This window comes from Neoarius graeffei, chromosome 2 (assembly GCF_027579695.1).
Source record: "Neoarius graeffei isolate fNeoGra1 chromosome 2, fNeoGra1.pri, whole genome shotgun sequence".
In the NCBI taxonomy this organism is placed as follows: domain Eukaryota; kingdom Metazoa; phylum Chordata; class Actinopteri; order Siluriformes; family Ariidae; genus Neoarius; species Neoarius graeffei.
In genome coordinates, this window is record NC_083570.1 from 105,225,807 (window position 1) to 105,276,962 (window position 51,156).

At 40.4% G+C, this 51,156-nt stretch overlaps 1 protein-coding gene across 2 annotated transcripts; it reads right to left on the minus strand.

The window, feature by feature from the left end:
* Positions 1-7,188: 7,188 nt before the first annotated feature.
* On the minus strand, positions 7,189-38,030 carry proza (protein Z, vitamin K-dependent plasma glycoprotein a). Of its 2 annotated transcripts, none has more exons than XM_060911071.1 (10): positions 37,927-38,030; positions 30,279-30,389; positions 21,956-22,125; positions 21,665-21,689; positions 21,244-21,357; positions 20,076-20,204; positions 9,869-9,984; positions 9,662-9,779; positions 7,843-8,159; positions 7,189-7,766 (listed from the first exon to the last, which is right to left on the minus strand). In XM_060911071.1, the coding sequence occupies exons 2-10, from the start codon at positions 30,352-30,354 to the stop codon at positions 7,557-7,559; spliced, it is 1,275 nt and encodes a 424-aa protein (XP_060767054.1). In that variant the 5' UTR covers positions 30,355-30,389; positions 37,927-38,030; the 3' UTR covers positions 7,189-7,556. The 2 variants fall into 2 exon arrangements, with proteins under 2 accessions (XP_060767054.1, XP_060767047.1); XM_060911064.1 differs by having other exon boundaries at positions 30,279-30,410.
* Positions 38,031-51,156: the final 13,126 nt, after the last annotated feature.

Consider the following 51,156-nt stretch of genomic DNA (forward strand, 5'->3'; position numbering starts at 1 on the left):
TTTGGGGTCACCCAGACAATTTTGTGTTTTCCATGAAAAGTCACACTTTTATTTACCACCATATGTTGTAAAATGAATAGAAAATATAGTCAAGACATTTTTCTGGCCATTTTGAGCATTTAATCGACCCCACAAATGTGATGCTCCAGAAACTCAATCTGCTCAAAGGAAGGTCAGTTTTATAGCTTCTCTAAAGAGCTAAACTGTTTTCAGCTGTGCTAACATGATTGTACAAGGGTTTTCTAATCATCCATTAGCCTTCTGAGGCAATGAGCAAACACATTGTACCATTAGAACACTGGAGTGATAGTTGCTGGAAATGGGCCTCTATACACCTATGTAGATATTGCACCAAAAACCAGACATTTAGTAGAATTTAGCTAGAATAGTCATTTACCACATTAGCAATGTATAGTGTATTTCTGATTAGTTTAAAGTGATCTTCATTGAAAAGAACAGTGCTTTTCTTTCAAAAATAAGGAAATTTCAAAGTGACCCCAAACTTTTGAACGGTAGTGTACATGTCCAGTAAATTTGTTAGCATGCGATTTAATGTGCAAATTAGGAGTAAATCTCACGTCCACTCCAGATGGACTAACTACTGAAGTAAGTGAAATGTGCAGTGTGCAGTATGGTCTTGGAAGCCCCCTGTATGTGTATATCTGGCGGCTCTGCTCAGATCAACTCACACAAACTCCCAAACACCTTGTACAGCTCACACACTTGAACACCTCATCAGTTGACACAGATTATATGAAAGAGGAAGATTTGCATTGCACAGCACATGTTCACCAAGGGCAAGGGTTAACTCGGGGACATAGTTAACATAAAATGAAGGGGGTAAATCATTATAAGCTAGGTCCAGTCGTGGGCCTGAGCATCCTGATCCTGCTGGGGCTCATGGGAAGATTCATGTGGTGGTTGATACAGGAACCCAGGCTGACACAGAGTTGAAGACAGTTGGTGCCGTTGGTTCAGTGGATGGAAGACTCTGATTCCATCCACCATACTGGTCCTGGGCTTAGTGATTGTGATGCTATGTTTGCTCCCTGTTTTCTGTCAATGTTGTATGTCTGTGTTTCAGAGGCAGCTGACAAATATTGGTTACTAGATGGTGAAAATAGACCCAGACGACTTGCCTGACTGGCCTCCAAACCCACACGAAGACTATAACCCACTGTTTGATGACGTCAGCAAAGCTGATATGAAATTAGCCCTAGCTTAAAACACTCTTATTTGTGGTTGTTTTTCTGTTCTATTGTTTCCTCATCTATGTATATAGCTTGCTAGCATTAACTTAAGATGTCTATGTCTTACAAAACAGCCTTAGCATTATCCCTGGACACTCAATGACGTTTTAAGTCGAATTTCTCCAGGAACTCTTACCACTGAAATTGTGCACATTTCTTTCTTTTTGCAATTATTATCCTGTAGGATAAAAAGGGGGAAATGTGAAGGAAATTTAGTGATTGATCATTCCTATTCTCTGTGTTTGTGTGTTGAGCTCAAGTGGCCTAGTGTAGTGAGAAGTTGTTTTTCCCACATGCTGTAATCGCCTTTCTGTGCCCTTGACTGGTGATAAGCAGGGTGTCTGGGTTCTCCTTAACCACGCATTCACCTACACATCCCAGTGCACGCTTTAACAAAGCTTCATAGAAAGTCTTGAGCCAATCACATACAGACGCAAGCAGTAAGCAAATGCCTTTAGAGTATAATAGATAACAGCCACTAAGACACAACTCAGAGTGCGTACTCTTGGCATCACTGAAGTGGTGTCGTCTTCTCCTCTTCTTTTTTTTCCTTTTCTGTTTTATATCTTTGTTTTATATGATCTACTATAATAAATAACTGAAAAGACAACTACTAGCATTCTGAAGTGTTTATTAGAAGTTTCCATTACAGGGCCATGGGCCAGGGAACAATTGATTAGATTTTGATGCAAATCTGAATATGTATGTAACCATAGTAAACATCTGGATATTCTAATGTATGGCTTGGCAGGGATATCCACTCTACCACGTGCCCTTCTTTAATCTTTTTACTTTACTTAGGTTTATTGCAAAATATTATTTAATACTAGTATATAACCCCTTCAGACATAATGTGTACAATTGTACACATGAAGTTCCATAGCATTTTTCTTTGTGTCCGAAGAGGATAAAAAAATATTAGACAAAAAATATTTGTTCTTATTGACATTTTGTAAGCAAATAAGCAGAATCTGTCTTTTGAGCATCTGAAGTAAAGAGAACATTAAACACACACACAGACATTTTTAAGGTGGAATTGCTTCTCCACCAATTTTGTGAACACTCATACATACGCTCATGCTTACCCCTTTATTTTGAAAACAACAACAGACCTCTAATTTCTCACTGCATTCACCGACAACTTCCAAAGCCTTGATGTTTTCCATATGTGGATGATGTGACCTGACTCGGCCCTGGAATCAGCCATTTGTTGTTGTTGTAGTGGCTGTCCGTGGTGCTGAACTCACACTAACAGCACTGTGTGTATTCTAACTTTTACATTATGGTCGATTTCAAACAATGTATGTAATGGGTGTTATTTCAGTACTGCTGATTACATTACATTACAGTGAAAGACCAGGGGTGTAAAAAGTGCTGAAAGATGATACTCAAGTCACGATGTCAAACTGTTACTCAATTAAAAGTGAAAGCACACAGAAAAAAATTTACTCATTCAAAGGCTGCTACTTTAAAATGTACTCAAGTATTTAAAACTGATTAAATGAAGCTAATGTCATGAAATTAACGTTAAAACTAACTTTTATTATGTATCTAAAACTATTAGAAGATGATTATTTTAAAGCACCTATATTGCACAGCATTTTGACTAAAAACATCATTAAGTCTCTGGAAGTTTGCAGTATTTACCATTAGCTAGAATTTGACTTGCTGTGTAGCCAAATGCCTTAGCTACCAGAACTGATGTGAGTCTAACCTGGTATTAGCAAAGAAAACAGGCTAACTTAGATAAACATAAGGTAATGTTAAAAAAAAATACCAAAATTAACCTCAACATACTTTTTCAAAAAGTTCATGCCTTCTTGGAAGATGAAGGAGGCAACTCATTTTTCTTCAGGTATTTGCTTACTCCAGCATATTGAAAAATTTTAGTGAGGTAGGGCCCGGGATGCTTATCCTCAAGTGTTATCTTCAAAAGTACACCAATAGCACTAATTGCATTATGTAGCATGAGAAGGTCATAGCAGATAATGGATTGGCACAATTCTTGATACTTTTTTCTACACTTATGGACTTGATGGCTCCCATACACATAATGGCCCTTTTCCTTTTTAGTCAAATGGATTTCTTATTGGCTTGTGGAAAATTAATGGCCAGCACACTAAAGAGAGAACTAGAAGGGCACTTGGTAGAACTAGAAGGGCATACCTCTGCCAAGCCACATATTATCAACATCAAAATCAAATCACTTGAACCTAGGATAATACTAAAGCTGTCCACCAAATTCCATCCAAATCCATTCACTATTTTTTTGAGTTACATTGGGAACAGGCAAATAAATCATGGATCCACTGACATATCCAGATTTGCATCAAAATCTCATCAATTAGTCCTTGGCCCATGGCTCACCTTTCCACCAAATTTCATCAAAATCTGTTCACTACTTTTTGAGTTACATTGGGAACAGACAAATAAACATACGGTAGTGAAAACATAACCTTCTCCAACAAATTTGGCAGAGATTAAAAAAAAAACAAGATCAACTGTGAGCTCCTGCTCCTTTACATATACCCCCACTCTCGCTTATATCAGAATGCAAGCAATCGAAGGAATAGGACACTTATTATGAATCAAGCAGTTGTGATTTGTAGTTGCTGAGAAAAATGATACGAAAATTTTGTAAATCCACTCTATATGTTTCGTAAATACATTAAGCCAGTAAACACAAAGTCGATGTGGGACAGACCTGAAAATGATACACATGGTATAGAACCCCAAGCTGAAGCTCAGTACCAAATATCAAGCATTTATGATTTGTAGTTGCTGAGAAAAGTGTTCCGAAAATTTTGTAAATCCACACTATATGTTTCGTAAATACATTTAGTTGGTAAACAGGAAGTTGATGTGCGACAGACCTGAAAATGGTATACATGGTATAGAACCCCAAGCTGAAGTTTGGTACCAAGTGGCTATGATATGTGATTGCTGAGGAAAAGGGTATTTTGGATGGACGAAAAGATGGCCTGATGGAAGGACAGAGGTAAAAACCAGTATACCCCCCTTTCAGAGCGGGGGTATAATAAATAGAAAATTTCATACTTCATGACTAAAACTATCAGAGGTAGGCAATAATAAGATTTGAAAAGTTATCAGCCAATATCAAACCTCCCCTTTATCTCCAAGATCCTTGAAAAAGCTGTGGCACAGCAGTTATGCTAATATTTACATAGGAATAACATCCATGAAATGTATCAGTCAGGATTTAGACCTCATCATAGCACAGAGACAGCTTTGGTTAAAGTAGTAAATGACCTACTGTTGGCATCTGATCAGGGCTGTGTCTCGCTGCTTGTGTTGCTTGACCTTAGTGCAGCATTTGATACCATTGATCATTCCATTCTTCTGGATAGACTAGAAAATGTTGTGGGAGTTAAGGGAATAGCCCTCTCCTGGCTCAGGTCTTATTTAACTGATCGCTATCAGTATGTTGATATAAATGGTGATATTTCTAGATGTACTGAGGTAAAGTTTGGTGTTCCACAAGGTTCTGTCTTGGGTCCATTGCTTTTTTCTTTATATATGTTACAGTACCTCTGGGTGATATTATTCGTAAACATTGTATTAGTTTCCACTGTTATGCTGATGACACACAGTTATATGTTTCTGCAAAACCTGATGAGAGACACCAGCTTAATAGAACTGAGGAATGTGTAAAGGACATTAGACACTGGATGCTTATTAATTTCCTTCTACTTAACTCTGACAAGACTGAAGTACTTGTACTAGGACCACATGCAGCTAGAAGTAAGTTTTCTGATTACACAGTAACTCTGGATGGCCTTTCTGTTTCTTCACGTGCAGCAGTAAAAGACCTTGGAGTGATTATTGACCCCAGTCTTTCATTCGAAACTCACATTGATAACATTACCTGGATAGCTTTCTTTCATCTCAGAAATATTGCTAAGATAAGAAATTTAATGTTACTACATGATGTGGAAAAACTAGTTCATGCTTTTGTTACCTCCAGGTTGGATTATTGTATTGCCTTACTGTCTGGATGTTCCAATAAGTGCATAAACAAGCTCCAGTTAGTTCAATATGCAGCAGCAAGAGTCCTTACTAGAACTAGAAAATATGACCACATCACCCCTGTCTTATCCACACTGCACTGGCTCCCAATCAAATTTCGTGTTGATTATAAAGTACTACTATTGACCTTTAAAGCACTGAATGGTCTCGCACCACAGTACCTGAGTGAACTTCTGCTCTTCGATGACCCGCCACGCCTACTTAGATCAAAAGGTGCAGGCTATCTGCTGGTACCTCGTATAGTGAAGGCTACATCAGGGGGCAGAGCCTTTTCTTACAAAGCCCCACAGTTATGGAACAGCCTTCCAAGTAGTGTTCGGGAATCAGACACAGTCTCAGTGTTTAAGTCTAGGCTGAAAACATATCTGTTTAGTCAAGCCTTTTGTTAATGGTGTTTATGAGGTAAAGGTGTAGATCTGGAGGGTCCTCAGACATAGAGTGTTTTGGTAAACTGGGATGTATGGATGCTGTCAGTCCCCACTTGCTTGCTCACTTGAGTTTGTTGATGGTGTAGTGGCTGGCTGCTTTATGTCCCGGGGCTCCCTCATGCCTGTGTTACCTTCTGGCTCTCCCCTTTTAGTTATGCTGTCATAGTTAGTTGCCCGAGTCCCTGCTTGTACTCGGTGCAATATGTATACTGTTCTTACTTATTCAGGTGACATTGGGCATACCTAACAACCTGTGTTTTCTCTCTCTTCTCTCTCCACCCCCCCCATCTGTCCCTCTGAGTTACATGTCGGTCCTGGGATCAAGATGCTGACCTCTTCTGCTCCTCGGACCTGCCTGATCCATCCTGGTGCCCTGTGTCTGGTTGGAGTCCCATCGCATCGCTCCTGTGGAAGGCGGCCCCATGTGGACAGTTGGGGGTCACGCCTGGAGGACGCTCTGGACTCTTGCAGTGGTGCTTTTGTGGCTGGGGACTGCAGTTGACTTGCTGACTTTAGGACTGCAGTTGACTTGCTGACTTTGGGACTACAGTTGTCGTGAACGGTTTTGCGCTTGGGTTTCCATCGGTGGGGGGTTTATAGCATCAACGAAGCTGACTTTATGTTAGGACTGTTAATGTTATAGTCATGTTGTCTGTTGTTGCCTGGATGGGGATGGGTTCCCTTTTGAGTCTGGTTCCTCTCGAGGTTTCTTCCTCATGTTGTCTGAGGGAGTTTTTCTTTACCACCGTCGCCACAGACTTGCTCATTGGGGATAGATTAGGGATAAAATTAGCTCATGTTTTAAGTTGTTCAAATTCTGTAAAGCTGCTTTGCGACAATGTTTATTGTTAAAAGCTCTATACAAATAAACTTGACTTGACTTAAATCAGACCGACCCAAAACCAAGTCGGGGCCTACAGATACATTATAATATTAATTTTTACTAAAGCAGTCAAGTTCCACATGTGCTTATAAGATGGTTATATAAATGTACATAACACAAAAACATGTATAAATGGTTTGGTTCATTGGGTTTATTAGCCAGTTACAGGAAAGTGCCTAATAGTCATGTGACCCCAATACAATTAGGTGGAAAAGGTAAATACTGTAAAACCAAATATTTAATATACCACCCTGCCTCTACTTCACACACAGTACATACATCAGATATTATACATTTTATTTATTTCATTGCATATAGCCATTTTATCTAGTTGGGTCCAGCTGAGTTTATGACAAGGAAATAACTGAAATGTGAAAATGGGTGAAAATATAATTTTAAAAAATTGCAATGGAAAACAATGACACGGAAAATAAAAGAGAGTTTGCCAAACTGATCATGAAAATACTAAACATGACACAATGACTATTTAATATTATATTAATTTAATATTACTGAATATAACAGAGCTTGATATTTGTGACATTTCCTTGATATTTTCTCATTTCATTACTGTTAACAACTTCAATTTGGATACATAATATAAAGAGATAAGTTATTTGACAATATTTAAATTATATTAACCTGTGCATATGTGTAGTATTTCATATTTTTTTCATACTGATCTCATTTTATTCCAAAGAAAAAAAAAACATATACGTGAACATGCATATATGCATATGTACTGTATATGAAAACACTGTGTTATAGATGCCTGTATGAACATAAGGAATTAAAGCAGAGAGTGTCATATTTTGGAGAAATATCAAGCATGAGGCATTACATGTTCATTTTTGAGATATGTTGAAAACACTTGGGAAATATCACACAATAATTGGAAGTTAAGATAATAGACAATAGGTTTTCAAAAGCATTTCCATCTCACGTGTTTTACAGAGAACCCATCACATTCCTCAACCAGGGAAGGAAGCGGGACACCTTCTGAAAGACGTAACCGTTGCTGCAGTCCAGCCCTGGGGACTGGCTCACCACACCAGTGAGAAAGAAGACCTCTCGGTACAAGGTGAGGATGGGACTGCCGGAGCCGAAGAAACAATCCACTTTAGGACGTGGCAGGGTGCATGCCATCTTGTTGGTAACCTTAAAGCCAGAATCCATTCATTGCATTTACTAAACGACAACAATAAATTGTTACTAAATGAAGAAATCGCCTTACCTGTCCTGAGTGACGCTCCACACATGCTGACAGTTTGCTGTAAGACAAGTGATTTAGCCTGAGGTTTCCTACAAACTCAGATGCATTTTGCCAACCAGTAACCACGCCCATGTGCTCGCCTGAAATCAAAACATTTTCTGCAAAATCTCTCTCAGGCAGGCAGGCTGGCACCACCTTCTTCTTCAACATGATCTTATCCTTCAGCTCGATCACAGCAAGGTCATTTTCTGGTTTTCCCTCCAGGTAAAGTGGATGAACATGTACCTTCTTTACATACAGGTCCTGTTCATCAATCTCATAGGTTGGCACCATCTTGCCTGTATACATAAACATGTGTTACTGCTGTTTACTTGGAAATAATTTAAAATGTATGAATTGATGTAAAGTAAAATTAAATGATGAAAAACTGCACATTTTTCTACTTTGTACCATCTTTCTTCTTTCAATTATTCAGTAAATATTTTTTGTACCAAGTAACTATTTTTTGTACTGAGTACATTGTAACTAACTAAACTAGACAACAACTTGCCCAAAATTTAAGGGTGGTGCTTCATTGAATAGTATGATCAAAATGAAATTGAGACAACAGTCACAATGTTAGTCACAACATTCAGTCACAACAGTCACAACAGTCACCAATCAAATAATGGTGTCTGTAATTTGCAACTTTAACCAGTAGTTTTGCTCTGTGCAACACCCATGAGCAAATCATCACATACTCATCACCAAACACAATTTTTGTCTCAGACCATTTTGTTAAAGAAGAAAGTAAATGGTAAGCACTTGAAATTAAGTGCTACACACAAGAAAGTAAGTAAAATCATGTAAACGACATTTTTTTTTCGCATGTGCAACCACAAGATAATTTTTCTTTTTTTTTCCTTAAAGAGGTACTGCCCACTTAAATGTATTTTCTGAGCTGTAACCTAAATGATATAACTATACTGTAATATTAATATTGACAAAATTACCATTTTTATAAAATAAATCAGCATTTTATGGGTTGAAAATTATTCAAAACACCATCTACTGGTTAAAATCATCCTGAACCTTGCAAGGCAGATGCTGACAGAGTCAACCATTTAGGACTTATTTACATCATGAAATTTAAATAAATAAACAATGTTAACACCCTTTAACCAGACATGGGCGGCCACCTCCCCCAACTCCTGCCCCTGAGTGAAAGTCTGGGAAAGGTTTATTCAAGGTCTCTGTATATACAGTCCTGTGCAAAAGTCTGAGGCACATGTAAAGAAATGCTGTTGACCAAAAATGGCTTAAAAATAATGAAATGTTTCAATGTTAAAAAATGCTATAAACAGTAAGCAGTAAGCCATAATAAATGAAACAAAGTCAATATTTGATGTGAGACGACCCTTTGCTTTAAAAAAAAAAAAAGTCTCGGGTACAATGAGTTCAGTTTTATAAGGGAATGAGCTGTCGGTTTTACTGAGCATCTTGCAGAACCAGCCACAGTTCTTCTGGACACTTTGACCATCACACTCGCATCTTCATTTTGCACCAAAACCCAGTAGCCTTCATTATGTTTTCTTTTTTAAGCTGAAAAGTGCTCTCTTATGGAATATGCTGCTCAGATACATACTTTTTTTCTGTAACATTTAATTTTGTGCTGAAAAACGAACTAAAATCTTTTTGTACTGACTCGATAATGTAGAAATCATAAAATAGAAATCTATAACAAAGTTTGTATGAAAAAGATAGGGTGGCTAAGACTTTTGTACAGTACTGTAGTAGAACTTTTACTGTTACAACATTATACTTTTGTGTATGTTCAGTTTTAGAAATAGGTGTCACTCACCCACAGCCACGGAGAAGTCGGTATATTTGAGGACACACTGTGCCGTGGTCAGTACAAAGTTCTCTTTAATGATGACGCCACTGCAAAACCCATTCAACTTACTGTTATGCAGCAGGGCCTTAAAATGTGACAGGAACACAATTAAAAACACTAAAAACTACAGAGGTTATTAATGTTAACTTGCATTCTTGTTGTAAGGTGTTGTACCTGCCAGGGACATTCTTCAGCATTGCAGTCCAGTCCTTCATAGTCCGATTGTATGTTCTTGGACTGCTGGCTGGTCCACTGACTCAAACTGCTCACCTTCCCACATGGGAATGGCACTGAGGGGGGAAGAAAAAAAACACTGTGATAAAGCAGGAGTTTAGGCTTTGAACAAAGCAGCCTACATGACAATGAAGTGGAAAACAAAATAATATACTGATTATAGAATTAAATACTATTATTATATTTAAAAGTTATTCCATAAAATTGAATCAAACATGAGCTAATAGCCAATGAGATTGAGTTGAATAACTGTTTTATTCTATCCACATTCACTGGATTTTGAGAAATGGAGCATTTTTATTTTTAGCAAATTCAATAAATAAAAACTTTATACAAAATATCCAACAAAGTCATTTCCACTTAGAATGTAAACAAACTGTCGAAATGACAGTAGCAATTTGTGAAAAATGTTCTAATAATTCTTGAAAAATAAAATTAAAAAAAGACATACGGTATGTTCTTACCATCAAATATTTTATTCTATATTTTGTTGCTTTTTTTAATGTGAGCTTATTGCAGCTCACAACAAATTTAAGACATTGATGCTAGCTTACCAGGCTCTTAAGGTTTTATACCTCCATCATCTGATCCACCCCTACATGCCAGCCAGATCCCTACGCTCCACTGCTACTGGTCGCCTGGCCCCTCATCCTCTCTGCTCCTGCCCAGCCTGCTCAAGACTGCTGCCTGTCCTGGCTCCCCGTTGATGGAATAACCTTCCCATTGAGGTCAGAACTGCTAACTCCTTAACCACCTTCAAGCACAGACTGAAGACTCCCTTCTTCAGGCTGCACCTTCCCTTCCATTCTTCCCTGCCCATTGTGTCACTGCGTTTTGGTCTAGACTAAGCCAGGCTGTGTACAGTCTAGCCTGGAGTTAAACATTTTGAGTTCTCTATTTAGTTGTCCTTTATATGGTTGGTTTTTGATGGACAGCCTCTCGAAGATGTGGACTTGTTCACCTAACTTGGAAGTGTGGTGGATCGCCTCAGGCATACAGATAAGGATATTGCAACTAGGATTGGGAAGGCGAGGTCTGCCTTCCTCCTGTTGAAGAATCTATGGGTATCCAAAGAGCTTACAACAAAAATCAAACTCTGAATTTTCAAGTCTAATGTGAAGTCTGTGTGGGCAGAGATGTGGAGGACAACCAAGAAGTCCAGTAAGAAAATCCAGACATTTATCGACAGCTGTCTGAGGAGAATATTGCCAATATGTTGGCAGGATAAGGTTACCAATGAGGAATTATGGAAGCAAGTGGGGGAAGAACCTGTTACATACAATCAAAATTTGTACGGAAGATGAATAATAATAATAAGAAGAAGAATAAGAAACGCACTGTAAACTTCATATCAGATTTTATATACATGCTATTTAAAGGTAAAAAGTATCATTTTTGTTATAGCTATCAATCCAAAACACATGATAAACATTTTTGATAAAAGTTTTTCACTTAGAGTTTCGGACTCTTGTCTTTTAGGGACTTTCAATGTGTTTATTTTGAACTTTTTAAGTACTGTTTAACTGTTTTTTTTTCTTTCAAGAAATGGTCAATATGACAGTTTTACCGAAGTGTTTTTTTTAAATGTTTTTTAGTAGTAGTAGTAGTAGTAGTAGTGGCAGTAGTCAAGTCAAGTTTATTTGTATAGTGCTTTTCACAATAAACATTGTCGCAAAGCAGCTTTACAGAATTTGAACGACTTAAAACATGAGCTAATTTTATCCCTAATCTATCCCCAATGAGCAAGCCTGTGGCGACGGTGGGAAAGAAAAACTCCCTCAGACGACATGAGGAAGAAACCTCGAGATGAACCAGACTCAAAAGGAAACCCATCCTCATTTGGACAACAACAGAGAACATGACTACAACCCCGATTCCAAAAAAGTTGGGACAAAGTACAAATTGTAAATAAAAATGGAATGCAATAATTTACAAATCTCAAAAACTGATATTGTATTCACAATAGAACAAAGACAACATATCAAATGTTGAAAGTGAGACATTTTGAAATTTTATGCCAAATATTGGCTCATTTTGAAATGTCATGACGGCAACACATCTCAAAAAAGTTGGGACAGGGGCAATAAGAGGCTGGAAAAGTTAAAGGTACAAAAAAGGAACAGCTGGAGGACCAAATTGCAACTCATTAGGTCAACTGGCAATAGGTCATTAACATGACTGGGTATAAAAAGAGCATCTTTGAGTGGCAGCGGCTCTCAGAAGTAAAGATGGGAAGAGGATCACCAATCCCCCTAATTCTACGCCGACAAATAGTGGAGCAATATCAGAAAGGAGTTCGACAGTATAAAATTGCAAAGAGTTTGAACATATTATCATCTCAGTGCATAATATCATCAAAAGATTCAGAAAATCTGCAAGAATCTCTGCGTAAGGGTCAAGGCCAGAAAACCATACTCGGTGCCCGTGATCTTCAGGCCCTTAGACGGCACTGCATCACATACAGGCATGCTTCTGTATTGGAAATCACAAAATGGGCTCAGGAATATTTCCAGAGAACATTATCTGTGAACACAATTCACCGTGCCATCCGCTGTTGCCAGCTAAAACTCTATAGTTCAAAGAAGAAGCCGTATCTAAACATGATCCAGAAGCGCAGACGTCTTCTCTGGGCCAAGGCTCATTTCAAATGGACTGTGGCAAAGTGGAAACTGTTCTGTTTTCTGTTTTCAGACGAATCAAAATTTGAAGTTCTTTATGGAAATCAGGGACGCCGTGTCATTCGGACTAAAGAGGAGAAGGACGACCCAAGTTGTTATCAGCGCTCAGTTCAGAAGCCTGCATCTCTGATGGTATGGGGTTGCATTAGTGTGTGTGGCATGGGCAGCTCACACATCTGGAAAGACACCAATGCTGAAAGGTATATCCAGGTTCTAGAGCAACATATGCTCCCATCCAGACGACGTCTCTTTCAGGGAAGACCTTGCATTTTCCAGCATGACAATGCCAAACCACATACTGCATCAATTACAGCATCATGGCTGCGTAGAAGAAGGGTCCGGGTACTGAACTGGCCAGCCTGCAGTCCAGATCTTTCACCCATAGAAAACATTTGGCATATCATAAAATGGAAGATACGACAAAAAGGACCCAAGACAGTTGAGCAACTAGAATCCTACATTAGACAAGAATGGGTTAACATTCCTATCCCTAAACTTGAGCAACTTGTCTCCTCAGTCCCCAGACGTTTACAGACTGTTGTAAAGAGAAAAGGGGATGTCTCACAGTGGTAAACATGGCTTTGTCCCAACTTTTTTGAGATGTATTGTTGTCATGAAATTTAAAATCACCTAATTTTTCTCTTTAAATGATACATTTTCTCAGTTTCAACATTTGATACGTCATCTATGTTCTATTCTGAATAAAATATGGAATTTTGAAACTTCCAGATCATTGCATTCCATTTTTATTTACAATTTGTACTTTGTCCCAACTTTTTTGGAATTGGGGTTGTATAACATTAACAGTTTTAACATGAAGTCAGTTTCGTTGATGTTATAAACTCTTCATTGATGGAAACTTGAGTGCAAAACTGTTCATGACAACTGCAGTCCTAAAGTTAGCAAGTCAACTGTAGTCCTCAGCCATAAAAGCATTACTGTAAGTGTACAGAGTGTCCTCCAAGTGTGACTTTCAACTGTCCACATGGGGCCGTCCTCCACAGGAGAGATGCGATGAGACTCCAACCAGACACAGGGCACCAGGATGGATCAGGTCAGCAGTACTGTAGTAGTAGTAGTAGTAGTGGTGGTGGTGGTAGTACCTGGGTGTTCACCTGAACAACAAACTGGACCGAACTGATAACACCACAGCACTGTACAGGAAAGGTCAGAGCAGGCTGAATCTGCTGTGAAGACTCAGGTCTTTTGGAGTGCAAGGGACACTCCTGAAGACCTTTTTTGACACTGGGATGGTGTCAGCCATCTTTCATGTCGTGGTTTGCTGGGAGAGCAGCAACTCCACAGCTGACAGGAAGAGACAGGACAAACTGATCAGGAGGCCCAACTCTGTGCTGGGATGCCCCCTGGAGCCAGTTGAGGTAGTGGGTGGGAAGAGGATGATGGCTAAGCTGTCATCTATGATGGAGAATGACTCCCACCACCTATAGGACTTACTGGCTGGACTGCAGAACTCCTTCAGTGGGAGGTTGCTCCACTCTAAAAGTGTGAAGGAGCGTTACCGCAGATCATTCCTTCCTGCAGCTGTTAGACTGTATAACCAGCACTGCTCACAGTAGACTCACATTTGTATGTCTGTCAATAGTTGTTGCATTTTTTCTGTTTTTTTTTTCTGTTTTATCTTTTGCAATTACAACCACCTGATATGTGCAATAAGTGTTTCATCTACTTTATAATTTCTCTAATTTAGTATTTATGGGCGGCATGGCGGTTAGCACGGTCGCCTCACAGCAAGAGGGTTCCGGGTTCGAGCCCAGCGGCCAGCGAGGGCCTTTCTGTGTGGAGTTTGCATGTTCTCCCCGTGTCTGCGTGGGTTTCCTCCGGGTGCTCTGGTTTCCCCCACAGTCCAAAGACATGCAGTTAGGTTGACGTGGGGTGGCCTTGGGCTGAGGTGCCCTTGAACAAGGTACCTGTCCCCTGACTGCTCCCCGGGCGCTCTGGTGTGGCTGCCCACTGCTCTGAGTGTGTGCGTGTGTTCACTGCTTCAGATGGGTTAAATGCAGAGGATGAATTTCACTGTGCTTGAAGTGTGCATGTGACAAATAAAGGTTTCTTATTATTATTATCTTCGGTATAATATATATAGGGCGGCACGGTGGTGTAGTGGTTAGCACTGTCGCCTCACAGCAAGAAGGTCCGGGTTCGAGCCCCGGGGCCAGCGAGGGCCTTTCTGTGTGGAGTTTGCATGTTCTCCCCGTGTCCGCGTGGGTTTCCTCCGGGTGCTCCGGTTTCCCCCACAGTCCAAAGACATGCAGGTTAGGTTAACTGGTGACTCTAAATTGACTGTAGGTGTGAATGTGAGTGTGAATGGTTGTCTGTGTCTATGTGTCAGCCCTGTGATGACCTGGCGACTTGTCCAGGGTGTACCCCGCCTTTCGCCCGTAGTCAGCTGGGATAGGCTCCAGCTTGCCTGCGACCCTGTAGAAGGATAAAGCGGCTAGAGATAATGAGATGAGATGAGATGAGAGAATATATATATTTTTTTAATTGTGTGGCTTGATATGTCTTCTTCTGATGCTATCCACTGTGCTGCTGCAAACAGGAAATTTCCCTATTGTGGGATAATAAAGGTCTTCTTACTTAATAATAATAATAATAATAATAATAATAATAATAATAATAATAATAATAATTTTTGAAATTGAGATTTGTTCACTACATGCTTGTTAAATTATCTCTGTAATAAACTGCATAAAATAAAACACCAAATACTGTATACACATATGCCCCGCATAGCAAAATATCTGAATAGGGAAATGCATCAACAGTTTCTCATTTTCTCGTATTATCTCATCTCATTATCTCTAGTCGCTTTATCCTGTTCTACAGGGTCGCAGGCAAGCTGGAGCCTATCCCAGCTGACTACAGGCGAAAGGCGGGGTACACCCTGGACAAGTCGCCAGGTCATCACAGGGCTGACACATAGACACAGACAACCATTCACACTCACATTCACACCTACAGTCAATTTAGAGTCACCAGTTAACCTAAAGGCCCGGTCACACAGCGCTTTACGGCTTTATCACGGCCAAAACCCGTCAAAAAGTGCTCTCCCGTGAAGCAGACGATATTGTTCGTGTTGATGTCGAAGTTAAGACGTGTTACAGTCGATATACAGACGTGACAGGACGCAGGGGAAAATCGGAACGGCGTCGGACGCGGCAAAAAGTTTTGGACTGCTCAAAACTTTAGACCGCGGACAACCACGGCCGGCACACGTGGTAAAGACGTGCAACACAGGTGAAAAACACGTGATAATCAGTGTCCCGGCCGTTATTAAAACTTGGGGAGACGTGGTAAGACGCGAAAGTTTGGCGGTCTATCACGGGCAGAGCACGGTCATCGGACGGGTGTTACGCGTTGGTATCACGGGATATAGCGTGTGTTTAGCGGCTTATCACTGAGAAATGGATTTTTCCGCGTACATAGCACTGTCTAAGCCCGTTAAACGACGTCTCAAACAAGTTCTAAATTCGATTGATCACTGTCTAATCACTTCTGCATCACTTCTGATTTGCGGCATGTAAATACCGTAATTTTCTGAGACCTCGGCACTTGCAGTCTAGATGTCAAGGGGTGAACATGAACCCTCAACGCTGTGATCTCCTCATCTTAATGCTCCAGCACCAACAGAACCAACTGATACAGGCTCAACATATCCTACCGCTTTTATATGCGCAGCAAGCCGCTCTTCCAACGACGCTGAGCCGCGGTTACCCGTGATTTGGCAGTGCTGCAGCAGTGAAACAGCCGCCGACGGCCATACCCCGTACAAAGCACGGCAAAGCCAAAATTGACCAAAAATTACCACTTACGACCACGTCCACCTGATTTTTGTATCTTTTTGTACGTGATATAGACGCGGAGTGCTGTGTGACCGGGCCTTAACCTGCATGTCTTTGGACTGTGGGGGAAACGGGAGCACCCAGAGGAAACCCACGCAGACACGGGGAGAACATGCAAACTCCACACAGAAAGGCCCTTGCCGGCCACGGGGCTTGAACCCGGACTTTCTTGCTGTGAGACAACAGCACTAACCACACCACCGTGCTGCCCAGGTGCATATTATGAAATAGTTATTTGAAACATTATGTTGCTAGGTTGCCATGTTACCCAAGGTGGCTCCAGCTGGCTACTGGGGTGTTTTTAGGTGGTTGCTATGGTATTCTGGGTGCTTGGAAATTGTTTGCATCAGACTGAGCAATAGTGTGTGGGATGGGCAGAACCCAAACTAATCATTGATTTGTTTTTCTATGAAGAAAGTCAACAGTATCAGTTGCCATAGTATTTGATGATGTCATTCACAGTTTCAGACATCAAACATCATCATCCTTTTTTATGTAACTGCTGTTGCTTGGTGGTTGCTTTGGTGTTCCAGATCAGAGCATTTTTAACATAGTTACATAGCCAGATTTGGTCTCCTAGTCAATGCCAAACCAGCTTCACTGGGAGACCAAATTTTAAACCAAGATATGTCTTATCATTTGGTTCAATCAGTTGCAATTAATTAACCAAGTACCATGTAAGTATACATTTAACAAGGAAAATGAAGATCTATGTTATAAGATATACACACAAGATCATGTTCTCATCTCTCATCTCATTATCTCTAGCCGCTTTATCCTTCTACAGGGTCGCAGGCAAGCTGGAGCCTATCCCAGCTGACTACGGGCGAAAGGCGGGGTACACCCTGGACAAGTCGCCAGGTCATCACAGGGCTGACACATAGACACAGACAACCATTCACACTCACATTCACACCTACAGTCAATTTAGAGTCACCAGTTAACCTAACCTGCATGTCTTTGGACTGTGGGGGAAACGGGAGCACCCGGAGGAAACCCACGCAGACACGGGGAGAACATGCAAACTCCACACAGAAAGGCCCTTGCCGGCCACGGGGCTTGAACCCGGACCTTCTTGCTGTGAGACAACAGCACTAACCACACCACCGTGCTGCCCAGGTGCATATTATGAAATAGTTATTTGAAACATTATGTTGCTAGGTTGCCATGTTACCCAAGGTGGCTCCAGCTGGCTACTGGGGTGTTTTTAGGTGGTTGCTATGGTATTCTGGGTGCTTGGAAATTGTTTGCATCAGACTGAGCAATAGTGTGTGGGATGGGCAGAACCCAAACTAATCATTGATTTGTTTTTCTATGAAGAAAGTCAACAGTATCAGTTGCCATAGTATTTGATGATGTCATTCACAGTTTCAGACATCAAACATCATCATCCTTTTTTATGTAACTGCTGTTGCTTGGTGGTTGCTTTGGTGTTCCAGATCAGAGCATTTTTAACATAGTTACATAGCCAGATTTGGTCTCCTAGTCAATGCCAAACCAGCTTCACTGGGAGACCAAATTTTAAACCAAGATATGTCTTATCATTTGGTTCAATCAGTTGCAATTAATTAACCAAGTACCATGTAAGTATACATTTAACAAGGAAAATGAAGATCTATGTTATAAGATATACACACAAGATCATGTTGGTTAAGAAAAACAAAACTAAAATTTGGTTACTGAGATGGCTGATGTCAGAATCCGATGTCATTACTGTGTAATTTTGAGTGTCTTTTGACATAACATTTGTGCTTGGTAAATGCTCTTGATAGCTGTGTAGTCACTGTAGTGTGTTTGTCTGTATGGTGATTGGTGAACCACTTTGCATCACAGAATATGCCGCAGCGGTGTAGCCGCATGGACTCTGGGGCCTGTGATTGCATTGCCCAGACCAGTTGGTCTCCTAGTGGAAAATCCTTAAAAAATGCTCTGTTCCAGATGGTTACTAGGGTGCTGCTAGGTGATTATTATCCCAGGGCATTTGGTAGTTGGTTGGTAAGGTGTATCATTTGGTCGGTTGGTAGGGTGTTGCTAGGTGGTTGCTAAGGGATTCCAGGTCCATCCTAAGTTGTAGATAAGCAGACCCTCCAGGATTTCGCGATGTTGCGATTTGCAATTTCAACCAATCCCCGCGAATTCAGGGTGGTGTTGCGATTATATCCAATCACCGCAACTTTCCCGCAAATTTGACCAATCGTTGGCGTCGTCTTGAGGTGACGTGCGTAGTGTTGCCAGATTGGGCGGTTTAAGTGCATTTTGGCGGGTTTTGAACATATTTTGGGCTGGAAGACGTCAGCAGTATCTGGCAACATTGCATGATGTGCGAGTCAGTGTTTATATAGGCTTAAATTCTGTTGAAAGTGTGTTATGTTTACAGTGAAGCACTGTGTGCACTTTACATTATTTTTTTACTTAATACAAGAAATTAATGAATGCCAACATTTTTGCCAAAATGGTATTTTATTTTCCATTGTTTAGGCAACTTCAGCATCATACTGTGAGATTCTGTTCAAATTGTTTTTTTTTCTTCTATGAAGCCTGAGCCATTTATTTTATTAGTTTATAATTATTGTTTAATTTAGTCTTCAGGAGAGACTGCCTGCACACAGTACTAGTATTAATAGGTTTTTTTTTTCTTACATGAAAGCTGAGGCATTTATATTATATTTTAAGGTAACTTCATGTTGTGCTGTGAGGTTCTATGCACTTTAACTTTTGAACCAACAGGTGCATTTGGATAAGTAAAGCCTATTTTTCTGCATTTTTGTAGTCCTGGTAATCTTTTATATTGGTAAAGTTGTTTATAGGACCATTTCTCAGTGTCTTTGTTTTTTTAATCAATAGTTTTTCAGTAATAACTTAATATTTAACATATCATTCAATTTTAATCACAAAAAGAGAAAATCACAACAATTTCTTGCAACTTTCACTTTCTCCCACAATGTAATCGCAACAAAAACCTAAAAAACACCGCAACTTTCATCACAATTTTTTGGAAACCCCCCCGCAACAATCACAAAAAAGGCCCGTGAAATCCTGGGGGGACTGGATAAGGAGTTGCTCTGGAATAACATGTGGTTGCTAGGTTGTTTGTAGGTATGGTATCCCATGGGTGACTTTAGTATTCCAGGCTGTTGCTTGGCAGCTACTATGGTCACACAATTGGCTGTTAGCATCTTGCAAGATGGTTGTTCTGGGATTCCAAGTGGTTGCCAGGATGTTCCTAAGTGTTTGCTTAGGATGTTGCTAGGCAGATGATATGAGTGTTTTGTAATGATGGGGCTGGATTGTCATCATGGTATCCTTAGTGGTTATGATGTCATCCCAAGTCTTTCCTAAGCTCTTATTAAGTTGTTGCTATGTTCATTTTAGGCAGCTGCTCGGTGGTTGCTATGGGAAGGGCAGTCAGTTCATTTGTACTGATCTTCTCTGTATCTGACCTGACATGGCCTTAAATAGCAAATGAAGCAAGCAGGACTTGCTAGAACATTCCCCCATTTATGCCAATGGATAAAAAATTCAGATTGGAACAATTGCTACATGGAAACCATTTTTTTTAAACATTACTACAAGTTACATCTCCAAGAAAAAATGAACAGTTCTCACCAGCAGGCACACATTTGTCTTTCTGCTCCAGCTTCCATCCCCAAGCACAGGAACACTCATACGACTGGTAACCAGGCTTACAGAACTGACTGCAGCCTTTGTTCTTATCGATAACACATTTGGTCTGATCTGTGAGAGAAATAGATAACCATAATAAATAAATTAATTAATTAATTTATTTATTTATTTCAGAATCAGAAGCACTTTATTGCCAGGTATGTTACACACACGAGGAATTTGACTCCGGTTCGACTTAGCTTTCATAGAAAGAAAGAAAGTAGACAGAAAGAAAGTATAGGGAAAAAACACACACACACACAGAGTCTCACTGCAGTGAACTCCAGGGGAAGAATCGTGTTTCTACAGCGACGACCTTGAAGGCAGTGCTGGCTGGGACAGCCAAGATAAGATTGGAATTTGTTTAGACTTAAGATGGGTAGATGTGTCCTTTTTCGCTTAACCTGCTTGTCCATTCTGGCTACCAAAATGATCCATTTCTCTTTGCAAAGCCATCAACTTCTCCATGATGTTATCAATGTTGCGACTCAAGTTCTGAACAGCCACAGTCTGAGCACTGACAGCTCTGCCCACCGCCTCAATCATGTCGGGCAGCTTTGTGGGGCTTTGAACAGCTGCCACCGTTAACTGATTTCCTCGATACACCAGGGCAATGCTAAGTCCAATCAGCAAAAATCCTGTGATCATGGTTCCGAATAGGTAAATATCCTCAATGTCCTCCACGGAAAGAATCGCCAAGCACACCACACGCCACTTCTCCCAGGCATCCATGGTGTATCCGGCTGCAAACGTTCCGTCTATTTATATTTCCGTCTATTACACGTCTATTTATTTATTTATTTATTTTTTTAATCCACAGAAAAGCTGAAAATCATGGGTAAACAGACTATGTTGCCAACTGGGGGAAGCCATGGTCTAATGGTTAGAGAAGTCACTTTGGAACCAAAAGGTCACTGGTTCAATTCCCTGGACCAGCAGGAATGGCTGAAGTGCCCTTGAGCAAGGCGGCTGCTCTGGGTATGTTGTACGTTGCTCTGGATAAGAGTGTCAGCTAAATGCCATTAATATAACGTAACTGCAGCTTTTTCATTTACACCTGTGAGAAAAATGTCAATTGTGTACAAATCTATCTAGTTCTCTTTTTTTTTACCTGTTTCACAATGCACTCCTGAAAATCCTGATTTGCAGATGCAATCATAACCACCAACACTGTCTGAGCACATGGCTCCGTTTTTGCATGGTTGATTTGCGCACTGATCTCCATCTGTGAAATGATGTTATTCACAAAAATAATAAGAAAAACACTACAATGTTAAAAGGCAAAGATCAGTAAAATACAGTAGGCTACTTCATGCACATAATTTTTAACAACATTCAGCCAAGACACTGGACATCCAACATGTCTTGGCTGAATGTTGTTAAAAATGTTGTGCATGAAGTAGCCTACTGTAGTACATCTCAAACAAAAGTTTTGACCAAAAACATGCAATCACAATACAACCATGATTGTTATTTAGTTTCATATTATATCTTTTAGGATAAACACATGACATGCAGGCAGCACTACTTACCTATGTACACTGACCAGAATATATCCTGTATTAAAAGAAAAGTCTATATTGTCAAAACAGCCCCCCAAAAAAGTTAAAACATCCCAGAAGTACCCCTCCCCTCCAGCAGAGGTCAGTGTCTCCACAGCTCTACTCCATTATTAATTTCCTGTTTACTTCCTGGTTTAAATCTATATAAGCTCATAGTTCTCAGTTAATCATGACAAAGTCTTACCAATCTCCTGTGTCATGATTTTCCTAAAGACTGTGATTTTAAAACTGGGTGGCTCAATCACATTATCAGAGACTTACAGTGCGATATATGTCCTGAAACACCTCTCTTGCTTCTTCATAACTGCACACTTCCTCCAGACATTCTCGCTCAAGGTTGGGGTTGAGTGTATTCTCCTCGTTTCCTGCATTTGCTCTCTTCTGACGGCTTATGACTTCACTGGCCTCCTTCTGGTCCAGGAACACTGGGACTGAGAGGACAGGATGTGCATCTAAATACAGCATTTGAAGCTCAAGGATCTTGATGCATGCATTAAAATTCAGTTGTTATATTACATTTTATTGTAAAGGTCAAGTGCTGCGTGATGAATTATATATGTAAATTTAAACTCGAGGAAGATGAACTCTGATTAGCATGACTAACACACCTTAAAATTGGTAATTAGATGGTAAGCAGTAGCCAGTGTTTTGGCTTGTATTTGTAGCAGGTTGGGTCAACAATACTAGATAGATGTAGAAAGTCTTTTTTTTTCTTGCATGTAATGTTTCTAGACAATGAGTTGGTCAAGTGGTTAGCGTGTCTACCTCCTCCTACTCAAGCGAGTAGGACGTTTCTTTGCTTTGCTCCTGCTTTCTTGATCTTTATTTCTATACTTTACTTTCTCATTTAATTTCCACTATTTTTCATTTTATTTTTCATCTTTATCAGCTTTTAATTTAATTTTAATTTAATTTCCACTATTTTTTTCATTTTATTTTTCATCTTTATAAGATAAGTTAGCTTTTAAGACAAAATGCCAGGGGGCAAAATATCCTGCAGAAAATGCATGGAACTAGAACAGAGGATTTCTATCCTGGAATCAAAGATTGATGCTCTGCCAAAGACGGACAAATTAAAAGCGATATCTCAGGAAAGGAGTACAGAAACAGTGGCTGAGAATGCAGAGATTGCACTCCGACAGACCGATGGCATTGCAAATCGAGTGGAGGAATTCATCGATCAAGCTGGGCAAAATGTGAGTACAGAAAACTGGCAAATGATGGGTGGCAAGCCCAAAAATAAAAACAGAAGAGTAATTACCTCAACACCAGCTCGTTCTACAAATTACAATAGGATTTACAATCCTATGGAAAATTCACAGCCCATAAGGCTTCAGAACAAATTTGAATGCCTCAGGGATGTGGAAGAGGATTTTTCAAGCGGACAAACACATCGTAAAAAGAGATCGCACCAAGATCGAAGAGCTGTGGGAAGAGGCAAAAAGCAGCTCGTAACACCACCTGATCCCACAACCCTTGTTCTTGGTGATTCCACTGTAAGAAATTTAAAAGGTCATGGGATGATTATTTGCTGTCTTCCAAATGCATCTATCTTTGACACCAAAGACAGCATTTTGAAACTCGTGTCAGAGCATAAAACTATCAAACGTATTGTTGTGCATGTGGGAGCAAATGATGTTTTCAGAAAACAGCTGTTTGTCCAAGATGATTTCAGAAAACTTTTTTCTGATCTCTATAAGACTGGAATACAATCTTTTATTAGTGGCCCACTCCCAGCGAGAGGAAGTTTTGCATTTTCTCGACTCTTCACTCTTAACACCTGGTTTGGAAAAACTTGTTTTTCATTTGGTATGAACTTCATAGACAATTTTAACCTTTTCTGGAATCGCACAGAATTTTTCAAGACAAATAGCACTGAACTCAGCTGGATTGGAGCCAAGGTCTTAGTAGACCATTACAGACTTGCAATCTTTTCTCAGCCAGCATTGAGGAAAACAGTTGATAAGATGTCGCAGACGGACATAGTTACAAAAAACAATATCTCTGCAAAGACAAAACAATCATCTTTGCAAGTCGTCATCAAGGACACACAGACATCTGATCTGCCAGACTGCCAAGATTCAAAGACAGACTGCCAAAAATCAGAGACAAACTGCCATACAAAGAATTCACCAATTTCTCGCTCTTCTGATCTGCCAGACTGCCAAGATTCAAAGACAGACTGCCAAAAATCAGAGACAAACTGCCATACAAAGAACTCACCAATTTCTCGCTCTTCTGACTTCACGACGCCATCTTCCTCTTCCACACGTATGGATTTCCCAAATAGCATACAGAGATTGCTGCCAATAGCTACACTCTCTTTTTCCAACCCAAATCTGTTGCGACAAGCAGTGTACCCAGTTCATCAAAATTGTGTTCGCCCAGGACTTTCAGCTGGCTCACCATCTAAAAGATACATGTCATCTCCAATCCTTTCACCCTCAAACCAAATGGAACATTTAGAAAGTATTGTTTGATGTACTCTGGGTCCCTGCAAATGGGTGTAGCTTTGAAAACCAGCTGGGACCCTATATGCCTATGCCATTCTCTATTCCTGTGTTGATAAGAAATAGAAAACATAGAGCACATTTAACCCAGGGGGTAAACCAATCTAATCTCCTTCCTGTTTTAAAACAATATCAGAGTGCACAAGCAGATATTACTTCTAGACTTTCTGTAAAGCTAGCTCTTCTGAACGTTAGATCACTTTTAAACAAGTCATTTTTAATTAATGATCTTATCTGCAAACACAATCTTGATTTTTTGCTTCTAACTGAAACTTGGCTGGATCAAGCAAATAGTGCTACCACCCTTATTGAAGCAGCTCCCCCAAATTTTTAATTTTTTGAATGTTACCTGACAAGGGAAAGGTGGAGGGATCGCAAATATATTCAAAGTCTCTTTTCAATGTAAACAATCCTCACTTAGTGATTTTACATCCTTTGAACACTTATGTACACTTGTTACATGCTCTCCTAACATATTATTATTAACTATTTATAGGCCTCCGAAACATTCAGCCAAAGTCTTTCTTGAAGAGTTTGGTGAACTGTTATCAGTCATTTGCTTAGAGTTTGATTGTCTTATTATATCTGGGGATTTTAACTTGCATGTAGATAATCCTGAAAACACTTATGCCAAAGAACTACTTGCACTTATTGACAACTTCAACCTAGTACAACATGTACAGGGGCCGACCCACTCTCGTGGTCATACCCTTGACCTCGTCATCACAAAGGGTCTTACTGTTTCTACTACTGTTGTTGACCTGGCCTTATCTGATCATTTTTGTGTTTTCACTGATGTTTCTATGTCTCCTCACATTCAGAACAGCTCAACGATTATGGGTAAGAGAGTCATAAAAGACAACACATGTGCTCTCTTTGAGCAAGCTCTCTCTCAGAACTCAACCAAAATGTCAGACTCTGTAGATGCTTTACTGGAAATTTTTAATTTAAATATGACCCAAATTATGGATGATATTGTTCCATTCAAAATCAAAAGAGTCAATGATAAGCAGAAAGCACCATGGAAGCAGTACCCGGCTGTTAAACTGCTAAAGAGAGAATGTAGAAAGACTGAAAGAAAATGGCGCAAATCTAAACTTCACATCCATTATCAAATCCATAAAGAGATGCTTTGTAATTATAATTATGAAATTCGTAAAGCAAGACAGTCTTTCTTCTCCAATATCATAAACAGGAATATGAACAATGCCCGTGTGCTATTTTCAACAGTAGAGAAGCTAACTAATCCTCCACCACAATTAGCACCTGAACTTCTCTCAGTTAATAAATGCAATGAGTTTGCATCCTTCTTCAAAGGTAAAATTGATAAAATACGGCAGAATATTGCTCATAATATATCTCAGCTGCAAAAAATTGAAAAACTGCAATCACCAATGACACAAATAGATAACTTCAACACAATGTCAGAATTTTGTTTAATTGATTATGAGACTCTTGAAAAAACTGTACAAAATCTCAGTTCCTCAACATCTGAATTGGACATTCTGCCCACCAACTTTTTTAAGTCTGTTCTTCATCTTATAATTACAGATGTGCTTCAAATTATAAATACATCCCTAGAGACTGGCGTTGTTCCTGTGTCCCTGAAAAAAGCCATTGTAAAGCCCCTACTTAAAAAAAAAAAAATCTGGATCCTTCAGTATTAAATAACTACAGGCCAATATCAAATCTACCATTCATTGGGAAAATCATTGAAAAAAATTGTCTTCAATCAATTAACTGCCTTCTTGATATCAAACAGCCGTTTTGATAATTTTCAGTCAGGTTTTCGTGCCAATCATAACACTGAAACAGCGCTGATTAAAGTTATAAATGACATACGTCTTAATACTGATGCAGGCAAAACATCGGTCCTGGTATTACTTGACCTCAGTGCAGCTTTTGATACTGTTGATCACAACATACTGCTATATCGACTTGAACACTGGGTTGGATTGACTGGTAAAGTTATCAATTGGTTAAATTCATACTTAAAAGATAGAAGCTTTTTTGTTACCATGGGAAATTGTTCCTCAACGTCAATGTCCTTGACCTGTGGTGTCCCCCAGGGGTCGATTCTTGGACCATTACTTTTCAACCTTTATATGCTCCCACTTGGGCAAATTATCAATAACAATTCAGTTTTGTATCACTGCTATGCAGATGACACCCAAATTTATTTTGCTTTATCACCTAATGATTATGCCCCCCTTGAATGTCTTTACCAGTGTATCAATCAAATTAAAAACTGGATGTCACAAAATTTTCTTCAGCTGAACTCAGATAAAACAGAAGTAATTCTATTTGGAAAAAAAGATGAAAGACTCAGGATTACCAGTATTCTTGACACAAAAGGGATTAAAACTAAAGAAATGGTTAAAAATCTTGGTGTTTTCATTGACAGCGAGCTAAACTTTGACAGTCACATGAAAGCAATCACTAAAACAGCATTCTATCACCTAAAAAAACATTTCCAAACTAAGAGGACTTATGTCAAAAAATGATCTGGAAAAACTGATACATGCCTTCATCTCTAGTAGGGTTGATTACTGCAATGGCCTTTTCACAGGCCTGCCAAAAAAGACCATCAAACAACTTCAGCTGGTGCAAAATGCAGCAGCTAGGGTTCTCACACGAACAAAAAGAACAGAGCACATTACTCCAATTCTAAGGTCCCTTCACTGGCTTCCAGTAAGCTACAGAATTGACTTTAAAGCATTGCTGCTGGTGTACAAATCTCTAAATGGTACAGGGCCCAATTACCTCTCTGATATGTTGCAGCGGCCTAACCCAATCAGATCTACCAGATCGCAACAGAAAAATTTACTATTAAAACCTGTTGTTAAAACAAAGTGTGGTGAAGCAGCTTTTAGCTACTATGCAGTACAGCTATGGAACCAACTGCCAGAGGACATTAAAAATGCTCCTGCTGTTGGCAGCTTCAAATCTAGGTTAAAGACCAAGCTGTTTTCAGATGCTTTCTGTTAAATAATTAATATTGTCTTCCTTACATGTTTTTATAATCTGTACTTTTACAGTTTCTGCATGTTTCAAATTTTACTTAACTTTTATTCTATTTTATTCTGCTGTATTTTTCTCCCCTATTTGAACTTCTACTTCATTTTATTTTTTTTATTTCTACTATTGTTTAATTCTTATTATATTTTTCCCATTTATTTTATGTAATTTTATTTTCTATTGTTTACTGTTTTGCTTTTACTTCTGTAAAGCACATTGAACTGCCACTGTGTATGAAATGTGCTATATAAATAAACTTGCCTTGCCTTGACCAGGAGATCATGAGTTCTACTTGCAGTCAGGTCATACCAAAGACCTTCATAAAAATGGTACCTACTGCCATCTGGTGAGGCACAATGCAATACAGATGTGAGTAGGGAGTCAAACTCTCACAGTTACCAGAGAACCAGCCCCCCACTGTAATCCAAGCTATGTAATAGGCAAGAGGCTGAGAGCTACCGAAACGGAGATTGGTGCCACCTGATGTGGCTTGTGGCATCAGAAGGTATCCTTCTCAACCCTTCATTAATATTACTGGACAAGTGCATGAAGGCAAAAGGTGTTGTTGTTGTTGTTGTTGTGAGTGACTAGACACTATATCAGGACTTTTCCCAGAAAAAAAAAAAAAAAATCAGCAGTATGATTGATGCAAAACCTAGCATGTAAAGCTGCTTGGGGGGTCTGGGGGCATGCTCCCCTGGAAATTTTTGAAATTAGAGACTTCAAATGGTGCATTTTGGTGGCATCTCAGGCTGATATAGACACAGTTCAACATTATTAAATTTGCTGTTTTTTTTTTTTTTTACCTTGTCAAATATGCAAGGGGCAAGATTTAAAGGTTAGATTTGAAATGAAAACACTTTGTAGCACGCCCCTTCATTTTCCAGTTCCAGAATGCCAGGAACACCCATCCATCCGTTATCTGTAACTGCTTATCTTGTACAGGGTCACAAGCAAGCTGGAGCCTATCCCAGCTGACTATGGGCGAGAGGCAGGGTACACCCTGGGCAAGTCGCCAGGTCATCACAGGGCTGACACATAGAGACAAACAACCATTCACACTCACGATCAATTTAGAGCCACCAATTAACCTAACCTGCATGTCTTTGGACTGTGGGGGAAACCAGAGTGTCCAGAGGAAACCCATGCAGACACAGGGAGAACATGCAAACTCCACAGAGAAAGGCCCCCGTCGGCCACTGGGCTCGAACCCAGGACCTTTTTACTGTGAGGTGACAGTGCTAACCACTACACTACTATGCTGCCCGCCAGGAACAGAATCGAGGTCAAATCATGCAACAGCACCATCTAGCAACCAGTGCCAAGAATGTGGTTTTATATATGTATGGTTACGAATGGCAGTCAGTGCACGCAGTGAAACCCTTTATTTTCACTTCTGGTTTGAGTACCAGGATAGTCTAGACCTATATATTACAATATCTTCCTATTTCTATAATTCTTACTCATTCTCAGAGGGGAATAGGAGATACTTAGGTGTAGAAAGTACTCTGCATTGTTCAATTTATGGTATTGATTTTTTTTTTTTTTTTTTGTGTGTGTGTGTGTGTGTGTGTGTGTGTGTGTGTGTGTGTGTGTGTGTGTGTGTACAAGTGACAGCATGGTGCTAACATCATATAGCGTGGCGGAGAGCCATGTATCCACACTTTGGGGAAAGCCCTGCAATATAATATCTAGTCTAGGTTATCTTAAGCTACAGTACTGTGCAAAATTCTTAGGCACATGTAAAGAAACACTCTAGACCAGAAGAAAAAATTAAATTAAAATGTTTCAACATTTAAAAAAAATGCAATAAGCCATAATAAATGAAACAAAGTCAATATTTGGTGTGAGACGACCCTTTGTTTAAAAAAAAAAAAGTAGTCTCAGGTACAGTGAGTGCAGTTTTATAAGGAAATGAGCTGTAGGTTTTACTTACAGAACCAGCCACAGTTCTTCTGGACACTGACTGTCACACTTGCTTCTTAATTTTGTACCAAAACCCAGTAGCCTTCATTATGTTTTCTTTTTTAAGCTGAAAAGTGCTCTCTTATGGAATATGCTACTGAGATACAAACTTCTTCTGTAACATTTAATTTTTGGAAAACGAACTAAATATTTTTTTGTACTGACTCGATAATGTAGAAGTCATAAAATAGAACTCTAAAACAAAGTTTGTATAAAAATAAATAGGGTGCCTAAGACTTTTGCACAGTACTGTGTATATATAACCATATGATAACAGGACACATTTTATTTCACACAGCTATTAAAAAGCTCGAGCATGTTTGTGTGCTGAAGAGTGTTTAAATCTTATGCTTCTTGGAGACTAAAGTGAAACAAAAGCACCGATTTGAACCATGCTGGTGTTGGACATGCACCATTTCCTTGTGGGAGGAGAAACAATTAATAAATCTCATCTCATCTCATTATCTCTAGCCGCTTTATCCTTCTACAGGGTCGCAGGCAAGCTGGAGCCTATCCCAGCTGACTACGGGCGAAAGGCGGGGTACACCCTGGACAAGTCGCCAGGTCATCACAGGGCTGACACATAGACACAGACAACCATTCACACTCACATTCACACCTACGGTCAATTTAGAGTCACCAGTTAACCTAACCTGCATGTCTTTGGACTGTGGGGGAAACCGGAGCACCCGGAGGAAACCCACGCGAACACGGGGAGAACATGCAAACTCCACACAGAAAGGCCCTCGCCGGCCCCGGGGCTCGAACCCAGGACCTTCTTGCTGTGAGGCGACAGCGCTAACCACTACACCACCGTGCCGCCCCCAATTAATAAATAATACAACTTAAAATTATTAAGCAGTGCAAATGGCCGACCACAGAACTTCACAAATGAAACTCAGCTCTTTATTTACACTGCTAAATCATTTTTATTAACTCTGAAATATCCATTTTCATTATTACCCTCATGGAGTAGCTGCATGGAAATGAAAACTAGCATATTAGCTTATGAGAAGATTCATATATCATAGCTCTCAGGATCCCAAGGTTTATATCCAGTGACAAATAGTATGATTAAAACTGAGCTGTACCTCTGCTTTTGTCCAGTCCAGCCGTCACATAGCCTAATAGAAGGGTTAGGGAAAGTGCTGTAGACAGCCACACCATGGTAACGTCTGAATCTGCAGCTCGTCTGGATCCTCCTGTAATGTTTAAAGTTCACCCTGAAAAAGTTGTTTACTTTACTGAGTACCCTTTGATCATCACAATATTGATCCATTTCACTATATTTCATATAGTAACAGCTTCTTTTAACACAGCCATTTTCTTAAAGCAAGATGGCCTTTCGATTTCATAAAATCAGTGAAATTTTAGTTCCCTCTGAAATGTGGTCATTGTGATATGTTTATTTATGTAATATCTCACAAAATATCAGGCCATTCTGTAGCTGGGAAGTTATTTAATTTGAGGGGATTAAAGCAAATAACGTGCATGAAATCATTTGCTTTGTGCAGTCAAGCAGACAGAGGAAGTGCCTTGCCCATTTTTCCTGCATCCAACACCTCAATTTCAAGAACTGACTGTTCTCTTGCTGCCTAATACAGTGCCTTGAAAAAGTATTCATACCCCTTGAACTTTATCACATTTTTCCACCATACAACCACAAACTTAAAAGTTTTTTATTGAGATTTTATGTGATAGACCATCACAGAGTAGCACATAATTGTGAAGTGAAACGAAAATGATAAATGGTCTTCAAAATTTTAAACAAATAAAAATCTGAAAAATGTGGTGTGCATTAGTATTCAGCCCCCTGTACTCTGATACCTCTAAATACAATCCAGTGCAATCAACTGCCTTCAGAAGTCATCTAATTACACTGAGTGCAGAATTATTAGGCAAGTGAGTATTTTGACCACAACATCCTTTTAATGCATGTTGTCCCACTCCAAGCTGTTTAGGCTTGAAAGCCTACTACCAATTAAGTATATCAGGTGCTGTGCATCTGTGTAATGAGAGGGGGTGTGGTCTAATGACATCAACACCCTATATCAGGTGTGCATAATTATTAGGCAACCTCTTTTCCTCTGGCAAAATAGGTCAGAAGAGAGATCTGACAGACTTTGAAAAGTCTAAAATTGTGAGATGTCTTGCAGACGGATGCAGCACTCTTGAAATTGCGAAGATGTTGAAACGTGATCACCGAACAATCAAGCGTTTCATTGCAAATAGTCAACAGGGTCGAAAGAAGCGTGTGGAAAAAAAAAGGCGCAAAATAACTGCACATGATCTGCGGAAAATCAAGCGTGAAGCTAACAAGCAGCCATTAGCATCCAGTTCTGCCATATTCCAGAGTTGCAGCATTCCTGGAGTGTCAAAGAGTACAAGGTGTGCAATACTGAGGGACATGGCCAAGGTAAGGAAGGCTGAAAAACAACCACCACTGAGTAAGGCACACAAGATAAAACGTCAAGACTGGGCCAAGAAATATCTTAAGACTGATTTTTCTAAGGTGCTGTGGTCTGATGAGATGAGAGTGACTCTTGATGGGCCAGATGGATGGGCCTGTGGCTGGATCAGTAATGGGCACAGAGCTCCACTCTGACTCAGACGCCAGCAAGGTGGAGGTGGAGTACTGCTATGGGCTGGTATCATCAAAGATGAGCTTGTTGGACCTTTTCGAGTTGAGGATGGACTCAAACTCAGCTCCCAGACCTACTGCCAGTTCCTGGAAGAAACCTTCTTCAAGCAGTGGTATAGGAAAAAGTCAGCATCTTTCAAGAAGAACATGATTTTCATGCAGGATAATGCTCCATCTCATGCGTCCAAATACTCCACTGCGTGGCTAGCCAGTAAAGGCCTGAAAGGTGAAAAAATAATGACATGGCCCCCTTGTTCACCTGACCTAAACCCCATAGAGAACCTGTGGTCCATTATAAAACGTGAAGTCTACAAAGAGGGAAAACAGTACACCTCTCTGAACAGCGTCTGGGAGGCCGTGGTTGCTGCTGCACACAATGTTGGTCGTGAACAGATAAAGAAATTGACAGAATCTATGGATGGAAGGCTTTTGAGTGTCCTCATGAAGAAGGGTGGCTATATTGGTCACTGATTTGTTTTTGTTTTGTGTTTGAATGTCAGATATGTTTATTTGCAAATCTGGAGTTGTCATATCAGTGTACCTGGTGAAAATAAATAAGTGAAATGGCTACATATTTGGTTTTTATTAAGTTGCCTAATAATTCTGCACAGTGAAAGTTACCTGAACACATACATATTCTCCTAAAATGGCCAAAACTAAAAATGCCCCACTCTAACTTCCATACATATTCAGCTTTGATATTTATGAGACTTTTTGGTTGATTGAGAACATAGTTGTTGTTCAATAATAAAACTAATCCTCAAAAATACAACTTGCCTAATAATTCTGCACTCCGTGTAGTTAATAGAGTCCTAATGTGTGTAATTTACTCTCAGCATAAATACACTTGTTCTGTGAAGGCCTCAGTGGTTTGTTAGAGAACACTGAAGAACAAACAGCATCATGAAGACCAAAGAACTCACCAGACAGGTCAGGGATAAAGTTCTGGAGAAGTTTAAAGCAGGGTTAGGTTATAAAAAAATATCCCAAGCTCTGAACATCTCAAGAAGCACTGTTCAATCCATCATTCAAAAATGGAAAAAGTATGGCACAACTGCAAACCTACCAAGACATGGCCATCCACCTAAACTGACAGAGCGAGCAAGGAGAGCATTGGTCAGAGAAGCAGCCAAAAGGCCCATGATCACTCTGGAGGAGCTGCAGAAATCCACAGCTCAGGTGGGAGAATCCGTGCACAGGACAACTATAAGTCGTACACTCCACAAATCTGGCCTTTTTGGAAGAGTGGCGAGAAGAAAGCCATTGTTGAAAGACAGGCATAAGAAGTCCCATTTACAGTTTGCCAGAAGCCATGTAGGGGACACAGCAAACATGTGGAAGAAGGTGCTTTGGTCAGATGAGACCAAAGTTGAACTTTTTGGCTTAAATGCAAAGCAATATGTGTGGCGGAAAACTAAACACTGCTCATCACCCTGCACACACCATCCCCACTGTGAAACATGGTGGTGGCAGCATCATGCTATGGGGATGCTTTTCTTCAGCAGGGACAGGAAAGCTGGTCAGAGTTGATGGGAAGATGGATGGAGCTAAATACAGGGCAATCCTGGAAGAAAACCTGTTGGAGGCTGCAAAAGACTTGAGACTGGGAAGGAGATTCACCTTCCAGCAAGACAATGACCCTAAACATACAGCCAGAGCTACAATGGAATGGTTTAGATCAAAGAATATTCATGTGTTAAAATGGCCCAGTCAAAGTCCAAACCTAAATCCCATTGAGCATCTGTGGCAAGACTTGAAAATTGCTGTTCACAGACGCTCTCCATCCAATCTGGCTGAGCTTGAGCTATTTTGGAAAGAAGAATGGGCAAAAATGTCAGTGTCTAGATGTGCAAAGCTGGTAGAGACATACCACAAAAGACTTGCAGCTGTAATTGCAGCAAAAGGTGGCTCTACAAAGGATTGATGCGGGGGGGCTGAATACTAATGCACATCACATTTTTCAAAATTTGTTTAAAATTTTGAAGACCATTTATCATTTTTGTTTCACTTCACAATTATGTGCTACTCTGTGTTGGTCTATCACATAAAATCTCAATAAAAAACTTTTAAGTTTGTGGTTGTAAGATGGAAAAATGTAAAAAAAAAGTTCAAGGGGTATGAATACTTTTTCAAGGCACTGTATATCCCACCTCTTGACAGGTGCCAGTGTAATGAGGTAATCAATGTTATTCACATCACCTGTCAGTGGTTTTAATGTTATGGCTGATCAGTGTATATATGTCATTTCCCACAGAAAATGTACCAAATATTTTTAATTATAAGCAGAATTTTGGCTGAAGAGCAAATTAGCTGAATAAATCTGAATAAATGGATGACGAGGCTTGTGTTTAGGCAATGAGTGACTTTTACTTCAGGCAGAGGCGATTCTAGAGTCTGTTGTGGCCCCAAGCAAAAATTTCCAGGGGGCCCTTCTGACCAGTGTTCATCACCAATATGTTATAAATAATCTGACACCAATGAAAAATGTATGAAACCAAAGTTTTTTTAAATTCCAAATGTGAAAATACAATGGTAAAGAACAATAAAAAACAAAATAAATAACTAAATAACAAGTTTGTTACAGTACATTGTAAATAATTTGGCATCATATAAATATAAAATAAAAATATAAATGAAATAAATAACTTCAAATATTTAACTTTAAATAACTTCAAAAAAAACCCATATAATCTTTGTACAAAATATAAGTATGCAATTCTCTTCAGCACTTTGTACTGTAAGCACTGCCTCTAGAAATGCTGCTTATGGGCCTTGGATAGAGCAAATGCAGAAACTATTTCCTCCAGATCCAAAGCTCTTCGTACACTGCGCTCTATAGACATGAGAGCCAGCCCTGAAAGTCTCTCCTGTGACATGGTGGATCTGAGATAGGTCTTGAGTTTTAAGGAGGAGAAACTTCTCTCTCCAGAGGCAACAGTGACCTGAACAGCAGTCATTTACTGTTAATGTTATGCTTATATCATTATCTGCTTCACTTACCACTGTCTTTCTTTCTTTTTTCTTCATTCTCTTTTTTCTTTCTCTTCTCACTACCAGATGGATAACTCCTCTTCATTTTCCCTCATCTTCTTTTCCATTGCAGTCCGTTAACATCACACAGGTTAACGTGAGGTGGGATTGACGTGGGGCCCCGTTTGGGAGGTTTCCTACTGAGATGATGTCATTGCAAATCACCCATTGTTGTTTATTTGATTTAACCTTTATTTTTAACAGGGAGGTCGGCTGAGAGCAAGCTGTCTTTTTCAATTCTCTCTGTCATTGTTTTTTCAAACATAATTTTTTTCAAATATATATATTTTTGAGACATTTCGGTACATAAAACAGCCCTCGGGCCCCGACTCTCGGGGGACCCTGGGCCAGGGGGCCCCAAGCAGTTGCCTGCCTTGCCTGTTCACAAGCTGTGCGCCTGACTTCAGGTGATGACACAGAGGTGTGTATAATGCTGATAATCAAAATCACATTTTATTTCCCATTTAATTGTTAACTTGGAATTCTTTATAATTTGGCAGGAATGTTGTTTTTCCATCAGTAGATGAGGTGATAATGTTGAGGTTGGTGCTGCGTCTTTCAACTGAATTGGAATGAATTTGTCTGTTGTAGTCCTGTACCATACTTGCCAACTCTACCGATTCTGACAGGTGAATACCGCGTACTGATTTTAGTCCTAAAATAAATAAATAAATAAATAAATACAGCATTATATGATAATAATCAAAATAGTCAGTGAACACTGTTAGGTTTGCTCTTCTGACCTCACTTCAGCTGTTTTCAGCACAGCAGATACAAATACAGTACCGTGTAAAAGTCTAAGGCACGTGTAAAGAAATGCTGTAGACCAAAAAATGGCTTAAAAATAATGAAATGAAATGTTTCAACATTAAAAAAAAATACTATAAACAGTAATCAGTAAGCCATAATAAATGAAACAAAGTACTGAGCATCTTGCAGAACCAGCCACAGTTCTTCTGAACACTTTGTCACACTCACTTCTTAATTTTGCACCAAAACCCAGTAGACTTCATTGGGTTTTCTTTTTTTAATCTGAAAAGTGCTCTCTTGTGTAACATACTGCTCAGATACAAACATTTTCTGTAACATGTAATTTTGTGCTGGAAAATGAACTAAAATGTTTTCGTACTGACTCAATGTAGAAGTCATAAAATAGAAATCTGTAACAAAGTTTGTATGAAAAAAATAGAGGCATTAAGGCTTAAGTGCGCAGAACTGTATAGTATATTACGTCAAATAGTCATGTTAAGGGACTATTTGATGCTATATAGCTACTTGTATGAGACGATCCCTTATTTTTGGCCTCCTACTGAAGATTACAAATGGCTTTGTGACCTCATTGCCGATTGACTTGAACCATAACGAGAGCCGATGGAATGGTGCAACGAGACCGCCAATGACCATGTAGTTCACTCTGGCCTCGTCTAGTCCAGAAGGAACGATCTAAAGTGGGCCACCTTGTGCAATAAATGTTGCAAGCTAGATACACGATAATACAAGCTATATATAGAAGCTATATATACACCCTAGGAATACCAACCTATTTGCCAGAAAGAATCCAAAACGGCGAGGAATTGACCAAGAAGAAGTGATTTTTATTGAACTGCTCATTAAGGCTTAATTAGTCCATAATTTCATTAATAATTGTAATTCAGCAAATCTGGGTAGAAGTTATATGCATGCTAGGTGCCCCTACCTTCATGCCAGAAATAATCAAAATCAGTGAAGAATTGAGGGAGAAGAAGTGATTTGTGTGGAAATTGCTCTTAGGGATTGATTAATTACTCCATATCTTCATTATTAACTGCAATTATGCAAATCTGGGTGGAAGCTATACGCACCCCAGGCAGACCTACCTTCCTGCCAGAAAGAATAAAAATCAGTGAAGAATTGAGAGAGAAGAAGCGATTTTCGTGAAATGTGGATGAAGCTGGACGGAAGATGGACAACACATGATGGCATAAACTCATCACCTGTCAGCCGGATGAGCTAATAATAATAATAATAATGATGTTGAATCTAAATTATATTGCTCTATCACGCCATTCCATTGGTTCTTATTATGGTTCTAGACGATCAGTAATACAGACACATATTCCAACAAATCACGCACAGTGAAAACTCTGAAGAAAATAAAGATTTGCTATGACAACAAGTTCAAGGCAACTTGGTAGTCAGATCATCCATGAATCAAAGCATCAAGGCAAAGTGAGACACATGCATTTTGTGAAGTATGTCAGTCTGATATCTCGACCATATTTCCTGCTATCTTCCAATGATTTTCTCTGACTTTTCCTCTTTTAATTTTCTTGAAATATGTCACTCAGAATGCAGGAGAATGCACCATTTTACACCTTTTTTTAATTCCAAAATTTTACAGCAAGCATGCCCCCGGACCCCCCAACAAGTTTGCGACCATGTCACGCAATCCAATCCACCTGTTTTCATTCTCAGGGGATTGAAAAGTATGCTGTACAACTCTATATGGTAGAAAATATGATGATGTGAAGGGATTTCCCAGGCTGCCATACATATCACATCGTACAGTAAGTGCTGCATCATTCAGTGCCATGGATGGATGAAGGGCATTGGACACAAACGACATCTTTGTTGTAGGCTACACTGCCCTCATGTGGAAGACTGCATGGTTTTCTTCGAGAAGTAAACAAAGATTAGCTTACATCAGGCCTGAATTCATGTACCATGCTGGGAGGACATCCTAAACCTGATCATATATGTAAAATCATGCATCAGACATTATACTGGTATAGTAATCAGAGATCAGTGTTCAATGAAAAATCTAACTGTAGACTAAAATTGTAGCCCTGTTATTATGTGCAAGGGTTCCTATAATGAGAGAAATAGTGATTTTATTGCAGGTGTATTATTATACATGCACCATAGGCATTTATTTCTATTATAAATAAACACTGCATTTTAATTGCTCTTAAAATATAGTCTAATATATGATTAGTGATGGAGTAGCTACCACCCTGGAATCCCAGTCACATCACATCACAGCTCAATAATCTGATATATTATTAGATATTATTATTAGATGTACCTACCAATCCAGAGCACAGATAATCCTTAAGGTATAGTTATCACTTTATCCTCTCAATTTATCCAGATTGTTCTTCATAGTCACCGAGACACCAGATGAAGAGCTTATGTAAGGCTGTCCTGTTTATCAGCCACGGATTTAAATCCTCATTCAGTCCTGGCAAGGCGTGTTCATCTTCTAGATTACTGTAATACCTCTGCATGAACACTAGGGGGAGCTCTTAAACTACAAACCTTTCAATACCTGTGTTTGCAGTAGAAGAAATGCACAAAATCCATTTGAGATAAAATATTACCCATTTCTTTATCTCTTTCGTACATCCATTGTTTAAAAACATATCACTTAAATTTGAAATGTCATATTGATTTTCCCCCTAAAGTACAAAAAAGTAAAGGATTGTCTGTTACAATGACATACAGTTGTGGTCAGAAGTTTACAAACAGTGACATGAATGTCATCTTGGATATGAATGTCATGGCAATATTTGGGCTTTCAGCAATTTCTTTGAACTGTTCTTTTTCTGTGGCAGAATGTACAGCATACATCTTTAATTAAAAAAAACTAGAATTTGGTGCACAAGTTTTAATTTTCTTTGGGTTTACTGAAATCAACACAGGGTCAAAATTTTACATACGTTCACTTAGATTATTAATTAAGAGGTGCTGAAACTTCCAAGATGTCCCTTATCTTGCCAGGGCTGAGGTCTCTTAACTTCCTGTTAGTGATCATCATTGACTACAGCTGGTAGCTTCTCTGTGCCTTTATAAAAAGGGTTTGTTTACAGCACTCATTGGATTAAACAACACACAGTAAAATGGGAAAGTCCAAGGAGCTCAGTGCAGATCTGAGAAAGAGGATCGCAGATATACACAACTCCGGAATGTCTCTTGGAGCCATTTCTAAACAACTGCAAATTCCAAGATCAGTTCAAACAATTGTATCCAAGTTATTGTGAGGTGTCATCAGTTTGCCAAGTCACTTTGCTTCAAGAAAACCCAAACTGTCACCCTCAGCTGAAAGGAAATTGGTTTGGATGGTCAGGAACAACCTGGGAACCACCATGGCACAGCCCTGCTATGAACTGGAAGCTGATGGATCACTGTCTACAGTTCAGATCACCATGGACTAAGAGGCTGCTATCCAAGAAATAACCCCCTGCTCCAAAATTGACACCTTCAAGCTTAACTAAAGTTTGAAGCTGACCACACGGACAAAAAAAAAGCCTTCTGGAGGATAGCTGTATGGTCAGATGAGACAAAGATTGAGTTGTTTAGCCACAGTGACCACCATGTACAGAGGGACACTGTACCAGCTGGTGGTGGTGGTAGGATCATCATGTTCTGGAGCTGTTTTGCTGCCAGTGGAACTGGTTCATTGCACAAAGTGGATGGAATAATGAAGGACGACAACCTCAATTCTTCAGCATAAACCATCAGAAACCTGAACATGACTTGGGACTTGCAACAGGACAATGAACCCAAACACACATCAGAGCTGGTTGTGGAGGATAAAGCATGCTAATATTAAACAAGTCCTGATTCAACCCTATTGAAAATATATGGACCGTGCTTATAAGTCACGTCCATGCCAAGGGGGAAAAAATTTAATTAATTGAATTCTACCAGTTCTACCATGAAGAATCGTGAAATATCCAACCAGAATTCTGCCAGAAGCTTATTCATGGTAGACAAAAATGGTCAAGGTGAATCTTGCAAAGAGACATTTTACCCAAATATTAGGTGTGCTGTATGTATATTTTTGACCCTGTATGTATAATTTTGACCCCGTGTTGATCTCAGAAAACCCAAAGAAAATTAAAACTTGTGCACCAAATTCTAGTGGTTTTTTTTTAAATTAAAGATGTATGCTATAAGGGGCGGCACGGTGGTGTAGTGGTTAGCACTGTCGCCTCACAGCAAGAAGGTCCTGGGTTCGAACCCCGGGTCCGGCGAGGGCCTTTCTGTGTGGAGTTTGCATGTTCTCCCCGTGTCCGCGTGGGTTTCCTCCGGGTGCTCCGGTTTCCCCCACAGTCCAAAGACATGCAGGTTAGGTTAACTGGTGACTCTAAATTGACCGTAGGTGTGAATGTGAGTGTGAATGGTTGTCTGTGTCTATGTGTCAGCCCTGTGATGACCTGGCGACTTGTCCAGGGTGTACCCCGCCTTTCGCCCGTAGTCAGCTGGGATAGGCTCCAGCTTGCCTGCGACCCTGTAGAAGGATAAAGCGGCTAGAGATAATGAGATGAGATGAGATGTATGCTATACATTCTGCCACAGAAAAAAGATCAGTTCAAAGAAATTATTGAAAGCCCAAATATTGCCATGACATTCATATCACTGTATGTAAAACTAAGTTAAAAAAAAAATCAGCTGTAATTTTATTATGAATTCATCTTCAATAACTGTGGATAAAACATTATACCTGAAAAAATGAATTACTGGGGTGGCACGGTGGTGTAGTGGTTAGCGCTGTCGCCTCACGGCAAGAAGGTCCAGGTTCGAGCCCCGTGGCCGGCGAGGGCCTTTCTGTGAGGAGTTTGCATGTTCTCCGGGTGCTCTGGTTTCCCCCACAGTCCAAAGACATGCAGGTTAGGTTAACTTGTGACTCTAAATTGAGTGTGAATGGTTGTCTGGGTCTATGTGTCAGCCCTGTGATGACCTGGCAACTTGTCCAGGGTGTACCCTGCCTTTCGCCCGTAGTCAGCTGGGATAGGCTCCAGCTTGCCTGTGACCCTGTAGAACAGGATAAAGTGGCTAGAGATGATGAGAAAATGAATTACTTTAATAAATTATAATTATTTAGAAGAACAATTTATTTTTCACACATACACTCAAGCACAGTGAAATGTCTCCTCTGCATTTAACCCATCTTTAGCAGTGAGCACACAAGTGAGTAATAAGCACACACACACCTGGGGAGCAGTTGCTGGTTAGGTGCCTTGCTCAGGCCATGGCTACCCCATGTTAACCTAACTGCATGTCTTTGGACTGTGGGTGGAACAGGAGCGCCCAGAGGAAACCCACACAGACACTGGAAGGACATGCAAACTCCACACAGAAAGATCCCCATCAGCCACTGGGCTCAAACCCAGAACCTCCTGTTAAGACTGCCTGGCTCAAGGCAACCTCAACATAAAGGGATACCACACCGTAGTGTCAATTAGACCAAACATTTATTCACATACATACAAAATGTCAGTAATGAATAAGATAAAAGTGTAATGCGCGTGTGCAAAAGTATGCCTAATATTAAAAATAGATCATAAAAAGTCTTCTCAGGAGGGAGGGAAAAGCCTGGCGCCGCAAGTCGAGACCGAGAGAGAAGGGAAGACACCCAGTATCTTTATACTGGCCTCAATCAGGAAGAATGCACCACACCTGTCTCACACACTCTGAAAAGAAACAAGCACAAACAGGAGGGGGAGTGGCCCAAACAAGCATTAGTGCAGCCGACCGTAACATACCCCCCCTCTTAAAACAGAGGCCAACCAAAGTGGGACTCTGCACTAAACATTCGAATAATTCAAATTTACTTAGACATAGCAAATCAGCAGTTTCAACTATATCAACTACATCACTGTATTCTGGTAGCAAAATTTCACAAACCACCTTTTACATCTCAACCTCTCCCCAGTGTCTAATCACACCCATGACATACATCAACCATCACCAAGTACATTGCCGATCCCCAAAACCTCCTCTTCCCCTTCATCAGCATACCCCAAACCCTGGGAAAGCAATTTAAGGAAAGGGGACAGGAAAAGAGGAACAGGAGAAACAGACAAATGAATGGGACAACATAATTATGCATTTGCAATAGAGCGGGACAATGCGTCGGCAACCACATTGTCCGGCCCCCTGATGTGCCGTATGTCCAATTGGTAAGGTTGCAAGAATAAGGTCCAACGCATAAGACGCTTATTTGGATTGTGCAACGTATGTAGAAATATGAGTGGGTTATGGTCAGAATACACAATTATGGGTGGCACCCCACTGTCTACATAGACCTCAAAATGTTTTAATGCCCAAACCAAGGCCAGAGCCTCTTTCTCAATAGTGGAATACGAAATTTGATGTTTATTAAATTTCTTAGAGAAGTAACATACTGGACGGCTAACACCCTCCTCATCCAGTTGCAACAACACGGCCCCAGCAACCACCTGACTAGCATCCACCTGAAGTTGAAATGCCTGATCTAGTCGAGGTGCTGCCAAAACAGGTGCAGTGGTAAGCAACTGTTTTACATTCTCAAATGCCTTTTGGCAAGGGGCAGACCAAACAAACTTAACACCCCCCCAAGAAGGTCAGTGAGTGGACACACAATGGTGGAAAAATTTCTACAGAAACTTCTATAATATCCCACCATCCCCAAAAACCACTGCAACTCTTTCCTTGTCGTGGGCGCTGGAAACTGATCAATTGCAAGGACTTTGGCCCGCACTGGGCGGACCTGACCCTGGCCTACTACCTTCCCCAGATAAACTACAGTTGCATGGGCAAATTCACATTTAGCCAAATTAACTGTTAATTTTGCTTGTACCAACCGTTCAAAAAATGCCCGTATATGAGCCAGATGTTCCCCCCAAGTATCAGACACAATCACAGCATCATCAAGATACACTGTACACCCTGGTAGGCCTGATATCACCCTATTCATTAGTCGCTGAAAAGTTTTTAATATTAGGCATACTTTTGCACACGCGCATTACACTTTTATCTTATTCATTACTGACATTTTGTATGTATGTGAATAAATGTTTGGTCTAATTGACGCTACGGTGTGGTATCCCTTTATGTTAAGACTGCCTGGCTCAAGGCAATCTCAACATAAAGGGATACCACACCGTAGCGTCAATTAAACCAAACATTTATTCACATACATACAAAATGTCAGTAATGAATAAGATAAAAGTGTAATGCGCATGTGCAAAAGTATGCCTAATATTAAAAATAGATCATAAAAAGTCTTCTCAGGAGGGAGGGAAAAGCCTGGCACTGCAAGTCGAGACCGAGAGAGAAGGGAAGACACCCAGTATCTTTATACTGGCCTCAATCAGGAAGAATGCACCATACCTGTCTCACACACTCTGAAAAGAAACAAGCACAAACAGGAGGGGGCATGGCCCAAACAAGCATTAGTGCAGCCGACCGTAACACTTCTTACTGTGAGGTGACACTGCCAACTACTACACCACCATGCCGCCCATGGGTCATCATTATTGGTGCTGAACAAGACTGCAGAAAAATGTCACCTTTGAAACAAAATGCAATAATATTCTTGACACATACAAAATTACAAAATATATGAAGATGTTCAGAGCTTAAAATTAATTGCTTAAGCAATCAATCTAACAGGGCACACCTGGGGAACAAGGAACATCTCCGAGTCAAATGTTCCAATATTTTTGATTACTTGAGATTTAAAAAAAAAAAAAGTGCATGGGTTCAAACAAAAGGTGCCATGTTCTATGCAGTTTAACATCTAGATGTATATATCAGGAAATAAATAAATAATAACACATACTTTATATAGCACCTATACATATATGATCTTTACAATCACAAACTATCCATCCATTATCCGAAGCCACTTATCCTGTTCTACAGGGTCACAGGCAAGCTGGAGCCTATCCTAGCTGACTATGGGCAAGAGGCAGGGTACACCCTGGCCAAGTCACCAGGTTATTGCAGGGCTAGCACAGAGACAAACAACCATTCACATCTACAGTCAATTTAGAGCCACCAATTAGCCTAACCTGCATGTCTTTGGAGTGTGGGGGAAACCAGAGCACCTGGAGGAAACCCATGCAGACAACATGCAAACTCCATACAGAAAGACCCTCGCCAGCTGCTTGGCTCGAACCCAGGACCTTCTTGCTATGAGGTAACAGTACTAACCAACTGCACCATCATAATCACAAATTATTAAGTTATAATTCAATGACTAATCAATAACTAATTAAAAAGGCTAATAACCAAAAACTAAACAGCTATAGATTAAAAGCGAGCCTAAAAAGATGCGTCTTAAGTCTGGCTTTGAAAACATTAACGTTCTCGGAAATGCGCACATGGTCAGGCAATTTACTCCAAAGAAATGGAGCATGTGAAGAAAAAGACCTAAAACCATAATTGTTCAGTCTGTAGGAGACTGGAACAAGCCAGACAGCAGAAGTAGAGGAACGTAAGGTTCTTTTAGGTCTATACACTGTCAAAAGCTCTTGTAGGTAGGAAGGCACAAGACCATTCAGACATTTAAAAGTAAGTAGGTTAATCTTGAACATAATTCTAAATCCATCTGATATCCATCATCTTATCATATTTTGATCACAAATCAAAATCTCTTCAATCTTTTATATAAATACAAATTGCAGCCACAAAACAGCAGGTATTGTGGGGTGTCCTGGTATGCAGTGGTTAGTACCTACCTAAAGGTATCCATGGAAGGACAATCAGCAAAGTGGTGATAGGGTCATGGGTGTCCAAGGCTCATTGATGCGCATGGTGAGCATCAGTGAGCCTTGGACTAGTCTGTCTGTTCCATTCCCTCAGAAGAGCTTCTGTAGCACAAATTGCTGAAAAAGTTTATGCTGGTGAAAGGTGTCAGAACACACAATGTGTGGTGTATGGGGCTGCATAGCTGCAGACCAGTCCAATGTTGTAACACTTCTGTCTTATCTACTAATAAACCGGGGTGCCAGGCAGTAGAATACTGCCAAATTTGTCAGGGATTATGCAGGTTAAGTCAAAGGGGGAAAAAAGCACAAGAACACATGGATCAACTTCAAGTATCACATGAATCCTTAGTTTCAATGGTTAACTACGTAGTGTAATATGCTTACTTTTAATCTAGGAAACGCTTAAAGTAGGGCAGCACGGTGATGTAGTAGTTAGCACCTTCACCTCACAGCAAGAAGGTCCTGAGTTCGAGCCCAGCAGCTGACGAGGCCTTTCTGTGTGGAGTTTGCATTTTCTCTGCGTGGGTTTCCTCCAGGTGCTCCGGTTTCACCCACAGTCCAAAGGCATGCAGGTTAGGCTAATTGGTGGCCGTAGGTGTGAATGGTTGTCTGTTTCTATGTGTCAGCTCTGCGATGACCTGGCGACTTGTCCAGGGTGTACCTCGCCTCTCGCCCATAGTCAGCTGGGATAGGATCCAGCTTGCCTGCGACCCTGTAGAACAGGATAAGTGGCTACAGATAATGGAGGGATGGAAACACTTAAAGTTTAGCCCTGAAATCATAGGCAAAAATTAAGTTATTACCCGCACCCACCACATCACACAATTAAAGACCTCAAATAATTCACAAAATCAGTCATTTGTACGTTTCATAATAAATATATTGTTCTCCACCAGATCAGTCCAACACCCACAATCACAGTTCAGTTCAGAATACCCACACTACAGTTCAGGTCTATTCAAATCCAACAATGTAGTTCACCAGTTTGCAACCTCTTTTATCAGAAGTAAACCAAAAAACACCCTTTAAACAAAATAACTAAAAGTTTTAATCAAGTCAGTCAGTTTTGTTACTCACAACTCTAACACTCCCCCAAACAATCACAAGTTTGTCGCGATAACCACTCTGGTTCAAGTTATCCCTCAAGCTCTTCCAATTCTGTCAGTGTTGTCATCGGCTGATGATGGTGTTTAAGAAAGAGGATGTGATCTGGAACAAAGTTTCAAAGATGCTAGAGAAGGGGATCTGCTGTAGCACGGTGAAATTAGTGCTAGTGACACTTGGGCGGCACAGTGGTGTAGTGGATAGCACGGTCGCCTCACAGCAAGAAAGTTCTGGGTTCAAACCCAGTGGCTGGCAAGAGCCGTTCTGTGTGGAGTTTGCATGTTCTCTCCATGTCTGTGTGGGTTTGCTCTGGTTTCCCCCACAATCCAAAGACATGCAGTTAGGTTGATGTAGGGTGCCCTTGAGCAAGGTACCTGACCCCTGACTTCTCCCTGGGTGCTCTGGTGTGGCTGCCCACTGCTGTGTGTGTTCACTGTTTCAGATGGGTTAAATGCAGAGGATGAATTTCACTGTGCTTGAAGTGTGCATGTGACAAATAAAGGTTTCTTCTTCCAGTTTTTCCCAGCTGCAGACAAGCGACGAGAAACAGATAAATGTTCTTTCCTCCTCATTTCAACAACAAGGGGTTTGTCGGTTCCTTTCTCCTGCTGATGACCATAGACGTGTCCTTTGGTTTTAACATATGGTACGACTACGGGTATTTTTGCTAGAAAAGAAATGTGAAGTCACACAGTGACGGGAACTCGTGAAGAGTAGCAGACCGGCTGACCAACCCCTTACAGCGCACCCCATCTTCCTTTTAAATGGGATCACATTATTTCCAAAGGGGTAGAGGTAGAGGTAACCCAGCACAAGCAAGCAGCCGTCTGCTCCTGCAGCCATGAAGGCGCTGGTCACACACCCACTTGTCACACTGGGGGTGAAAATGGCAACCGCAGAAAGTTGAAGAAGGAATGCGAGAGCGTCTCCCAGCAGTGACCTTCGGGGGAAATGTTGTCTCAGCAACGGCCTTAACCGAGACCGGTGCTGTCTCAGGGAGCCGAATGTCGATAAGATATAAATTGTTTGGTCTTTCCAGACGCAGTCTTTGCACATCCACACCACTCATCCATATCTGTCCATTCCATCCATTCTGTTCAAATTACTCTTCAAAAAACTTATTCCTTGCAAAGCCGAAAGCTTCTCCAAGATAACAACCATATTGTGGTTCAAGTTCTGAATATCCACAGTCTGAGTGCCGACAGCTTTGCCCACCGCTTCAATCATATCGGGCAGCTTTGTTCGGCTTTGAACAGCTGTCACCATCGTCTGATTTCCTCGATATACCAGGTCAATGCCTGGCACAGTGGCACAGTGGTGTAGTGGTTAGCACTGTCGCCTCACAGCAAGAAGGTTCTGGGTTCGAGCCCAGTGGCTGACAGGGCCTTTCTGTGTGGTGTTTGCATGTTTTCCCCATGTCTGTGTGGGTTTGCCCTGGTTTCCCCCACAGTTTGAAAACATGCAGATAGGTTAACATGGGGCCCGAGGTCAGGCTGAACTGCCCTTGAGCAAGGCACCTAACCCCCAACTGCTCTCCAGGCACTATACCATAGCTGCCCACTGGTCTGGGTATGCTTGTGTGTGTGTGTGTGTGTGTGTGTGTGTGTGTGTGTGTGTGTGTGTGTGTGTGAGTGTGTGTGTGTGTGTGTTCACTGCTTCAGCTGGGATAAATGCAGAGGACGAATTTCACTGTGCTTGAGTGTGCATGTGGCAAATAAAGGCTTCTCCTCTTCTCTTCTACCACTGAAAGCGCCTAAAATGGACATGTGAGCATCAGAACCAGACCATGGAGCAATGAAAGAAGGTGGCATGGTCTGATGAATCACAGTTTACATGGGGAAGAGATGGCACCAGGATGCACTATGAGAAGAAGGCAAGCTGGCAGAGGCAATGTTCTGCTGGGAAACCTCAGGTCCTGGCTTTTCCTACCTAAACATTCTTGCAGACCAAGTACACCTCTTCATGGCAACGATATCCCCTAATAGCAGTGGCTTCTTTCCGCAGGATGCACCCTGCACCCTGCCACACTCCAAAAATAAATGCCCTATGAGTACATGTGGCTACTGCTTATAAATAAAATAGTTTTCTGATCCCATGTCCATACAGTAAATATAAAATATATACATGTTATCAGTTATACTCTTCTCATCTATTGCAAGCATCATCAAGCTGTGAGCAGCATCAGGACTTGTAGTATTTTGGTTACTAATTTTGTTTACTGTGTTTTGTTCAAAATGCAGTGCTGTGAACTCAATCTATTTTCAAAATAGTAAGAAAGCACTTGTTCATGAATTGTCTTAGAAGCATTATTTAGTACTAATGAGCACATTTTGTTTCGCAAATGTAGTGTAAAGGCTCTAAAATAAAAAATAAAATTAAAAAATTAAAGTGAATAGCAGAAGTTTGATATCGGCTTTTCAATATATCTGCCAAAAAACTAAAAAAAAAACCTTACAAAACTTTTCATTTGACCGTTCAGAAGGAACAAACAAAAGTTGTGATAATCAAAAGGTCAATTTTCTTAAAATAAACACCACTTACTTGATATCGAATCAGTAACCTTGGCGAACCACGAGGTGAATTTCATTTATCTTTTTATCTGCTGATTATCTTCCGATACTACGAAGTTATAACGAGGTTTCTTTTATTTCGTTTCTGGTTCTGATTGGTTCTGAAGTTTATCAAGAAGTAGAATGGGTAATCAAACTTGATCAGGATAAGTGCTGATTGGTTACGAAGTTTCGCTATTGTTACACATTCTTACAACACGATGACATAGTGGCTTCACCACTCATTCTTGTGTACCTTTGATAACACGAGATCAACTGTTCATATCGCGAGATCACGATTCGCTGTTCTGGTGATTGTAATGCTTATGAGTATGCACATGTGCAGTGCGCTATTGTTACACTCATTCTTACATTCTTACAACACAATGACATAATGGCTACTGCCTCACTTTGCTTCTATGAGTCAGTAGCCACAAAAATTGTTCAAGAATGGTTTGAGGAACATGATAAAGAGTTCTCTCACCTCACTCACCCAACTCTTGGTAGGCCTAACACCTGTCAGCTGATAAGCTTTTTCTATTTATCTCGATCGTTAAATAATTTGGCTTCCATTACAGAATCCAAAGATATCTATTTTGCTGTGAGCGACTCAGTAATATTTTGGATCCATCGCTTTCTTGGCTGTCCTACAGGTCTTTTAGTTGGGGGTTTCCAGATGAACATTTCTTTGATATCTGTTGGTCCTCCATTCTCATCATATGACCAAACCATCTGACATGGGCACGCTCCACAAAAGTGAAGACACTCTCCACATGCAGTTCTTGTCTAATTTTTTCATTCTTGATTTTGTCAAGTTTGGTGACATCTTTGATCATTTGTAGAACTCTCATCTCTGCCACCTGTGCCCTACTTTTGGTCTTGGATGTAAGGGTCCATGCTTTGCAGCTGTAACAAAGCATTGGTCATGGGATGGTCTTATATATGCATATTGCACAGTATGCAGTATGCAAAGCCCAGCCACACCTCATGGTGCATCCAGGACAACACTCTTGTCTACAGACAGGGGTGGCTAAAGGGGCTCTGGTGAAGGTAGGATAGGTCCAGAAAACCACTGCGAGATATGCAGTGGATATAAAAAGTGTACACACCCCATTAAAATGATAGGTTTTTCTGAAATAACATGATAAAGAATTTCAAAAATTTTTCCATCTTTAATGTGACCTATAACCTGTACAATTCAATTGAAACACAAGCAAATCTGTTAGGGGGAAAAACATAAAAAATAAAAAAATACAATAAGCTGGTTGCATAAGTGTGCACACCCTTAAACTAATACTTTGTTGAAGCACCTTTTGATTTAATTACAGCATTCATTCCTTTTGAGTCAGAGTCTATCAAACTGCCACATCTAGACTTCGCAATATTTGCCCACTCTTCCTTGCAAAAGCGCTCCAAATCTGTCAGATTGCGAGGGCATCTCTTGTGCACAGCCCTCTTCAGGTCACCCCACAGATTTTCAATTGGATTTAGGTCTGGGCTCTGGCTGGGCCATTCCAAAACTTATTTGGGGTCATTGTCATGCTGAAAGATGAAATTCCTCTTCACCTTCAGCTTTCTATCAGACACCTGAAGGTTTTGGGCCAAAATTGCAAGCAGCATTTAATCAGAAGATTTATGGCTCACCTGCAGGTTAACACTTTTCCCTTGGAATGAAACGAGACATTTGGACCAGTGCCGTATTAAGCCAATGCAGTGCCCCTGGGCACTATACCTCAAGTGCCCCCCCCAACCACCACCCTGCGCGCACGCATTCAGTAACCTCCTGCACACACTCACAAACCTTGCCCTTTGCTGTCAAAAATAGTAGCATATACATAAACAATAGTACACATAAACAAGGTAATTCTTCCTCATTGAAAATTTATTAAGTAGGCTACATCAGCCCATCAAATTCACTGAAAACAACCAACGATATGCATGTAGGCATATTGAAATGTCTTATTCAAAAATGAGCAGCATATATTTGTATGTCTCAATAAAAACCTTCAAAGCATCCATACTCTATTCTATCCATATTAAAATGTCTCAATTCAAAATGTGTATCGATTCAAACAGCATCAGCAATTTAAACAGCATCCATCTATATACAATACAGCATATTCAAATGTGTCAATTCAAAATGTGTATCAATTAAAATTGCATTGATCTAGGCAACATATTCAAATGTCTCAATTCGAAATATAATTTCAAATAACATCCAGTATGGCATATTCAGATGTATAATGTACATATGTGTATCAATTCAAAGAGTGTAAGAAATCTGGTTTTCTTACCGTCGTGCCGTGCGGATGTTGCATATTTAGCCGCCCGGTTGTGGTAGGTGGCGGGACCATTAGCAATAGCCAGTTCTTTTTTCAACTCCGTTAGATCTCCCCATAGCGCAGGATCAGTTGAAATAGAGAAGTGTTCTACTGGCATCGGCTGTGCTGGGTTGACATCCATAACACCCTCGTCTTCCTTCTTGTCACCATGGTGTGAACTGATCTCTACCTGGCTTAAAGTGGCTTCGCACATATCCTCCTCCCAGGGGTCTCCCTCGCTCCCATCTTCCTCAAGGGGATCCTCGTCGTCGCCGACCCCTCGGCTAACACTGGCTGTGGTTGTAGCATCTCCCCGGCGAGTGCTAGCAGGGCCATCTCCCTCACTAGCATCGCTGATTTCACTAGCTTCGGCTTCAGCGCTGGTAGTGACAGCAGTTGTCGATGTTTTTATAAAAAAACGATCTAACACTTGAACATTTTTAATTGCAGCTACACGCCTGGAGTCTTTCTCTTTCTTTAATTTTCTCTTCGCACAACCACTCAATTGATGTCTGTCCATTTTTCATTTCTACCGCGGTTTTTAAAAAATTGATTGTAGCGTGAATAGCGTGTGGGTGGAGCACAGAGGACGGCAGGACAGAGATCAAGGTTTACAGAAGGCTTTATTGCCGAACTTTTCAGTCTCGCAATGTAAACCGACAGTCAGAGACACGCACGCACGCACACACACTGTCATCTCTGCTCGGGAAGAAGCTCCCTTCCACTCTCCCTTTCCCTCCTTAAGTAGGGCGCGGTTTACTGGGGAAAACACACACAAAACACAGGTTAATTACCCTCAGGTGTCG

Bases quoted from the DNA above. Each gene is read 5' to 3' on its own strand.
- proza (XM_060911071.1), bottom strand. From the start codon at position 30,354: ATGGTGTGGCTGTCTACAGCACTTTCCCTAACCCTTCTATTAGGCTAT. The intron at 21,358-21,664 runs GTAAGTAGTGCT...ATCATTTCACAG, and splicing joins ATTCTGGTCAGTGTACATAG to ATGGAGATCAGTGCGCAAAT. The intron at 9,985-20,075 runs GTGAGAACTGTT...TTCCCCCCTCAG, and splicing joins AGACAAATGTGTGCCTGCTG to TGCCATTCCCATGTGGGAAG.